This window comes from Oxyura jamaicensis, chromosome 8 (genome assembly GCF_011077185.1).
Source record: "Oxyura jamaicensis isolate SHBP4307 breed ruddy duck chromosome 8, BPBGC_Ojam_1.0, whole genome shotgun sequence".
NCBI lineage: Eukaryota > Metazoa > Chordata > Aves > Anseriformes > Anatidae > Oxyura > Oxyura jamaicensis.
This window is the reverse complement of record NC_048900.1, coordinates 1,113,642-1,184,964: the sequence shown is the minus strand read 5'-3', so window position 1 is coordinate 1,184,964 and position 71,323 is coordinate 1,113,642. Positions and strand designations below refer to the sequence as shown.

The following is a 71,323-nucleotide window of genomic DNA, read 5'->3' as shown; positions in this document are numbered from 1 at the left end:
CAAGAGGTGAGAAACAGATGGCTAGACTGGTTTTACAGACTGAAAATGTTCTGACATGGTATTCGACCTCTTTTGCTGCCAACTGCTATTAAGAGATTCACAGAGGTTTGAGAACACAGAACATGCACTAAATTTTTTTTAAAAAAAAAAAGAAAAAAGGATGTTTTTCAAAGAGGTAGCCTTAACCTCTCTAATTAATTTCCAAGGAAGCTACTTTAATAACAAAACTGCCAATCACACACTAAGTTTCACTCGCTTCCATTAAGCAAAGGACTTCATCACTAACCATCCTCCAGTCTCCAAAGCTCAGTGAGCCTTTAGTGTCAAAACAAACACACTATATATTCAACTTAACTGAACAAAAACCCAAGATGAAAATAACCAGGTACAGTTTGTTAAATCTTCTATGTTAATGTTATTTGTACAGTGGAACTCCAGATGTGCAATCGTATACACTTAACGGAGGTTCATGCCAAACAGACTCGAACAAATCAGAATCCATCATTATTTCCAAATACTTCCGTTGCTAAATTAACGCCCGCAGCCTTAGTTCCATTCATCTATTCTTGCCTTGGATATTGCAGTACAATTTTGACAGAAGTCAGACTGGGGCATCTTATTAAGCAAGTGTGCCAGTCCACCCAGGACTTGAATGTGTATGCCCTCAGAGTGCTTGTGAGGAGAACAAAAACATAACACCAAAACAAACAAACAAACCTTACTGAAGTCAAAACCCTGAAAAGCTATGCAAGTGAACAGCAACAAGCAACAATTTTTCATTACCAACAAAACAATGATAGTTTGTTATTATATACACCCTTTCATCAGATGATTATTGCTTTACAATTCCTATCTATAAAAAAAATAAAAATAAAAATAAAAAACATACCTAAGTATTACAGATAGGAGAATTTAGAGCACAGCAGTCCAAGTCTCAGACAATACAATTTCAACTGGATGACAGACAACTAGAACCCATATGTCCCAGTTCCCACTACTCTCTCATAACCATGAGGAGAAGACTATCATGCAAAGCAGTTCACTGAAGTATCCTGGTTTTAATGAGCACATATCATGATGTATATGCTGCAGTCACTACAAAAACAAATGCGCTAATAAGAATAAAATTGTCTGTAGAACAACACTCAAAATACATCACAAAAATTTTGTTGTGGAAAAAAAAAATCACATTTCACATAGTGTGGAAAAAAAAAAGTAAAACAAAAGTTCTAATGACAGAATGGCTTGAACAAATCAACATTTGACTATTATTCGTTCATATTATTTTATAGTGTTATCAAAGGAAATATATTCATTACTGAAAGCAGTTACGCTCCAGGGAATATGCTGTTTGGCCAAGATGCACTAAAAACATGAAGCACCTCTACTTCAGCCTCCCCAAGATATATGTGCATTGGCCACCGTATAGCTAATTCAGAGTGGTGTACTTATAAAAATGGTTGACTGAAAGGCAAAAATGCCCAATAATCCACAAATAGAAATAGTAGCTGAAGGATTTAAGAATTAGGAAATACTGGCTTATCAAAGAAAATCTTTCCCTTTTTTCATGATATAACCATTGAAGATACTTTAAACATGAACAACATACGCAGCACTAATACCAGAAGAGCCATATTAAACAGGTACCACATAAGTATTGGACATGAGTTGCTTTATCTAATCCCCTAGACTTTCTTCTGGATCCTTTTTTCCCTCCAAATGTACCCATGCACACTTTTTACTTTATCAGAAGTAGCATACAGAAAAATACAGCGTACAGGAAAATAAATAAATACATCAGAACTGCGATTCAGCATCAAACACCAATCACCAGCATGAAGAGATACTAAGGAGCCTGACACAAAATCACCAGCGTACAAGGAGAGCCTACATGCATATTTGCTTACAAACACATTGCGAACATTTGCTCAACATTCAGAAAAACCGTCCTCCAGATGCAAGCCTTGATCCCACCAACCTGCCCTTCGGAACCCCAGGCGCCAGCAGTACCAAGGGCAAGGCCTCGCCCCGCTGTGCCCGCGCCGAGCCCAGCATGCCGTGCCGCTGGACGCCCCGAGCCACAAGCACTCCGCTGCCATTAGCCAGTCCAGCTTGGCTCTGCTGCTTCGAGGCTGCGCTGAGGGTAGCAGCAGGGGAAGGCGAAGGGAAAGCCTCATGACGAAAACACAGCTACTACTTCAACTGCCCATTCTTCGCAGCCCTGTCTCCAAAGCTCCCAAAGCACTGTTTTTCATTGTGTTTTTGGTCTAGGGAGAAGTTAATATATTTATAAACAAAATTTTACACCAGAATTAATAGATAAATGTTTCTCTGCCCATTGCAAAATGTCAAAGCAAATGTTTGATATTCTTTTCAATTGGTATGAGAAGCACTGAACTTTTTTTTTTTGTGTGTGTAAGAAAATACTTGGCTTTATAGCCCTAAGATACACTTTTTCAAAAAGCATGACATAATTCAACAAAAGTAACCCATTTGGAAGGTACATTTCAATATAAAAACTTGTATATCAGAGAAGCTAGCTATATACCTACAAGCAGACCATTTTATATATATACATATGTATCTGCATCTGTACCTTAAGGAAGTAGCTATCTCCTAATAGTACGAAAAAGCATATTAAATTTTGCTAAAATAAAAGCAGTAGCATAGAACTTTGAGTTTAAATATCTGGCACTATTCCTTTAAAGCAGCACAATGGAATTAGTGACTTAGGAAAAAAATGTAGTAGGTCTAGATAAAATTCAGGCAGTTTTATGACACTGTAAGTAAAATTGTCTTTATTGAAATGAAGTCTGAAGTTGAAATCCATCTTTTTGTACGTATTTCTGAGGTGTCTTCTCACAATGCTGAACACCAGACAGAACACAAAACCTTAGCTATCATTCGCAAGCCGAACAAAGAAAACAAAATTAAGAGACTGCCAAAAGGCACAGAGATGAGTAAGCTGGAAGTCTGGTCTCTGAAATGATACGTATTTAAGTACACACAGAAAAAAAAATCAGTGTTCTCCTCCAACGCACGCCCCCGACTCTCCCCAGCACCGACCTATAACCTCTCCCGGGTAGGGGCGGGTGCAGCAGACGATCATGGAGATCTTTTCCAACCTTAACGATTCCACGGCCGTGGTACACCCAGGCACGCACTACAAAGGCGCACTCGCGCTGCCACTAACCCCGTCTCTTCTCGGTGCCGCAGGTCACACAGGTGTCCGTCTGTCCTCCTCACAGCCGAGCCGCACGCCCCTCGCGTGCTGCAGCCCCCTGCACGCCGCGGCCGCAGCCCCCTCGGCAGCTCCGACGCCGCTTCCCCACACGCCACAGGGGAGACAGCGCTGCCGCAGCCCCCAAACCCCGATCCACCCTAATCTCCCCCCCCGCCCCCCCCCAGCCCCCCCCCCCCCCCGGGCCGGGCAGCACCGCTCCCGGCGCCCAGCGTGCCCCGCAGCCGTGCGGGACAAAAGGGCTGCCGGAGCCTCGAGGGGCGTCGTGGCCGAGCCGCGGCCGCGGGCTGCTGCACCCGGGTTTTGCTACAGCCGGGTTTTCAGGGAGTATTTTCCTCAGGGAGGGCGTGCGCGCTTCGCGCCCCGGTCCGCAGGGGGCCCGCCGAGCCCCCTCAGCGATCTCTGCCCCTTTCCCCCCGCCGGCTCGTGCTGGTGGCCGCCCCCGCTCTGGAAGGTTCCCTCCGGAGAAGCCCCCCGCGGCGCGGCGCCGCAGACAAAGCCAGGCCCGCTGCTCCCCCGGGCCGTTACCGGGACCCCCCCCGCACTCCGCCACGGCCGCCCCCAGGCCCCGGGCACGGCGCTGCCCGCCGAGCGCCCGCCCCTCAGCCCCGCCTCGGCGCCCCCCTTCCCCGCCGCCCTCGGCAGCGCCTCTCTCCCCTCACACCGCCCCGACCCCCCCCCCCCCCCCGGCCCGGGCCGCCGCCCCTCCCCCGCGCCGAACAAAGCGGCCGGGCGGGGGGGGGGAGGCGGCGGGTGCCGACACAATGAGCGGCCGGCCGGCACTCACCCACAGCTCCGTGCCCCAGCTCATGGCGGCTCCGCGGGCAGCGTCGGCTGCGGCTAAGGAGGCGGCGGGGACGGGGGGCGGCCGGAAGGGGTCCCGGCGGTGCCCTCGGTCACCGGAGAGAAGCGAGAGGCGGCACTACGAACGGCGGCGCTGCGAGCTGCGGCCCCGCCTGGCTCGGGGAGGGGGAGCCGCGGAGGAGACTGGGAGAGGGGCGGGCTCGGCGGGGGCGGCCGGGGCCGGGCCGGGCTGAATCGCCGCTCCCCGGGGGAGGCCCGGCGCCCAGCGGTTCCCCCCCCCCCCCCCAGCCTGAGGCGCCGCCTTGTACCGGGCGGAGGGCGGCAATGCTCCTTATCGAAACCGGGGGGAGAGTGGGGGGTGTGACGGGCCGCGCCCCCCTCGGCTCTGAGGCGACGCCCAGGGCCAGAGCCCGCGCAGCGAGACCCCGGCCCTCGGCGCACGGCCGGGCACGCGCTGAGTCACGGCGGGAGCGGCCCCGGGTACACCTGAGGCGGTGTGGGGCCCGGCGGGAACAGGGAGCTTCCTCAGCGACTGGAAAGGGTGTTAAATCCTCGCACTTTTTCCACCAAAATGAACGTTTTGAAACCTCATAGAAGGCAGAGGCTTAGAGAGCCATCAAAATTCTCCTAAAAGGATCGGTTTTGGGGTTTCCTCCCATTTTTACTCAAAAATTCCAGCAAGGACTCAGTGAAAATACTGCTGTTCTGCTCAGTCTCCATCATGGAAAAAAAAGTGACTTAAATCCAATCATTTTCTCGTTTCCAAAGTCACCTTCCAGGTATTGCTTGTTCACATCATGCTTAATTGACATTTAATCTTACCTTTTCCTTATGAGAGCAAAATGCAAATTTTTAGATCTATATGAAACCATTACAGTAAGATAATGTGAATTATCAAAATAAGCAGATGAGATCACAGGTCAACAATGTCATTTCTGGAGTGAAGTGTTGGAGTCAGTCACGTTACACTAGAAATGTATTTGGTCTGTGGGAAGCCACAAGCTGGACGATTCTGCCACGTGTTGTGGTGGCCGACACAGGATGTTTTAGCAAGCCAGCGGTCACAAAACCCTAGATTTGGGCTCAAATTCCACACTTGGGCTCACTTCAATTGAACAGCTGTGAATTCAAACAGTTTGTACATTGCATGTTACTGAAAACATTCACCAGGCTGAAAACATTTTGAGGATTCTAGTAATGAAGCACTGATGAATTAAAAAGGAATCAAATGTATATTTGAACTCATTCGATTCACATGCTTTTAAGGATTAGGAAGAAAAACTTAGATCAACTCTATTGAACAAGTAGCTAAGCAAAAAGTTTGATTTTTAGTTTGCTTCTAACCCATACTTCTTCCTAAAAGAGCAATCATGTATGTATCTTGGGTGTGTTTACACACAAGTGCATTTCACCTTTACTTCAACTAGGAGCCACCTGTTCATCCGTAGTGAAAAGATCATAGCTCATTTCAACAATAAACTACAAATGTAACTGCAAATTAGTTAAAAGACAAAAGAACAGTTATTTAAGACCTTAGGATCAAACCTAATTTTAGCTCATTAAAGATAAAATAAAAAAGTCCTAGCAGCGTAACACTTAATATCTCAGTTTAGAGAGAAGTCTGACATCAGCCACCATCAGGCCCTTTACTGTTCAAGTACAGTCTTGCTTTAGGAGATTCCCATGCATACAGTGAGCCATGCTCTTCTCCAGTTTAGCAGTTCAGGATGTGAAGTGACCTAGCTGTAAGATGAGGGAAAAAGCCTACTGCATCTCTGTGGGATATTGCCGGAAGCATTATAATTAATCATTTAGAATTTTGAGGTTGTTTCCTTATCAGGAACTGCAATTGGCCCTACTCCTAGACATAATTAAACAAATATTATCCCACAGATTTTTATTCTCTTAGTCACACCTCTGAAAACTTTATCTTCAGAAAAAGTGCAAATGATTAAAGTAGTCTCACCCAAGGGACTCAAGAAGAGAAATACACTGAAGACATATTTAAGTAATTTTTACAAACAAAAGCTCCATGATATTGCCCTAGTATCCTTATAACCCATTATCATCTTCTAGATGATGATGACAGCTTATATTTAGCTTAGAAAAAAATACTACTGTACTTAGCTGTTTTCCCCCATCATTGATGGAATAACAAGGGCTTTGAAAGTAAACTGCCTGATTTTATTTTTAGGCCAAATCTACATCACTCCATTTATTGCAATTGTTACATGTTCTGTTAATTCTGTTCACTTCTCAACAGAATCTACTCTGATTTACAAGTGTACCTAAGGATATTATCTTGGCAGAACTACAATTTGTGTGATTAATTTGGAGTGGCAGAGAAGTCTGTCTGGCACTCCCTGCGGGCACGCTTCCTAAAGACAGAAGCAGCTTAGCTTTCTATTGCCACAAAAATCAGCAGGACCAAATAAACCATTTCCAAGTATCTCTTTCTCAGTGTGAAATGCCATTAATCCTTTTCTCTGCTAGCCAGCAGTCTCTTTGTTATATTAAAACTGGATTTTTACTCCACAAAGAAATGTTGCAAAAGCATATTATCTTTTCACTTTGAAAACAAAAGAATTTAGCTTTTCCCTTTATTTATGCATGTATTTTCTCTGTTGCCAGCATTCCAAGTGCTCTAATTTCTAAAAATACCCCATGTTCTTAACACCTGTGTGGTGAGCAGATGATCATTATTTTACAGCTAGGAAAATATCTAGAGACAAAAGGATTCTTGACACTTCTACTTGCTTTGCTATCTGCACAGATTTCCTCTGTCTCCCAGAGGCTGGTTATTCAACAATAACCAGCAGCTTCCAAAGTGTCTGTAGTTATGCATCTGGCTACAGGCTTACTTCCATTGGGTTCCTATTTCTACTATTAAGGAAAATATTTAAACTCACTTTAAAATATATATATTTAATATTTTTAAATGCAAGCATTTTTGACTACTTTTTTTAAGCAGAAAACTGTATTAGACTGCACTACCTCTGCTTCAAGGCAAAAGTAAAACAGCACTTACTAGGGCAGCTTCAGCCACTGGTTAGGTCACCTAAGTTTTTCCCCTACCTATGAATTTTTGTGGGATGAACTGTATACCCTTCCCCATCTTTTCTGGTTTGTACTGTGAAATGCATTTCTGATAGCAGAGAAGTGTATTTCTTCTCCCCACCCCACAGCAAGCAAAACAAAGGTATCACCTGTGATCAGATAATAGAACAAAAAGGACAACTTATACAGCTGTAAACAGGGCAAAAATGAGAACTTCCATCTGCTTTTATGAAACACCCCATGTTCACTCCTTTTGCTCACACTATAGCCAAGAACACATCTTCTCATGCTATATGTAGCAGAGGGAATGTGGCATCAATCAGCATCAACTAGCAATACTTTAACTACAAACAGCTTCTTATTTCAGAGGAATTTGCTTTTTTCCAGTGACATGAGACTCAATTTAGCATTTCATCTGACAACATACAAGTGTATCCCAAGCTGAAGGCTGGCCAATTATTGCAGAAATACCTGGGAATACCCTTAAATCATGATCTTAAAACACTACTTGGGACTCTAACGCTTGAGTATTACAAAACAATTTGCTTTCATTGCATATAGTTTCAGAATTTTATCGAAACAACCACTAACACCATGGCTTTGGTACCTTACTTTCTGAAATCTCCACCTAACTCCTATCTTCTCCATTCTCCCATCCACTCCATGCACATTTCCTTATATTAAAAGACCACTGAGCTGTAACAAATGTGTGGAATTAGGTTAATAACAATGGTGAATTCTGATAGACAAAAATTTTAATTACTGTATTATCTACACACAAAGATAATTACTGTCAAGATAAAAAGCAAAGACTTGAACAGTAACTACCATCTGCATTGATTAGCTAGCAGCTTTCAAGCAGAGTATAGATTAACATGCTGTATCAATATTGAACCATGAAGTCTGTCAAGGTACTAATCCAAGCTGCAGAAAAATGAGGAGTGGAGGAACATCCAGTTATAGATCAGCACCACCCATTTTCAGAGTTGTTAGAATATTTTACTATCATCTGACTGAATATATGATCAGAAATACATATTAAATTGTCTGCAACCTTTCATAACATTTGAACATAATGAGTGTGCTGGGTCACGGGTTAATCTCTAACAGGAATTTAAAACTATATTACCAACCCCCCCCCCCCCGGCCCCCCGCACGTTCCCCCCCCCGACTGTGACAGTAACAGGTAACAAGTTTGCAGTAGTTTCCAGACACCCAGCTGAAATAATTTACTGAACTTGACAGCCACCTGCTGGCAATCACTGGAACAAGGAGAGTAACAACTCATTCTGCTGTAGCTAATAAGATCCTATTTCATGGAGCCAGTGTAAATTACATTAATTTGAAACTCAGAGGGCAAATGAGCCCTGGATTGCCCTACCTTCCACACACACCACTGCAGGTCTTGACTTCTCTCCTTTAAGGGAACTCTTGTCAGTGGTTTACTTTCAAGTATCCTTCCTTCATTATTCTAAGTCTGTGGTGGTAGGTACCTCCTTTTCTCATGAGAAAGTTGATGTCCATGTTGCATAATACCACGTTTACATCGACGCATGAAAGAACTGGCAAAGGATCACAATACAGAAGGAAGCTCAGTAACTCACATGTCCAAGAACATTCTCTCCTTCTCACCATTAATTACTTCTAAGAACAGGAGCCTGTACAGCAATGCCCATGAGGACACTGCTGATCATAGAATAGACAACCCATCAAGCAAAAAGATGTAGTTACCTTCCTACACCTTTCTCTCATATTAACAAAGATCACTACAACTCTGTTCATCATCTTATTTCTCCAAGGTGATATTCTATCAGGGACTGTTTGCTATTTTTAAGTAATTTCAAAGAAACAAATCACTTCTCAGAAAAATAATCCTTCCTAAACATCGCATTTCTGGTGCTCTATTTAACTAAATTTAAAGACCAGCATCTGTTTTTAGGACTCAAGATGCAGACCAGGTACAAAAGGTAGCAAACAAGCCTAGTAAGAGTCTTTTTTCCTCTTTGTCTTAAGCATATTTTTTCCCTTAGAGATAATGGCAGATGCAGAGGGAAGAACATACAGAATTCCTTAATATATTTTTTTCCTCTCCAATACACTTATCTTCTAGTAGCCAAGGTTTTCCCCCTCGATTTTCTGCTATCTTGAGTACTCTCCTTACATCCAGATTCTCTTCAGCTGATGAGGTTTTGAAAAGAAGGTAAGGGCTCAGTTCTGTTACTGCCCTCGTCCCCCTGTACAGAACTGTACAGAACCATTGATTTTCTGCCATAGTAACAGTGGGAAAGTAATGATAGAATCAGTCAAAAATCAAATATTAAGTTATAGCAAAAGAACTTAATTACAGATTCTCCCTGGCTTCACCAGATTATCCACACAAATTTAGCTTTATGGTCTGCTAATTAGATCATACACATGGCCCTGCAACCAAAACACCTCAGCCTCAAGAGCAGAGCCTGAGGCCAGCACAGCTCATGCCAATTAGCCCAGCATACGAGTCACCTGTTGAAGAGGATCACAAATGAGCTTCTCACCTGGGAAGCAGGCAAGAAAGAAGCCACAGAGGATTCTCCCAGTCATACCACTGCAACTTGTAAGCCCCATTCCTGACAAACCCAAATGATCCTGTAGTTTTCCTTTTAAATTCAAAGCTAACCAATTTGCAAGAGGACTCATGTCTTCTACTTTATCCACTGATTTATAATACAATTACTTTGAAAACTCTAGGTACTGGAAATTATTGGGAAGTTCATCTCTAGTCATAAAGGTTTTTGTTTGTGACCAAAATATAGCCAAATTTGAGAACTAGCCTGCCCCTCCCCTCTAGGCTAAAATTTGTACACCTTTGGGGCAGGTTACAAAAGTATCCAGGCACAGATACATATGAAAATTTATTTCAGCATTCAGAAGCTTTTTTACAAGCTCATATAGGAAAAGATTTTTAAATATGCTGTCATAAACTCAGTTGATACTGGAAATTTCATTTTAGGGCAAGGTCCAGTTCTCAATCCCTTTCCGTTTCTCACATGATTAAAGAAAAAAACACCTAGATTCATCATCAATGAAATGTCTCCTTTCTCCAGGGAGAACCACAGAGAACTTCTACCATAGTTCTTTTCTCAAGAGTGATTGATTCATGCCTTGTGCCCTTTTCATCTATAAAGGGAAGCCAATTTAGAGTAAAGATTTCTACCTACGTACATTCTTGAAATTTTCTGTTACACGCCTACGTGGGCCACTTTTATTTGTGCCTATTCTGTTCTGCACCCATTTTGGTACAGCAGTTCATCATCACTAAAATTAATATAATCAATGTTCATCATTTTCCTGAGAAAAGAGTTCAAGAAGTGATTTTCATCTCTTAACATCATCTAATGCTTAAAATGCATAACAGCATTTTTCAACATTTTGAAGATTAACTCACCAATGGCAGTGACAATTTTGCTGTTTTCACATCCTGCAGACAAAATACTTGCACATTTAGTCCAGAATTGCTCCTTTAAAGCATTTTAATGATACAATATATTAATTTTTTTTTTATTATAAAGCTTTAGTTTTCTTTAAACTAACTTTGAGAACTAAATGCTTTTAAAACCTCAGAAAGCCCTCCAAAAACTGCCAAAAATGTAAAAACAAAAACAAAAATTTCAGGCTTTGTGACATTTCAACATATTGAAAGCAAGAAAATAGCAAGTTATTCAAAATTTAAAAGTAATAAGTTTAGCTGCTTACAACTTACCCGGCAATCCCAGTTAAATTACCATAGGTAGAAAACATACAACAGCATCTGAGAATATGGAAGATGGTTACTTGCCTGAAAAATAATCACTCAATGCATGAGAACTTGTACCAGTTAGCTGTTTACATTACAGTAGAAAAAACACTTTTTTTTTGCGCACATTTCTTCTTCATCATACAGATTTCTCACTTTTCTGGAAGTTAAGCCTTTACTGCAGAATGATTTGGTAAAGACTGTCAGTCTTCTTGTGTTACCAGCACTGTCACCGTCCTGATAAATTTACTTCTCTTCCAGGGATTACACTGTTTCTGATCTAAGAAAACAAATTCGTACACAAATCAAAACAATACTGAATTTAATTTCTAATTCAGCAGTGGGTTCTCATTCTGTAGGTGACAAAATGATACTTAAACACAACATTAATCAAACCGAGTCCTGGCCCATAATCAACAATCTCAAGCACTGGGCTATTACAAATAAATGCTTTCATCTCTGACAATGGCTTTTAGAACAAGCCTGTTTGTTTTTCCTATTACTTACTCTCTCTAAATGAGTCACCCTTCCATTAAGTCTGACATGACGATAACATCTTGTTTCTCTACATAGCGCAGCACCTTTTAGTTCTATAGCATGTGAAAGCATTAACTTCAAAGCACAGCACAGACTGTTCAAATACTCACCTTATTTCACTGGGCAGCGTAACATTGCCTAAGCCTAATTAATGCTTCTATAATGCTCTGAAGACTTACAAAAGTTCACAGTAACTGACTAGTAACAGTATTGAACTAATACCAGAAGTGGATAGTGAAATAATTCCTACTGAAGTGGGTGTGGAAAACATTCTAAGTTACACCAAGCATTACTACAGCTCCAAAAACATTAATTATCCTAGGTGGGGGCTAAGGAGGGGAAGGGGAAAAGGATCATTTAAGTCCGGATCTTGCTACAGCAAGACTCTTCTGCCTCTGAACCAAATGAAAATAGAGTTCAGTGTCTCTAGCTTAAGACTTCATTTCAAAGAAACACAAAAAAATCTATTACAAATATTAACTACATAGACAGCCTTAAAATTAAATGTAATCTTTACCCAATTTAATATACCTATTATAAATCTCAACCCCATATATGTAAAGCACAGTAGGTCTTCACATTTATAACTCAGGAAAATTTGTACAAGTATTATCAATCCTTACTTGAACATTTGGTTCAGGCTGTGGGATAGAAGTCTTTATGATGTATTCTGTAGCTGACATTACAATAAATTACTTCCATGAGTTAAAAATCAAATGTCCCTTTCTCCAACATACAAAGAAGCATCACCTACCTTCTGTACTTAGCTACTCTTGACTATTCAAGTTTATACTAGGCTTATCTATACATTAAAACCCATGCTTATTGGATACATGAATGATTAATGTATAGGACCAGATACACTAATGTAGCAGAATCCTCTCTTGGGTTCACAAATTATTCATGTATGGGAGCTGCCATATCCAGCTGGATTCATTGTCTAATCATTTTGCTACAGAACACAATTCTCCAAGTATTGGCTCAGTTGCATTACAGGACAGGACCACAGAACAGAATTGCCTTCAGTTCGAGCATTCCATGAATCTTTTCCTCTCCAGAAGTATACCACACTACGAACTTGTTACCCAGGAACTGGGATAACTACTTCCTGTGCCATTATTAAATTTTCAAAATTTCCAACCTCATCTCTGTAAGTATGTTTGAGTGTTTTTCTCTTTTTGGTTCCAAGTATTTTAATCAGTGAGAAAATAACTTTTAAAAAATATCAAACTAAGCGCAAGCCTCTTCTGAAAAGGAACATGATTGCCTGCAAACCTTAAGCAGCCTACACTAAGCCCCACTGACAATCCTTTTCATTAAGTTATACCCAACATACTCAGGTGTTACTCTAGTCACAGCTGGCACATTCACCAAGTATATCTTTAGCAAGTCCAAAGAACCAAAGAACCAGATTGCCCAATTTATCTGGGAGCAAAATCCATCTTAACACTTGAAAGCATCCCACTGATGCGCACCCACTACATCAGCTGCAAAGTAAAACATTACCATCTTAGATTAGTAGTGTAACACTGAAAGTAAATTTAACCACAGCATTCTTAAGTACTATTACGTAATATTATGCTCCTCTCATGTTGTTTTGTGTGCTTTTTACACAAAATTGCAACCCAATATTGGGAGACTAAAATTAGGTGTACATCTCTGAGTAAGAGTTTTACTGTTCCACAATAATCATTAAGTCACTTTAATGCCCTTGATTTGGCACTGTGTCAAAAGTATGAAAAGATTAACACAGGCATTATTACACAACATCCTCCTTAATGGAAGTACTTTTACAAAATCCAAAGAGCAACATTTATAATTGTGGCTTTCAGAGACATTTCCCGTTCTTGCAGAAATTCCTTTCCAGCATTTCAATACCAAACACACAACTAACCACAATTAAGTAGTAAAATTCAAATACCATTTTAAGTATTTGATGTCTATAATCCTGAAGACACTCCCTTTGAAAGTAACTCAGTGTAGTAAATACAACTATATTCATTATCCACAACATCATGCAGACATACAACTTTATTAAAGGAACAGGAAAAAAAACTTTCACAAGAAAGTCACTTAGTGAAAGCACTCAGACTGTCAGAATAATTTGGAAAACCTACAAATAATCTCATCAACTCAATATTTAAGAAACAGACATATCCTTACACATTTCTTCTGAGACAAAGTAACCATACAGTTCACTAACCAAACTTTAAGATTCTGTACCAAAACTCGGTGATACCATGAATTCAGAAGTCTTTTGTATTCACTGAACAGCTAGTACATGGAAGCATAACAGGAAAGCAGAAAATACAAAAATTAAGTTTTTTGAAAGACCAGTGAAGATTCTCCCCTCTGCAACTGGTAGAGTTACTTCTCATACTTGAACTGGAATGGCTGAATAAGTAAAGCAGACTCAAAATTTAAACAAGACTACCTACATGAAATTAGTTCAACAGAAGACTAACATATATTATTTCCCTAACCTCTGCTGTGGTCTTTCACTTCGACATATTTTCAGTATAGCAGTAGGCTACCTGATCTACAGGGTTTTTGTCCAACTTTCCAAGTCACAAAGGTCAGCTTATAAAAACGCCTATACACAAAATGCAATTCCCAAGAGGAACAAGAGCAGGACAAGCCCAGAAATATTGTTTGCAAGCATGTAACAACCCCAGTGAACAGCAATGCCATCCAACAGCACTCAGGTTGTAAAGACTTTGGTCACATGAAATGTTCAGTGGGTCAAAATAACAGCAGAGTTTAAATAGTCTTTTTTTCCCCTGTATAAATGCAATGAAGAAAGCAAACTATTCATTAAATATAAAAGCAGTTTTATAAAAACACATCAGAATTTTATTGCTTGAAGAATACAGCATATGAAAAAAGCACAAGAATGTCCAAAAGAAAGGTAACAAGGATCCAAACATATTACACCATACATACCAGATGCAGTAAAATGTTATCCTGAATTCTGCATCAGAAAAGAAATGTGTGAAAATATACCTAATATTTAAAAGGAAAAGATTCGTTTAAAATAGAAGGTGTGAAGGTGTTACAGTACAAATTAGAAAAGCCAACACTGCACATTAACATTGTATCACTAGACTAGATTTTCCTACCTTTGGTACTTAAACCTTCACAGAAAACCACTTCCTTAGTCAAACTTTGCCTATTTCATATAGTAGCCATGAAAGGTGTTTTGTTTGCTTGGTTGTTTTAAATCAAGTATTCCAACGTATACTTTTCTGAGTTTTCACTACCTGAATGCATTTAAGGAAGTGTTCACATTTAATCAATATGAAACTTAACGTATCTCACACTTAAATCAAATGCCACTATGTGACTGAGACCTGAATATATGCCAATTGTACCTTGTTCAGATCTTTATGTAAAAATGGGCACATCATTTTCTGTTTGCTTCCTTATGTAAACAGAGTGTTACTGCCCTCCTCAAGAACTGTGACTGGAGAAACCTGCTGAGGACATAAGTTAAAATAAACAATCCGCATTGTTACAGAGCTATCAGATCATCTACAACAGTATGCAAGTGGCTTTTCTAGTCTGCTCAGATTAGTGTACCAGAAGATATGCCAGTATTACTTCAAGTAACACATTAAAACTCAGCAATGGACACTACTGTGCTTTATTTCAACACAAAGAACAGCTGCTCATCCATTAATCAACAGAATTTTCAAATCAACTATCAAAAGGACTACTACATCATTTCTGTTCCATGTATTGCTGATCACTTCTGGGGAATGGTTTATCAAAAACCTGGACATACCTACAAACCAATCTGAATGAAAAAAATGTTAAAGTACAGCAAGGTATCTTAGTAATCCAGTGGCAATCTAGTCTGGAAAATGTTAGCATTACGCCAACAGCAATGACTAATCAAGGTTAAATAAAATCCCTCTTTTATTGTAAGCATGCTCTTAGCTTCAGCTTTCATAGGCTTGAATATTTAATCATTCCCAGTTATAATCAGTGGAACTGGAACAATTCTGTTTTATCAAGTTCCAGATTTATATTTCAACAACATGAATATATCTGGACTAAGCAATACCATCAACAACAGTTAACATTAAATTGGAGTAAAATAATAAGAGTTAGTTCTCCAAAATGGGCAATCTTTGAAGTGAAATATTCAGTTAGGACTGTCAAAGGATGTTATAATAAAACCATGGGTTTATTTTTTTCCACCCCTATACAAAAAATGACCAAATTTATACAACTCCTATTAAACATACCTTTCCTAGCTTGATGAAAATGTATCATTTTCAAATTTTAACAAGTGTGGTCTTTGAGCATATATAATATTTATTGCCATACACATCCTCACTTTAAAAAGAACTAAAAATTCAGACTGTACTATGCTGAACTCGCCTTTTTTTTCCCCATTAACAGATTATGTCTACTGTACCACTCCCCCAAAAAACAATTAAAAATTCTAAGTAAGATTTTATAGTTTAGTTAAAAGGGAAAAAATGCAAACGTGGATTTAGAGCTTTGTATAAATCTCACTATGTTTTATAAACTTGTTGTTTACTGTAACACTGTTTATTGATCAAATAAGTGACGCACTGCTATCTAAAATTTCCATATACACCATTAAAAATCCAAAGTTGATATGATACTGAACCTTAAATCTTCAAGAGTTCAAAAAAGACAGTTTATACATGTACAGCACACAACAGCAGACACCCCTAGAATACCAATTGCCAGTCCATGATGCATACAAACTTACAGGTAAGCATTCATTTCACTGTTTTCATTGTGCAGGAAAAGTATTTCTTAGTGAAGACAGAAACTCAGCTGGTGAATTTCAGATATCATCTTCATCATCTTCATCCTGAGAAGATCCTGCCTGATTGGATGCACTGGCTGAGGCAGCAGCAAGCTGTGCCTGTTGAGCTGCTTGTTGCATCTGTAGCCATTCCTGCTGTGCCAGTTCTGCTTGCTGTTGTCTAGCCTAAAGACACAAATTTAATTGTTAAGGCCATACTGTAGCTTGTGAAGAATCTCTAAAGCACCTCAGCTGTAAAAGCAGCTCTATCTGCACACCTGCAGATTCCTTCTGTTTATTTTTTATCGTACTTACAAATACAAAACAGACTTCTAAACATGTTTTTGTACCAAGATGTTTAGCTATATTCTCTCTTCCTCTCAAGAGGCCGCTACGTGGAATATTTACACTTTCCAACAACAAGAGGCAGGAGCTAGTCCACTCAAGTTCCATTGTAAAGATTGTGCTGAATGACTTACTAATGGAAAAATTAAGCAAGGCAAAGCAATGGAAAACGTAAGTGTCAATTTCAAGGCACCTTAACATTCAACCACCATTTAGAGATGGGAATAGCCTCACTTTGTTGGTTACAAGTACTAAAACTCACCATTATGAAGTCATACAACTGTATCATACAGACACACATTATTACAAAAAAGAAAGCCATTATCTTATTTGGCTAAGCTATCTTTCGAAAGCAGAGCAATCTAAGGTCTTCTCAAATAAAGACACACACATTGAGGGTGTCTGTTACAGAAAGGTACAGTGCTTGTACTTAAACGTACAAGACACTAACAAAACACTTCAAATAGTTCAAATGGTGCCCTCACATTTTTCCATTTACACTTTTTGCTTGTTGTTTGGCAACCACTTTTGATTTCAACAGTATACTAGCCCACTGCGTTAAAATTAAACACTTCAATTCCTGTTTTTAATGAACATCAGAAAAAAGTTCTTGAATTAAAAGCCCTTCAATCTTCATTATTCACTCACTGAATTTTCAATTTTTTTCCAAAGCATAAACAAATCAGTTTCAGACTTCAAATGCCAAAAGATGATGCTTTGGAAAAAAATATCAAAACCAGTTTACCTATTTAAAATGTGAAAAATATGAGTCTTCCCATATTGTAAGTGTCACATTTATTTCAGCCTGTTGAGCCCTTCCCAACGAGGATTTTTCAGTATTTCAAAGTTCAAGTGGCAGTCAAGTTACAAGGGGTGAAAAACAACCTAAGACACTGGAAAGTTTTTAAAGTTTTAAACAAAGGAAGACATGAGCACAGAGGCATAAATATTTATCACATGCAAAGTAACAAAGGGTTCCCTACTACCCTTGCTACCATAAAAATTACTGTACATTCAATGAGCTAATACACATGCATGCACCAGCAATCACAGACTCAGCACTTTAATGTTCAGTGCCTACCCTCACTGCCATATTTATATAACTTTCTTAGTCATTTCAAAAATGGAAATATAAAAGTTCCATTGAGTTGTATTGACTAAGAAACCTTAACAGCATCTGGTAAACTTAACTCATTTATTGGACAGGCCATTTACATCACCTGCAACCTTTAATAAGGAAGCCTCAAAAAAACATCTGCTGATGCCCTCATCTTACAAAGATATTTAGACACATGCATGAACATCAGGATGAGCCATCCACTGACTTCAAATATTTACAAACATCCAAGCTACAGATGACAAACATCCATAATATTAAGAGGCAAATATTTTAAAACTAGAGTAGGTATTTTCACCCTTCAGGAAGTCAGCATTAGTGCCCTGTTTTGGAATATTAACAAGATTAACACAAACAGGCACTTGTGTAAGTATTTTCAAGAATAGTTATAGTACCTCCAACAGCATACAACTACTGGCTAGTACTTTTGGAAAGTTCGACCGACATCTTTGAATTTAAGCATACATCTTCCATATTACTGAAGAATTTTTTTTTTTTTAAATTATTCCTACCATCTTGTCAAAGCTGTATTCATTGCCTTAGTTTACACATTGAGGCATGGTACTACAGAATTTAAAAAAGAATATACCTCAAGGGGTCACGAAGCATGGCCTACATAAGGTGGCAATGGTTTTATGTTACTCAGGAGCTAGTACTCCCTAAATACACTTTATCTTTGCTGCTGCTTCTTTTATTATTTTGCAAACTATGCTAAGAGATTTAACAAAACAAAAAAAACATGGCAAACTTCCCTATAAATGGCCCCCTTAATTCAGAGGCAGCCATATTGGTCTTTGTAACACTAGCACAAAAAATTGGGCACGCATGAATTTCTCATAACTAGTTCAATGAATGCTGACAAGAGCCATGTGCAATGCTGAAATTTAACTGCCTTAAAATTCATCATGCAAACGAGGTTAACATAGTTGTAACCGAATCAGAGAAAAATAATGGTTACTAAGTGCTTCAGTAAGATAATAAAGAAAGAGGAGAGGAGGTTGCAGTAATCAGACATGACAACTCAGTAAGAATTTTTCAGAGGAAATTAAAGCAAGCAAAATCAGAAAACAAGACTCACGCTATGGGTAAGAGGAGAGAAAGCAAAGATTATTTTCACATCATTTAATTTAGAGAACCATCTTATTTTCAAAATAAGAATAGTAGAGAGAAAGATGGTGTAGAAAAATACTATCGGTTTTTAGTCATTTGAACTCAGAAGTGCTCACAAACTATCTGGGAAAGATGGAAAAGTGAAGACAGGGATAATGGAGAACATGTGTAAAGGCACGCACACAGTATTTGCATGCAGTCTTCTGTGCTTGAATTGCCTCCTTAAAAACGTATGCATGAATTCACTCAAACAGAATCTTGCCAAGAGTAAAGATAAGAAAGGACCAATTAGAAGTTGTGAACAATTGTTTCTTTCAAAGCCAAAAAATTAACGTGCGCACTGTTTCTGGCCATCAGAAAAATATTTTCACTTTTTATATCATCAAAACTAGTAATTCCTACAACACCAGTTGCCATCTTTAATTTCCTCAGCCAAGTAATTCTTAGTGTATTCTCTACAACAGAATGGAAATACCTGTAAGTAGCAGTAAAAAAAAACAAAACACTAAAACTAGAGTATAAAATTTGATTGTTTGTACATGTCAAATCAAAGAAATAACCAGAAGTAGCATCTTTTTTATTTTTCCTTTCCTTGTTTCAAACAGGCCAAGGAAATCAATAGTATCTCTGATGCCACAGCAATTGAAAAGGAAAGGCTTAATTCTGGAGGTGTGCATGTTTTTGTGGCCTTAGGTCTACCACGTTAATTATTCCACCCTCATCAGTTCAAGTATTGCTTCACTTACTTTCGCAAATAATTCCTGTTGCTGCCTTAGAAGCTCTTCTTCCGGAATGCCGAGGTTTTCCAAGCGTGAACTGGCCTTTCTTCTCTTTAGTGCTACTGTTTTGCATTCTTGTAAGACTTCTTTTACTTCGCTGATATAGGAGCCAAAACCCAAACTTTCTAGTGCTGGAAAGAAAGAAAACACATTCATCTTTTAGAAGGCTTTTGATAATAGATACCAGTGTGTTTATCTGAAAGATTTTTTTCTAAAAAGTAGGTTTGACCATTTTTCTATTATCTGGTGAAAATCTACGTTCGTAAGATCTGATGGTATTCTCCCTTCCACTTCTCTTATGCCATTTAAGAGTGCATGTTTTCAGGGTAGAAATTTTAAGTTTAGTCAAGTGCAAGCAAAGATGACTTCACTTGCAGAGGATTCAGGACTTTGATGCATTTTTTCTAGAGAGGCATGACTCTTTGAAGACCTCTTTTAGATGTTCTACATATCAGAACCAAGTAGGAATTACAGAGCGAAGATGTCATTCCCATGTGAATCATTAACTATTAATCTCTGAGGAATTCTTTATTTCCATTTTTGCTGCAAGCCTTCAATAAAGGTAAATTAGCTACCTATAACAGAGCAGAAATGTAACACATGGAAAGCGACCACAGATCTTGGATTAATACAGAAATAACATTACCACAGAACTACAACCTTTAGCTTTTGTGTCTCTGTACCTAAATTTATTTTCTGAATGCCCATGAACTAGAAGTGTATATTAGACATATGCAAAGTTATGCACAACCCCTTTGTTTTTATAACCCTTTTATCTCTACGTGAAAACGAACTCAGAAACTAAATGCAGCATTTTAACCTGCCCAAAGAAATTTTAAATGCAGATATACAGAAATTTTAAATACAGATATAAAAACATTTTTTTTAAATAATGCAGAAGTAACAGAAGACTTAAAAATATAGACAGAACATGCGGTAAAAGGCATACTGCTTCTTGATTCACCATTTATCGCCATATGCCTCTAAGCATACACCCCCAAGTGGAACCTATTACAGACTATGCTAGAAATATTACATAAATATCAATTACATCTGAAACAAGCCTCAATCTTATTACACCTCGTTCACTTCCAATGTTTATACAAATCTGAATTTCTCATGGAGCGCCAGTTATTTTAATATTTACCCTACTTTATTTCAATCCTGTCACACACTATTCAAGAAATAACACTAACCTGCAATACACAGCAGCAAACATTAACAACATTCTAAACCAACTCCTATATACACTAACTCAGACTACATTCTAACGTTAATTTTGCAAGCAATCTTTTCCTACCCATAATTAAGGTGGCATGCCATTGTATCGCACACCTAAACAATAACCAAAGGCATTCTGTAAGCTCCTGGCTTCCAACCTGGACCCGAGGAGGCGGTTAACGCGTTGTCTGCAGCAGGGCAGCACCACAGCTGCCTAGTCATGCGGGACTACCATTCTTCTAAGAGACTTGGCAACCGCTTGGCAAATGAATTTACATAATATGTATACTTCTTAAGAAAAATAAAATTAAAAGATGAACTGATTTAGAGATAATTAAATTACAGTAGGCAGTACGCCAGGTCAGCCTCAGCCCACACAGATACTGGAAACACTTTTTAAAATTAGTCCACGGTTGGTGAGAATCACCAAAAGCCTTCTAGAAACTATTTAATACAGCCTCAGCAGAGAGGAGGGAAATGTGTTTCATCGTGCAGAACTGGTTAATTCAGCAGCCCATAAATATTAAAGAACTCATTTAATTCTAATACGTAAACAGCATATACGTTCAACCATTCAAACTCATAACAATTTTTCTTTTTAGTGTAAGAACCCTACAAGTCTAACTCCGCGAAGATTAACTATCACAGCAAATACATAAATGTTCATCAAAAGAACATCCACAGTGATCAGGCTTGGCAGGCTGCTGCAGAGCATGAGTAACAGCCCAGCCTGTAGTGAACAGCAAGATCCAGGTTTTTATAGAAGATTTACATGGCACTCACAGAAGAGAAATTAACAAAGCGAACTTAGTTATATATTGAGTATCACACACTAGAAAAAGGTCCAGAAGAAAACATGATACAACCATGACAAAAGCATGCAATTGTTCAGCATAATCGAGGTATGAAGAAGCATTACAGAACAGATTTCTGCTGCCTCAAAATTCCACTGGCAGCAAAACAACTTTAGAAATCCCGTCTTGTTGAAACATATCAAGGCTTTATGGAGTACATGCATGGCAGGAACAAACACCCCCTTATACCAACGTGGTACTCATATGCACAATAAGTTACTACTTTATCCAAGCTACTATTCCACCAAAATTTAGAATATTTCTATTTCTAGAGTCTTAAAGACTGTCTAGCCAGACTGCTGGAAATTCGGTATCTTGCAGATGTTAGAATGATCACACCAAATGTAAAGCAGCATCTTAAAGGGGCAAGGGGAAGGAAACATTTACAAGCACCAAATCACAACTGTCAACTCTCCAGCTTCCTCCCACTCTTAGAGATCGCAGGAAGGTGCAGATCTCTGATTAATCAGTTAAGCATAACCAGTTCTATGTTTGTTTTCAATACAATCAGGTGACTCGTACCTGAGATTTTTACTCTTTATGCCCCTTTCCAACAAAAAATAGCTTCCAATGTGAAATTCCAAACCACAACAGATTTTTACATTAAATGCTGAAATAAATGGCATCATCTTCATGATCCATGAAGAGAAGAGCCTACCTCCCTGCAACACAGTGCCTCATAGACATGATAATCAAAGTAATCAGCTTCATAAAAATAGTGATTTAATACCTCATTTTCAGAATTCAATGGAATTTCAGTTTCTCACAAAAAATCTGCCTCATCATAACTCACATAACTACCAAGTGTGGCTATGTTCTGTGCTGGGTGGAAGTCCCCAACGGTGAGTTTCAGCAAGAGGCACGAAGACCACCTCCACTTCAGCCGTCACAGCCTCGGTGTCTCTAGGCACTCTAGAGAGAAGCAGCTGCGCATTTTATCACTAGGGGCGAGGGCCTGGCATAGCCCGAGTCCATCTGCAGAGTCAGACCTCCCAGGGGATGCAAGAAGCCTCTGCTTTCCTTTCCCTATGCTGCTCATAGGCACTGTGCCAGGCGAGTGTTTGCGCTACCACACAATGGAACGTGGCAAGGATTTCCTCCAGCTGAAACAGAAGCTGCTGGTAGGGGGAAGAGTCCTAGCCCAGCCCGTGGCCACACAGCCACTTTCACTAGTGCAAAGGAAGGGGTGGCTTCAGTACTACTGCTGCCAAACCCGTAATTACAGCAATGGAGTTGCAGTTTCACATTACCTCTAACGCAGCCCAGCAGCAGGGCATCACCAGCTGCAAGGGGGTCTCTTTCCCCTTCCTGCTGCCCAGTGAAATACCCCTCCTGCTCCCTGCTTCCCACCCAGCAACTTCTCGTTTACAGAACAGCCAGATCAGCAATCTCACCCAACAGAACATGGTCCCCCCTCCCACCCCCAGCCCCTCCAAAAGCCACAGGGGCAGTCAGATCAGAGGTTGCTGGAATCAGCTCCAGGAAGGGTGCAAAGAGATTCCTTTTGGCAGCAGCCTGTTAGCTGGGATGTGATACCCATTAGCCTTGCTTTATCTGCAATGGAATTGGCTCACACAATTACAAGAACAAAGGTATTGTGATGACCACAGCGAACATATTTCAATTACCGGCTTTGTTAGCATCACTGTCATGAAGCTACACTAAAAAACAGTCAAAGAGCAAGTAGCTAGCGTGTATGAAGATCAATAAAAATGCTGAAATGCTGTACCTATATACAGATCTTGGCTGTTTCCAAACCTAACAATCTAGATCCTCATACTTCACCGAAGTACCAGCTGCTGACCAGCACCTGGTGCAAGCCAGCAGCACACACCTCCCCACAGGTGAGGACAGCAGTAAGTCCAGCAACAACTCCTCCACCTCCAGAAGCACTACAAGAAGGTGCTGAGGAAAACTGAAGGTGCTGGAAGAAGTTTGCTTCAGCAATATCTCAATAAAATGGAGAAACCTAGTCTGAAACAAACTTTTACTAAGTCTGATAACACAATGACACGAGCTGAGCAAGATCCTCAGTTGGAGACCACCTGACGATGATACACACACGTACACAACATATACATTCTGAGTTCAGTTTGTCTTCAAAATAAACAACAGAATAATCCTATGACGGCAATAGGTTTTCTAAGAACCACATCTACTGAGCATAAAATACTTCCATACCTGAATTCTTTATTGTGCTCAACCTTAAGGACTACCTGTGTTCCCACGTTAAGAAGTGAGCTCCAAACTTTCAGGGATCACTTGAAGAAAGTATCCCTGCATTAAGAAGCATCACACCCAAAGAACATTTCCACATGCAGGCACCTGTTTGACTCTTCACTTCCTGAGCTTCTGTAACAGAGCTGCTTTGCTAAGCTTCCGGGTACATGTCCTTTTTATTTAACATTAAAGCTCACATAAAGCTCACATTTGCTGTCCATAGCCTTGTCAAGTACTTGAAACTCTTCTGGTAAGCAAGCTGATAGGAATCAAGTTTTGTTTTGTCTGATTGTTTTAAACAGGTAATCTAGTAGCCCATTACAAAAATGAAACACTTCTTTTTTTTTTCTTGACTAACTTGATACCTTCACAGTCCTGGAAACAGATCTACTGCAAGTATTACAGATTACAGCTCATCCAGGCAGTGAAATTTAGCACCCTTTCACAATTATTGCTACAAGTTTATTTGCAGCAGGCACTGGCATCAACCATCTTTGCTTAAAAAGCAAAGCAAATGGTTCCTGACAAAATATGCCTGCTGCAGACTTACCCACTAGGGAAAGAAACTCCCTAACTAGGGCAGAAATTAAAGAAAAAGTAAGTGAGACACACAGAGGAAAATTTAAATCAACAAGGGGAAATACAAGGCAACAACTGAAAAAGATGCAAGGGAGTATGTCTCGTTTAAGTGCTCACTCCATCAGATACGAATGCTTAATTTTAAATGATGATACTTGGTGGGTAACCCTGGAGAAATATTTTACTCTTTGTAAGGTCCAGGCAGCAATGCTCTGGATTATAAACTGGGCCCCACATACCCAATCATGTCTCTTTTGTCAGTCTCCAGTTACAAAGACCTTCACTAAGTGCAGGTCTTGGAACATGCTGTAAAAGAAACCTGTACAGCCATTCCAAAAAGCAGACCTTATTTCACAGCTATGAGAAAGATTTATGAACATGGTGACTTCTCCCAAAGCATCATGGACAACTCTAAATCACTAAACAAGGGCTAATGCCAAGCACGCTCACTAACCACACAAAAACAACCTTCCCTTGCAATGCAAGACAGGCCAGACAATGCATGCTTTTCCTCCAGAACCTCTTCAAAACCCTGTCTTTTACACAGTTCGAGTAAGCCACAGAGGAGAAAGCTGCGTGGGGCCAGGAGCGACCCAAAGCCCAGCTGCCCACCGGGGCTCACCTTGTATGACGTGCTCGGGGGATATAGTCTTCTTTTCGGACTTGTTGCAGATCTCGTTGGCCTCGGAAGAGATGAGGTGGATGAATTCCGTGCAGCAGTTCACCACCAGCTCCCGGGCGTCGTTCGCCACGCGGACGTTGGGCAGCGTCTCCTTGATCATCTTGTTGATGGCAGCCCGGGGGATGGTCAGGTCGTCGTCGTTGCCCGACGAGGAGGCCATGCTGGCTGCCGCGCTCAGGGGCTCCCCCTCGGCTCCAGCGCGGGGGGACCCGGCGAGGGGCGGCGGGCAAGGAAGGGCTGGGGGCGGCGCCGGGCAGCGGGCCGGGAGGCGCGGTGGGGCTCGGGGCTCAGCGCTCCTTCGGCCGCGGCGCCTGCTCCGGCCGCCTCCACCACATCCTTCGGGGGCCGGCGGCGGCGCCGCCTTAGGAGCGGCCGGGCGGCCGCACAACCACGCGGGCCCCGCTCCGCTGGGCCGGGCCGGGCCGGGCTGGGCCGCGCTGCGCTGGGCACCCCTGGCCGCTCTCCCCGGCGGCAGCGACCGGCCCGGCGCTGAGGGCGGCCGCGAGGCGGAAACAGTCTGACTACGGGCTGCGCGGAGCGTCACTTCCGCCGGAAGTGGGAGCGCACTTCCGCCGCCCGCATCCCGCCTCCTCCCGTGCCTTCCGGGCGAGCGCCGGAAGCGGCGGTGCCGTGGGAGGCGGGGTCACGTGAGGCGGCAGCGCCCGGGGAGACGCGGCTGGGCACGGGGCACAGCGTCCCGCCACGCCGCACCCCGGGCCGGGGGGCTGCAAAAGGGGGCCAGGGCTCGGCTGCAGCCCCTGGGGGTACCGCCTGGTGTCTAGGTCCGTACTGCACCGTGCGCGAGGCCGGGCTTTTGTGCACCGAGGAGAGTCTCACCGCTTTGACTAGAAGTCACCCCGAGAATGCACTCAGGTTACGCCCTACTGAGCACCACCTCGCAATAAGGTGCTACGCTGAGGTGCCTTCTTCAGAACGTACTGCACATAGCGCATAATGCTAGCAGTAACTGTCACGTATGAAGGAAGCATGAAGGAAATGATAACAAATCGGAATAATAAACATGCCACTTGTGACATTTTAAGATTGCTTAGACTTGCAGGTACGGCATTAGTAAATAGTCCTGCTTCCTGAATGAGAATGCTACTGTGATTGAAGGGCTACTATACCCAAATTAAAAATATATATATATGAAACTGTTACTAAGAATCAATACGTAAGTTACATACAGCACACACCTCAGTCTGTGTTGTTACATTCTAATAAGTGAAGGAGCACAGGTTCATATTAAATACTTAAGAATTAGTCAATGCTTGTTTCCACAGAAACAAATCTCAATAAAGTAAGCACTAAGCAGACTAAACCTATAGTTAAGAGGATTTTAATTTTAAGGTCCTGCAAACTAAAGTTTCAGATAAATGCATTGAGATTAACATCTTTGAGCTTGCATAACATAAGTAAAGACATTTAACCAAACAGTAACTCTAACAAGTGTTCCAGTTTACACAATCTCATGCTTATTGTGAGGGTTTTCCCAGGTCAAAGCTCTTTCTGCTTCTCCACCTTAGCAATTTGATAAAGTTAAGACTTGCACTGAAGATTTTGTCATGATGAAAAACCATTTTGTAGAATATATCAATGGGTAGATCTCCATTTGGATCTGCGTATTTTAGAGTTGTCATTGGAGTGTACAAGGTGTTGGTCTGATGGCGAAAAGGTGGGTTTTCTGCAAGAATTATCTTTACTGTATGCTGTCAAGAAAGAAAAAATGAGATCTTTAAAGAACCATTATCAAAAGAGCAAATTAAACATTTAATTTTCAGTTAAGCAGAGGAAAAGTGGAAGAATAAAGTTTTAGAATTGTGTAAAATGCTGCATGTAGTTTTATGAAGATTTCATTTTTTTCTTAAAATAACGTTAAAGCCAGAAGCACTTACTAATTCATAGTCCTATTTGTGTTCATCTACACCATGGTGATAGCACTTTACACCTAAGTATCCTGCATAGTCCTCCAAAGTTATCCCTGTAGGCCCACAATAGCTACTTTCTCTTGATTGGAAAAGGATCAGAACAGTGCGCTTCACAGCAAGATCAGGGAAGCTTCAGCCGATACTTGAAGCTCCTCATTAGTAGCCAGCATCTGTTGATAGGTTACCTCTGCAACATCCTCAGCGCTTTGTCCCAGGCTCTGGAAAATTTGTTTGTAATTTTTAAGGTAAATATTAGTAAACATCTCAGCTGTTTCCTCATCTGCAGCTGAAAGATCCATTTTCATTCCATCTTCAAACACTTTTCTTTCAAACTCTGTTATCACTGGGCCTGGTTCAATCAGACTTAACCTGTTCAAAAGCCAAGATATACTGGTTACTGACTATTCTCCTCATGGGAAACACACCTCTATACACTTCTTTAAAAAGTATATTGAAGAATCGCTGTCTTGAGTACATGCTAGCAAGCAATGTTAACATTATATTTTGACAAGGTGATCAGTAACACGTTATTGAATTTATTCAATGAATATTGAATTACTGAAACTATTATTATGATAGACCAATTTGGCTGCTGCCAAATACGGAAAAATCGATTTTGATACTGGTCAGCTCTTTTCTGGTTCTACTCTCAGGCAGTAATTATCCCCGGTCACAACTTCTAATAAAACACTCCTTGGGATAGGACCTCTTTGTAGGGTTGAATTTTGGGCAGGCTCCTCTTTAGAACTAAATCTACTATTGACCTTGACAGCAGAATTCCAACTGCTGCTGGAATTCTGCCTTTTCTCCTGCATCAGTCTTCACACTGGACCTTGAATTTTTCCTGTACTACATTTTGCACACTACATTTTTTAAACCTTCTTTTTTCTGTTTTTGCTTTGTATTATTACGGTACTCATTTTAAATCTCTCCGGGCTTTTCCGAGATTTATGCAAAATCAAAGTTTGGAGGCAGCTTTGTCTCTGTAATCCCATGACAGCAGCTGTCTCTTCTCCCACTGTACAGGAGCTAAACACTCAAGCATACAGAGACGCAAGGGATGTTTAACAGTTGTTGGACTTCACACAAAGAACAGTGGGAGAATTATACCAAAGTGAATATATGTGACAAATCAAACACTGAAGTCCCATAGACAACGAACAGAACCGTTCTCTCAAATACTGTCTTAAACACTAAAAAATAGTACTGCATTCTTGATGCTTTCCTCCCACCTCCTGTCCTTATAGGAATCTCATCCTGTGTTCCTTTCTGATGAATTTCTACATGCTCTCTTTGAGCCCTTGACCTTTTTTATCTTGATCTCTAGAAAGGACTCCTATCCTTTTAAAAGGAAAAACATTACAGGTTGGTATTATAATTTTATTTCTATGGTATTATATGCAAGAATCTGTTTTCAGAAGTATTAGAGTATATTTTATCCAAACCTAAAAACCTCTAACTGTCTGTAAGAATGTTTACTTTAGTATCAGGAGTACTTGCTTATGCAGTGTGAAGAATGTGGACACTTCGATGCCTTCTGTGATGTACGATTTCCATGGGTTTCTCAATCTGTTTCTCCTAGATAGCAGCAAGCTTTAAACATCTGTGCAGTAACTCTGAATATATTTAAAACTGTCTAAAGTGTAATTCACACCTGTGGTTCGATACTTACTGCAGTTTGAACTTGAGTGCTTGTATAGCTAAACTTTCGCAAAATCCTTCCACCGCAAACTTTGATGCAGCATATACATCATTAAATAAGATACCTGATGGTACAAAGAAAACAGCCTGAGAATGCGATCATATTCAACATGCAAGTAATTTAGTTTTAACACTTATTTTCCTAGCAAGACTGTAGAAATTCTGGGAAAAGACATTAAGAAAATCCTTATGGATATTGGTCTAATGAGACACTTCATTAGTAATAGCAGTTTAATATTATGAGTAGTTAAGTAGTATTAAATACTGCTGGGTTGTTTGTTTTTGCATGTGTTCTCAAAATTCCTTATGCTAAAGCACGTTTGACTAACCTAACGCTTTCCCTCTTTCTAGCTGATACTGTGATCTCTCTGGATGCTATTAATTACTCTATAGTCTACTGGGTAAGTGTATATACATACAATACCACCTGCACTATTTATCAAGAAGACTTTGAATAGGCTGGAGATAAACACAGAAACTGAGCAGATTTGATTATGCAAGAGATCCATCTTGCATCTGAGGGGCTTAGGGCCATGAAGTTGATCAGGGGATTGGAACACCTTTGCTCAGGCAGATAATGACAGGAGAAAGGGGAAACGTTTTAAACTAAAAGAGGGGAGATTTAGATTAGAGGTGAGGAGGAAATTCCTCACTCAGAGGATGGTGAGGCCCTGGAACAGGTTGCCCAGAGAAGCTACAGATGCTCCATCTCTGGAGGTGTTCAAGACCAGGTTGGATAGGGCCCTGAGCAAGTGTCTCTTAAGTGTCTCTTAAATGGCCTTTAAGGTCCCTTCCAATCTGAGCCATTCTATGACTTGGAAAAGGCAGTACAGCAATCCAATAACCACACTTGCAGTTTGCTTCAGGACGCTTGCTCACCAGAATAATCCAGGTTAAGATCAATGCCAATGCCTTAGTAATTGAAACAAATACAGTCAGACCAGAGGGAACAGTAGAAACTTTTTTTTTTTTTTTTTAATTAGCTCTGTGAAACTTTATGAGGGGAAACTTTACCAAAAGATGTTACAGTTGTCCAGGGCATGACTGGAGTTTGTTCCATTAGCACAGCACAGCACAGCAAGTGTGTTTGCCTGTCCCCATAATCCTTTCCAACAGGAAAATGAAAAGTAATATTACTAAATCCTGTTTTCCAGGTCATCTCTAGTAATTAAAACAATAAAAAAAATACTCCCTTACTCCCATGAAAAAAGAATTCACTCCACAGCTTTTGTTGTTAAAATGTCTTGAGAGTGCATAGTAACATACTACTATGTGCATAGTAACATACTACTGGGATACATAAAACACCAGATCTAAATGCTATGCTTCTTGGAGTTTTAGCGTTACAGAGCTCAATAAATAGATATGCTAACTCCTACATTTTTTCAGGGAAAAAAAAAAAAAGAGGTGTGCTCTAGATTGTACATACTGAACTTTTAAATAAAGAAAAACCACTTTGCCTTGTATTCCCATAACACTGCTTATTATAACTATATGCCCGCTCTTTCTCCTCTTCATGTCAGGCAAAATCTCCTTCAGGAGTCGAACCAGTCCAAAGAAGTTGGTATCCATCACCGTTTTCATTTCATCGATGGTCTGGCATTCAATTGGTCCAATAAGCCCCATTCCAGCATTGCTAACTGCACAAAATGGAAGACGACAGTGACCAATAACATCCCTAAACATTAGCTTATCTTTACTGGAAAGCATTTAGAAGTAAAATAAGGATTAGGGATTAAATAATCCTTAGAGAAAGGATTAAAACACAAAAGATATTATTGTGTTAGACAAGCTCTGTAAATACACTTCCCTATTTTTATTTTTTAATTATGGTTTTAATCCAATTAAAAAAATCCAATTATCTGATATTTTACATTTTGACCAATTTATTTCTGATCAGTCCTTTTCCTTTAAATTAGAAAAGGATTACAGGAAAATGAACCAAGAATCATGATTATTTTTTCATCATTCAGTAGCAGAAGTTAGAGTCTCCAGTCAATGCCCATATCAATGAATACAAGACTTCGATCTATTCCAAAAGGTGCTAGACTAGGCCATATTTTAGTATGCCTTTTGGGTTTTTGTTTGCTTTAAAAATAAACTTTTTTTGGGGGGAGGGTGCATGTGTCTCCTAGGTGTTTATAAGTGGGGAATGACTGATAAAACTGGCATGCTGCAATAAAACCACCGTGTCAAATTGCAGCATAATACAGCCTGCAGACAGATTTTGTTAAATGGTTCTTTAGTGAGTTCTCAAAATGAAGACAGGTCCTTGATTTTCTCTTAGAGATTCAATTGCTGAGAATATAAGCATCTTTCTTCTATTACTATTTATTTTTAGCAAAACAGTACAAGAACACTTCTTGCTAAATGATTTGCACAGTACAACTATAATTCTCAATACAAAATTCAAGTACTCTTACTTTGCATTTGTTCTTTTACTTGCTAATTACCAAGAGCTATTGCTTTCTTAGTAGACAACACTATTGATTTTATTATAAACAGAGCTGTGCTTCATCTATACGGCAGAAAATTGTACATGAAGACACAGGTTTAGGCAAAAGTTATATTCTCACACTTACTAAGAAACTGCATCATCTTCTAAGACATTTCTTTTCTGTGATCAAGTTTCTCCTTTGTAAATAGGAGAAACAAGCTTCCCTGCTTCAGAGAAGCACAGTGAGATTTAATCCACGTCTGCATGAAGCCCCAAGAATCATGAATAAATTAGGCAATTATGATTAATTTGATCATTTAAAAAATACATTAATGGAACTTCTCCAGAGTATTTGAAGAGACAATAAACAGAAAACTTATCTGTTCATAGCATACACATCTTGTACTTGCCTAGGACATCAATCCTTCTGTCAGGGATACTATTCACACAAGTTTTAATGGACTGTTCATCACAGACATCCAGTTGTTTAATTTCCAGGGTTTTGCCCAGCCTGCGACCTGCAGCTTCCTCAAGTGCCTCCTTCTTGGCCAGATTCCGCATTGTGGCGTACACTGCAACATGTCAGAAGCAATAGTTAGTCACAAATAAAACCTTTTATGTGGTAGCGTTACAGAGAAGTATTGAACAATACTTTTTCATTCATATCTTAAATATCATTGATAAAACCCAGTTAAAAACTTGAAGTAGAAATAACTTATTTTCAATGCATATGACACTATTTTTCCAGAATTTCGTTCTGAAACCTTCAAGAAAGCTAAAAGAAAAATTAAACCAATATGTGTAACGTAAAACATGCAGCACGAGAAGACACTACTATCAGCAAAATTTAAAGCAATGGGTACCAAGTCAGGCTGCTGAGTCATTTTTAGTATCCAAGCACAATATTGGAATATAGATTATTTTTTAAAGCACTGCCAACACGTTTAGCAGAAATACCATAACTTTATTTAAAAAAAAAAAAGTGGAAGACAGCCAGTTCCTCAGATTACAAAAAAATGTTCATTTGTGCAACCTCAAATTAGAAATTAGTTTTACCGTTCTTATGACTTAATTACCCAGAAAACTATGAATCTGCATCTAGCCACTTGACAGTAAAATACCGTAAGAATAAGCTTGAGAAATTGATTTTCTACAGGTTGCTGTATGTACTTTGCCATCCATTTTCCATCATAGCCAATATCCCATTTTGCAGCAGAAAGAAATCCCAGTCCTTTTCTCACACTTTATGGGTGCACAGCACTGGAATAATGAATCAAACTTCGGGGAAAAAAATGTAAATTTAAGAATTCTTTTCCTAAATTAATTTTGTTAGTTTTCCAATTGGCATGCATGTTTCATTGCACAAAAATTTAGTAGCTGGAAGCAAAGTTAACTGTGTGAATGCATATCCAGGCAGCACACTGCAGACATTTTCAACTATTTATGGTGTGTGTTTTTTTTTTTTTGTAATCTAATTTTGTAATCAGTTCAAATAGGTGTTCAGCTTTGATACAGGTACAGAAATACCATCTGCTTACAGGAAGCAGTTTATTTTCACTGTATTGCATTGCATAGTACAAGGGGGTTAAACGGAAGGCAATGACCAGATTGAATACAGTCAGCTCTGATAAATCATGGAGGGAGGGAAGAGAATATTGCATTGAAGAACATATACATATATATAAATAAAGATAAATAACAGAAATATTGTTACCTTTAAATCTTTTCTGTTCGTCTTTTGCCATTTTTGCAGCTAAGGCCAGTCCAATTCCTGAGGAGCAACCTGTAATGAGGACATTTCTTTTTGCCATCCTTTCCACTGTGTGGTTCAAGCAAGAGTTCTTGCTCAGAGGCACAACAATCTAAATGCAGCTACAGTATAACGGCACTGGCCTTTAATGCTATCTGCAGCTTTCCTGAGTCAACAAATCCCAAAATGCACACCTGGACCCTGCATGATTAAGGGATAATCTCCAACTAGACAAAAACAGAAACAGATGCTCCTGCATGAGCTTATAATCTGGCATTACCAATATGGACCATATTTAATATAAAACTTGATTAGTCTTTGAAATGAGACGTTTGTAAACTACGTAAGATTTTTTAAATGGTAAAATAATCATTTTGCACATTACTGGAAAAAAAAGCTTTGCCACAATTACAATTGCCACTAGAGACAACCAGTCTCTAGTGTTGAGTCCAGCACTCACATCAATGACAAATACCCAAAATACGATCCCTTTGCTAAAGGTGTTAAGAATTTCAATGCTTACAGCATCCTCCACATCCTTTTGAAATAGAGCAATGCTTTAATTTATTCCCTGATATCTTACTATTATAGACATGCTTGTAACTAATAGTCCTAACGGGCTTTATAGAAAAAGCAAACTGAAAAGTATGCTGTCAATTTGGAAGGAGACAAGTTATTTAGAAAGATTCCTCACATTTATTTTTGGCACTGTTCCCATATAAGAAGGGGGAAAGTGAGAAAGCATACTAGCAGTGAAGAACAACTAGAAAGACACTAAACTGACCAGCTTCACTATATCCTCCCAATCACTGAAGTCTTGAACATTTTCTATTCTCCAGCTGACAAGTTGAAGGAAAAAAGTTTTCCAAGAGACAACAACCCATGTTAATACAACACAGTTCAGAAGAATTAACTTAGTTTTCCAGGATTTGTGTAGATGTAAACTAGTTAGTAACTCAAAAGAGTAGAACTCTACAGAAATTATGTTAGCTTCCCAGACAAACTAATGTTGACAGTATAACAAATGAAATCATTAACTTCCTAGACTTGCAAAATAACAACACAACATCTAAAGTTAATGAGAAATTTTAATTATGTTTCTACTTATTTATCAGGTTTGACCCATGGCTTTACCAAGGAAGTTAGTATTCAGATACACAATTTTACTGCAAATGCTGTTTAGCTGATTCAGCCATTAGGCAAATTGCTATTGCTGCTCATGCACATTTATATTTAGTGCATGTAGGAGGGGCAAGCAAGGCTTTATGCAATACTACGTTAGTGGAATTCCACTAGTGTGGTGATGCAACCGTAATTACAGATAGGTTATATTTTCCCCTTGAAATCTTGGTTTGAAGGGCTTTAATGTTCCTTTGCTTTAAAAGACCAGTCTGAAGTTTGATGCACAGATTTCTAGCCTGAAGGTAAACTGATCTGCTTAATAAGAGGAAAAAAAAAATAATAATATTTTTTCAATTACGCTCATCAAATTAATTTTACTGGTTTTAATTTCGTGTTATGTAGAGGAGCAGATAGCTTGTTCTGAAATACGCCATACAGTAATTTCCCCAAGTAAACAGCACTTTTTGCTACGTCATAACTTTTATAATAGAAAAATAAATACTCTGAAACTGCAGAAATATATACTTCAGATGAGTGTATCTTGAACTTATCAACAGCTGCGAAGTGTGTGCCTGATTTTGTATAACCACTGGAAGAATAGTTGGATTTGTGGAGCATGTTTGAATAACTAGTTAAACTGACCAACCTACTACCAAGGAGGTTAGCACACTTCCACCTGCAGAGCTCCTGAAATACAACAGGTTTTTTTTGTTTTGTTTTTTCTGTCTGAGATACACTCTTAAAACACTAAACATCTCATTCAGGCTTAAGCCTTAAATTAATTTATGTTCTCTGCTCTACATTAAATGCTGTTGCTAACTGGATATTCTGAATTATCAGTCTCATATCTTAATGCAAATAAATCATGCTTGCATTAATCAGACTCAGATTTAGGGCTCTCATATTTGCAGTTTCTGGCACCTAGGTAATACAAGACTGGGGTCACTAGCCATTTATACTAAATTGTGTAATACTTCTGGAAAACTGTTCTAGTTTGTAAGGAAACCGTCAAGCCTTATAGCCCCGTCCCACACATCTCTGCATCCGAAAGACACTGGTTGGAGTGAAGCACACAGATTTTCCCAGCGTCTATTAGTGACCAAATCAGTGACCTAAAATGTCTTACACACAGGTTTATTCTAATAAACATTAAATGTTGCAGGGAGAGTATCTTAAGACAAACAAGCAAACAACAGGAAACTATTCCCAACGAAATACTGATAAAAAGATAATACCATTTTGCTCTTATTAGATGTGCCACACAGCTACATCATTTTAAATCCTGGGGGGAAAGAGGGGACGACATAGCACTAGAGCTGAAATTAATACCTACAATTCAAGATACTTAAAACTAAAATTTATTTCTGAAATATAAAATAAAAGAATTTATTAAGGCAATAATCTCAAAAACAGTTGGAAAAAACAAGATTGGCTTTTGCATCAGTAAAAATACATTCATAATTTACAAATACAATGTTAAAATTTCCTCTCTGAATGCACTATTATGTTGCCAGCAACAGCATTCGTGGGTTACTGCTTGTCCAATAGGCAACATTTCTTCCTTCATAGTTCTTGCCCCTGCAACAAAATATCTTTGATCAGAAACTTCAAACTTCCGAGTTCAATTTACCCTATCTAAATCCTTTTGCACTAAGATGTTATTTTTTATTTTGAATATCTCTCTTAACTAATTAAGCCAACTATGTGCAGGTCTCAAGTCCATGGCTTCTTTCTCAAATTCTGCCTCCTAGACTTAAGTTATTGTTGCATTCCTGTTTACTGTTCTGTCAACTGAAGTGCATTTGCTTTCAAGGTAAATAAATGTTGAAAAATTTGTAAGCAATGTTAAGTTTTAAGAGAAGTGTAGTAAAATATTATGCAGCATATTTTGAGAAGAAATATTAATATACAATTTCTCCACAAATTATAGAATTTGAAGGATTACTGTCTTTTGAAATAACCACACTATGTAAGGCTTAAGGTTTCTCCATGAACTGGATTATTGTGTTTAAATTTCTCACAACTTAAGATTCTAAAAATTCATGAGGTGTTTTTAAAAAACATAAACAGTATCGAAGTGCTTCCACCATGTGAAAGGAAAAAAGCCTATGATTTCTACCAATACAAGCATCTTATTTTAAAAATCTTATTAATATTAATGTTAAATATTCTGGATTTTATAAAGTAAACAGAAATGCATGGTCAGTTATAGTATGCTTTTTGTTGTTCATTTCTAAGGGGCTTGTCTTTTTCTCCTCCTTTAAAAACAGGCTTGCATTCTTGACTTAATTATTTGGCAGTACATTTATTTTTTTTAAAAAAAAAAAAAAAGGAATATGAGCTGATCAACAAAATGGTTGCTCTCATACAGGATTATTCACAGCAGCTACATTTACATTAGCCATTGCTGTGGCCCATATCAGCCAGTCTAATATTTGCTAACATCACAATATACTATGGCTCCTGTTAATTATACCTATAAAAGCCATTATGTTGCATCTATTACCTATTAGCTAGATGCTTATTCTTAAGGGAATGCTATAAATGGAGTACACAGACATCTATAAGTAGCACATAATAAGCTTAGAGCTAATGAATGAAAGACTATTACACGTACTTCTAATTATTTTATACCATGTATTAGATGTCTCATCTTCCTCATAGCATTCTGCATTTTATGACTTTTATACAGACCACTTTTTGCAAATATATGTATATATTTGTAAACATTGAGCTCTAAAGGCATAGATATACAAAAATGGATTGGGACTAAGTGACACACGCAAGTCTTAGATGACACAGAATCCTTCCATGTCTTTCACATAACAAAACAAAAAAGCCCTCTATAGTTCTATAATACCCTCTGTAGTTCTAGAATACACAAGAGGCTGGGAAAGATGAACTTTTTTTAAACCTTACAGGCTTAAATTTACATGCATTTTAGTTATTTCTAGTTTCTCAATAATTATTACAAATAAAGTAAAAGCAAGTAATGCAAAACCAGAACTGGGTAATTCACTTTGTTCGGTTCTCTTGGTTAAAGATCCTGTAATTGTTTTTGTATGCAAAAATTGCCTTAGATGCTTTACATATAGTTAAATCAACTTACCTCAAGCAATGCTTCACTTGCAGCATGAAACATTTCATCTCTAACCTGAAGATGTTGTTGCAGATTAGTAACAGTATCTTGAGCCTCTTCTAAATCTCGCTTCATCTGTTGCAACTGTCCACTTAGATGATAAGAACCAAATTTTTGGTGTTGTGTTGGTATCTGCCTTTTTGCTTGGTCTTTCAGATGAGCACACTTCTCAAGTTTAAGGAATATGCCAAAAACATTGTAAAAGTTAAAGACTTTTACATTTAAGGAAGAAAAAAAAGTACTTAATTTTTTCTTACTTCAATTATCGTTATTAACAAAATTTTATTTCTCACTTCAGTAAGAAATTTGGCCACAGAAGTTAATTTGTCATAAGAGTCATCTACCATTGTAAATTAAGTCAAATCTTTTTTCTTTTTAATAAAGTTACTTCAACTTCCTAGAGTGTGCTGTTGTAACAAGATCTTCAACACAGATTAAAGCAAAGTAAGAACAAAATGAGTCAATTGAAAAATCTGTGCCCTGGCTATAACCATCCCTCTTAACACCCACCCCCACCACTTTCCCCAGATACATTAGTAATTGACATTTTAGAACTTGCACAAAGGTAGAAGATTGGTCAGTGTGTCTGCCATAAACGTCACTGAAGTAGGAAGTTTTCTATTACATGATGTTAATACAGATACCATTTTCCAACACATAATATTCTGAATGGAGCTAGAACCTCTGTAATGTATTCAATTTTTATACAGAATGTTTCTTAAAAAAATAATTTAAAAAAAAAGAATATTTCCCAGCATAAATGGTAAACAGTAGAGAGAATCTCATTAGAGTTATGAGCTTCATAGACGATTTATCTTACATCTTTGGATTGCCATTTTTCTTTTGACTTTTATTTTTGCAACTTTAATCTGGTGTAGAATTTTGTCCAGGTGTACTTCTTTGAGAAAGACACAACCTTATCACAAGAAACTATCCTTAATTGCATTTATATCATTCTCACTGTGAGAGTCTGAAGAGTCCAGTGATACACTGGATTCATTCTTTTAGGATTTAGCCATTTCATGACATGAGAACAAACCCTGCATATGTGAATTTATTTTTGAATAAATGTGGATCTTATATTTTTAGAAGGTAACTCCATACACAACTAGATACCTCCTCAAGGATCTGGTACCTTTGGAATCTAGTTGATGCATAAAAACCCAGAAGCCATAAATGGCCTTTGAGGCTCCTACCTTCTCCCGGTCCAAATAAAAGCGGTTGATTGAAAGCAGTTCTGACTAAGCCTATCAGCTACTGCTTCAAAAGAAGGTGTATATGGATTCTTTTAACAGACTACTTTTTTTGTCTGGGAAGGAAGTGTTTAGTCAGCATTTGTTCAGGCACTAGGTAGGAGACCTTTTCCTGTCCAGTCCTTGACTGTTCTAAATCATCTCCTTTAACAGAAGTCAAAGTGGAAGAGCTGACACTGCTTCAATCTGCAGTGAAAGAACCTTCCTATCCAGGTGGGACACAGCCAAGCTCCCATGCTCTAGAACACAGATCAGATACCTTCAGTGACAGAAGACTTCTCACTTATCTTATTCAGAAACAAGGAGTAGCAAAGACAACATAATCAAAATGGCAGGAGCAATTTCAGTTCTAGTACTTACATATATCTGACAAGCATCTTTTAATGAACATATTTCTGCAGAAAGTCTGTTTATCTCAGATTGCATTTGTACTTCTAGTTGAGCTTCACGAACTTTGGCAGCACCCAGTTCTTCTGCCAAACGGTTTACACGAGATTCCTGAAAGACAGTAAGAGAAACTATAAATCATGCCTGTACCTGAAAAACACTGTAAATGCAAAATATTTTTTCCACCTTAAAAAAAAAGGACATAAGTGAATCAGTTTCTCTGTTTTCTGCAAAGAAACACAATGAGATTCCCCATTTCCTTCTTTGTTCATACGGAATCAGCGTTAGGACAAGGCCTAGAACATGGTAGTCATCAAGGTGCTGCTACTTTCTTGTTTAGCTCTTAAGTCAAATATAAGCCTACTGAATAACACTGGTAGAGTCATACTCCTTTAAATAAGAGGGAGTTTCCTTACCATTAACGTAGTTACACAGGTCAAGCAAGAAACTAGAATGTTTTCTAGAGATTGCACAAACAGGAAATGATTACCTGAGATAGATGGTAATGAAGTTGCTTTCATAAATTATTTTTTTAAAAAATCTCTGTATGAGAACACTCTTGCAAAGCTTAGACAGGACCACATAGTTGCAGCGTTATGTTTCTAGATATTGAAAACTGGCAAAGACAAAAGTACACTTTTACAAATGAATGCTCCCTCCTAACCTACAATACCTTGCAGATATTTAGTTATGGAATATACCAGCTATTTCCCCTTTCTGTTCCCTATACCAATGGAAATACCACTTTTTGGTGAAAATCTTGGTTAACTCTGGTAAGTAATAACAAAAAACACTGTCAGCAATTTCATTTTTAAATCTGGCTATTTCTTTTGTCCATTATTAACCAGAAAAAAATGAAATTTTCTCTTTTCAGAACTGAAAAGAAGGAAGCTACTAATTACTGTAAAATTGCAAGGGAAATCAGAATCTGGACACTCCCGCAGAAAGGGAGTTCAAAACTTTACAAACTTTAAGCCCTAAACAAATGCATCCTTTCCAAAAAAAAAAAAAAAAAAAGTTTTTAATAGCTAATTCTACTACTACTGAAGGTATATTGTGAGTTGAAATGTTGAAACATTCAGTCACCTTTTCTTGGGACAGATGGTTTAGTTCTTCCAATTCATGCAAGAGCCTCTCTGCTTCTCTTTGGGCCTGAACTAACATTCGACGAGTCTCCACCAATTCTGAGTGAGTGTGCTGCAGCTGTTCTCGTTCTAGCTTCAATTGCTGACCCAAATCTAATGCTTCTTTGTACTGGTCTCCAATGCAATTCCCCTGGTTTTTCACTGTCTGTAACAGGTAAACAACAACAGATCTCAAAAGAAAACCAAACAAATAAAAAATCCCAAAACATTCTGCATTCATTCTTCTCTTTCAGAGGGGAAAAAAAACAGCAGCAAGAAAAGAAAAAATACCACCAAGCCAAACACCCATCAAACACTAAGTCCCAAAACCATAACATTTGTATAAATATAATATAAATATATAGACTCTATAAATATAGTAGACTCCAGAAGACTGCAGATCTGTGGTCCATCTAAGTTCTGTGTCATCTCACAGCAGCCAACACAGATATTTAAAAGGAAGACGTAACAAAACTTGTTGATTTATATATAAAGTAACACATTCATAAAAAGCTTATTTTAACACATATGCATTAGCATCTCATATATGCCTGAAAACAAGTATTCGTATAATTCATAAAGTTACTATTTTCTGTTTTATCTGTATGCTTCAACTCACTGTGCAAAAAAAAAACACCACCACACCTCTTCTAGCTCCTAAGAGCACGCTAACTCTCAGTACTCTTCTGATGCAATTATTTCCACAAGATAAATATTTAAGACACAAGAAGCTCTCATCACACAGTATCACTGATATAGAATGAGTCCAGAGGAGGGCCACACCAAGATGAGCACCTCTTCTATGGGGACAGGCTGAGAGAGCTGGGGTTGTTCAGCCTAGAGAAGGCTCTGCGGAGACCTTATAGTGGCTTTCCAGTGCCTAAAGGAGGCCTGCAGGAAAGCTGGGGAAGGACACTTTGTCATGGAATGTAGTGATAAGACAAGGAGTAATGACTTTAAACTAAAACAGAGTAGATTTAGATTAGATATTAGGATGAACAATGATTGATTGTTGATTTAATTTCAAGGAAGACAATCTCCATAGCCAAAACATCAGATTACTAAAGATGATCAATATTTTAATTTCTTCACAAAACAGACAAGGGTCTGCCAATAAATTTCTAACTTCTAAATAATTAAACTGGTTTAATTTTCGAGCATTAAGATCCAGCAAAAATCAGGATATCCAATACAACTATATGGGGAGAAGTAATGACACTTACTCTGAAGAGACACCATACAGTTCTTTCTAGGACAGTTACTGTAAGGCGTTAAAAATTTGACAATTTGTGTTAAATGAACTCTACTTAAGAATTTCAGTAGATAACTCCACAGTATTTGCAAGCACTATCTTTAGGGAGAAGGCTGTTTTACTTGCATTGCTTATTAAACAATCACATGGGCCTAAGTACTAAAAATTGTGCAGTACGTTGTGAATAAGTTACTAAGGGGAGAGGATTGAAATCCAAGGAGCATTTCACCTTCTCAAGAGCTTCTAGGCTCTGTTGCTTTCTTTCAATTTTCTTCTTCAGCTGATTTATTTCTTGATCTCTTTGGAGTATTTCAAACTCCTTTTCACGAAGCTCATCTTTAGAATGCTGGAGTTTGTTCTCTAAGCTCTCAATCTGAACAGAAAACGCAATAATATCAGGATAGTTATTTTAATGAAATCAGAACAATTAAAACAACCTTAAAAACACTGCCAATATTAATACTGACTTTGGGATCCCTTGCTAATTTTTGATTTTATTTTGCTAACGTTTTCCAATATCAGGAAGAGCAGTTTGGGAATTATATTAAGTAGAAAGACACATTTTCATTTTTGCACTGTCATATCCCTGTAATAGTTTTAATGGACAAATAAAATATTTTTGCTAGTATATTAAGGTATTCTTTCCCTCCCTACAATATGGCACCAGTATTCTCTTCCAGGTTAAACCTGGCCAGCTTCTGTGTTCCAGAACCAGACATTCTTATATAATCATTTGCCCTTTGTTAGGGAAACTGTGTTTTAAAGCAAGAATTACCTGTTTATTGCATTCCTTAACTTCTAACTCAGATTTCTCTAAATTGTTCTCTAATTGAATTATTTGTTGTTCCATTTCTCCCCTATGCTCACGAACTGTCATATCCAACTGTGTAATCTAGATATAAAACAGGAAAAAAGGAGACATATTATTTTGAACTACTATGCAGAATTTAAGCAGCAACATTACAAAATATGATAGCCAAAGGAATTAAACTAAACTCTTGTAGTCTCAGAAATATTCTTCCAAGTAGTCAAAATAAAAATGCACCCTAGCTACCTCATTTGAAAACCAGGGGCAAAACACGAAAAGCAAAGTGGCAAATTGAGGGAAAAAAGTCCCTAACAGAACATATTTGGTCATCAGATACACAGAATACAAACTAAGTTTGATTTAATTCAGTTTAATCTGAATTTAATTAGTAGTTTATTATACTTGTCCATCATGTTAGAAAGTGCCAATTTTTGCCAAAGCAAAATACATAAATTAATTCTGTTGCTTTGGTGAACTCCCGGAGCAGTTCACAGGGTGCTGTGACAAGAAAATACTGGAAGATCTGACCTCGTTACAGTCTCAGTTCCTTCTACAGGTGTATTTTTTTTTGCACCTCAAATATTCTTGGATACATAAGCTGTTAATTCTTGCAGGAAGTAGCAAATAGAAGGCTAAGTGCTAATTGTAAGTGACAAAATAATAGCTTTTCCACAAGGAGTACCAAATGCTGAAGCCAAATCAAAAGACTGAAAATATTTCATGTGAGATACAGAAATTTCTTCACAGTAAATATGCTGTTTTATATTTAGAGATTGCTTTAGATCTAATTAAATAGGATCCAGTGAAAACTAGGAAAGAAATCTATCGTTTCAAGGCACACTTCAGTGCAGACTTTTCCTCCCTTTTATCAAAAATCAGTATGCCAATAGCTGTCCTGCAACTTTATTACTAAAAGAATTATGGGATGGGTTTACATGAGGCTTCTGTTCTACGAAAATAGTAGTTTTGCCATAAGGCTTCAGGAAGATACAGCAAGTTTTACAGTCAATACTATGGCTAGCTTAGCAGTAGAGTTTGGATTCATATGTTAACACAAATTTAGTATACTTTTTATAAAGTATCATAATACTACATAATAGCAACAGCTGTCAGTAACATACTTAAAAACAATCTGACCTGAGCTGCTCTTTGTTTCAGTTCCCAATTCCTTTCTTTCAGTGCTTGGTCCATGTCAAGCAGTTCTTGCTTTTTGTCTTCAATTTCTCCCTTGCAATACCTGAAATTCACATGTGTTTAACTGTTTAATGCACATTCAATTGCTTAGCTTCAAGCAATTGAATTTCAGCTTGAAAAACATAACATCTATTGCTTAGAGCCAGGTTACTTTAAAGTGTGAATCTACTGATTGGAAAGAAAAACCCAAATAGAGTAATTGTGATAGTTTCCTTGTGGAGATCTCCCAGTAACTTCATTATTCAAGTTATTTAACTGGTTATCAGGACAACATATTTTTGAAAAACAATAGTAAATAAAGGTATCACTAATTTATGGTCAGAATGTAAAATTGCAAATTTTACTATAAAATAAATGTATACCTCTTACTATTACTTCCACAGATTTGGGATTTAAAAAAAAAAATCTGAACAGATTTTAAAATAGTTTGCAAAAAAGAACTCAGCACCACTTAGAAATTACAAGTGAGCTGAGAAGCTACTGCACCATGTTATCCTACAGCCACAAACCACCTAACGATTACACACAGATGCTAAAAAGATTTTTAAAAGACCATCCAAACTATGTGCTATTCCTAAGCAAACAATAATGTAACTAAGTTTTCATGATAGAAAAGATAGCAGCTTACCTGAGCTCAGCTGTTAGATTCATGACAGCAACATTTTTCTCTTCTAGAGAGGACTGTGCATTCTGTAATGCTTCTTGCAATTCCTGAAGTTGCGTTAAAGTCATTTTTAATTCTCCATTGGCATTCTGTAATGAAGTTTCTAATTCTACTATTTTCTGTAATGCTTCCCTGTGGCAAGTCTCACTTTGAAGCAGCTTATCTTCTAAATCATTCACTGTTTTACAGACACACACACAAAACAAATCAAATCAAAGTGTTGAATCATCACTAAGTCGGGCTCTTTATGAACACCATTGTTTATTAGCACTGGTAGCTGTAACCAATTTTCAGTGTCACTATTTTTAGGAAAATCTAGAAAGACAATGAAATTATACACCCACCCATTCATGGCACTTAAATCTTCACCATTTTCTATTCAGTTCACAACCTATAATAGACTTGTAATTTGAGTATGCATCTAAAACATTTTGCCAATGAGAAAAGAGAGAGACAATATAGTAAATGAATATACACTGCTACAAAAAAAACGCTAGCAGAATTGCTATTAAGCCTCCAGTTTAAAAGAATGGTAAAAATAAATGGAAGAGGAGTGGTTAGAAAGTTTATTTCCATAAGCTCTTATGTATTTTTTTTCTTTTAAATTAGATTAATTTTCATGAATGGCATTGTGACTTTGTTAAACTTGTGTGTCTTGCTTGATTACCACATTAAGGATCTGCATTGCCAGTTTACAGAGGCAAATCTGCTTAGTCATTTCACATAGGGTAAAGGTATACCCACAAAAAAGAGGATTTGCAGAAACCCCTTGAAAATAAGTCAGTGGTTTGTTTGTTTATCTTTAACTATTGAATTACCAACAAATTAAAAAATATGACTATGGAAAACCCTCAAAACTATCCTATTCTGACTTGCTTGTACTTAATAGCAAAAAAGGAAAATATCAAACCTAATACACAGAGAAACAGCATGATTAAAGGAAGCCTGGGAAACAAAATAGCTAAATTACCCTCATTTGTCTTTTCATTGAGCTCTGATTGTGCTTCTTTCACAGAGACATCCAACTGATTTATTTGCATTGCTTTGTCTTCAGCATCTCGTTTTAATTGTACTACTTCTTTTTCCATAATAGTAAGTTCTTTCTTGTACTGATCCATCTCCAGTTTAATTTCCCTAAATAAAAGATGCAACCAGAACAAAACGAACCTTGTAATAACAAAAGCAGCATATCTACATCCTTACATGCTCTGAGAAGACAGATGCTTTCATGAATAATGAATAATATTGTTGAATCTAGTGGAATTCTGTTAGCAGATCGGTCACAAATACACAGCAGAACCTATCAAGTTCAGTTGAAGCAGTAAAGTTGAAGGAACTTTGTTAGGAAAAGAAGATCTTACACAAGTAGAATTATCATTATTCCCATCAATTATGTGAGTAACTATGACATTCATAGGAACAACAGTAAGTCATGTAAAGTAGGTTTTTCTTGCAACAAGAAGACATTGTTTAAGACTACCAAGCCCTCCTCAAAGTACAAACAATTTGATATATTTATGAATTGAATTGTATTATGAAGCACCATTTTTAGACTAAATAGGTTGCCTGTACACATATTAATTCCATTTGAAGTCTGTTCCAGAACCTCATGCCTCTGCTAGTTCGAAAGTTTCTAAATTCCTATCTATTACCCAGAGACCGAATGGTGTAATTACATAGCTGAATACCATTTCAGAGCAAACATTATTACATCTATATGCAGAATATTCATCTCAGTTATTCTAAACCTACCTGATTATGTTTTTAAGTTCATCTACCTTCATTCTGTTTAAATCTGCTTCCTGAGAAGCTAGACAAAGCTTCTCTTCTACCTTTCTCAACTCATCTTCTGCACGCACTTTCTGTTTCTGAAGTTCTTGTTCCAAAGTAGATACCTGTTTAAAATTGTATTTAAGTTGTATTTAAATATATATAACTTTTAAACTATGTAACAAAGAAAAATACATCCTTATCTTGTAATTCACACACTTTTAATACAACAGGTATCTCTATAGTCTAAAATTGTATATAGATTATGACCACAACTTTGCAGTCACATCTGGAAGACAAATGTTTTTGAGTTAGTGTAACTAGGTTCAACTTCTGAATTTCAATACACCTCACCTTAACTAAAGTCTAGGGCTTGATTTTCCAAGTACTTAGCCACAAAAATACAAGAGTTTTTGATAGCAAAGAGCTTGCTTTAATACAAAACAAGCTGTAATTCCTTTATTCTAGATATATTAACAACTAAATAAATTAACAACTATCAATTAACAAATTAACTAACAACTAACAATTAACAAATAAATTAACAACTATCACCTCAGTTATCAAATAAATATTCAGATTCTAAAGTTGTTACAAAAATGCATATACAAGAATTTAAACAACTGTCCTTATACAGACTCTTTTCATGGTACTGTACCTGTTTTTCAAGTTTAATTTGATTATCTTCCAGCTCCCCATTTCTAATAGTTTCTTGCTGCAACATTTGCTGCTGATGATGCAAGGTTTGTTGCAGAAGAATATTTTGTTCACTTGTGTCCTGAAGATCATGACCTTTCAGTTTTATTTCCTTTTGTAAATAAAAAACCTGAAAATACATTTACTTTCCATTACAGTAAAACATTTTTAATGCATTTTTATTACATTTTTTCATGTAACAGTGAGAAGTATGATAAGTAACAGTGAGAAGCATGATAAAAACTCAGTGGCTTGAAGTAGAAGTTTTCTTATCCCCGAGACTTCTTCCCCACTGAGATACTTGTGACACAAATGAACTATGGACATGTAACTTCATATTGCAATAGCATGCTCTCTGTTCTTTATGACAATGATTTCTTTAATCCTGGTTCTGTTACTTCTTTAAACAACTATTTTCTATTGGTATTCCTTTTTCCTAGGTTTATCCAACATTTCTTAGTTATGCTTTTCCCCTTTACCCTCACAAAATGTATAGTATTTGCCCCCAGCTAAATTCCTCATCACAATTCATTCTGCAAAGGCTTTGTTTCTTATTTCACAAGCTTTTAGATTAAGCAAATCAGAACAACAGCTTTCTCTGCAATACAGAAGAACCACTGAAATAAATTATTACCTCTTCAGACTTCTTTTTGAGCTGATTTTCAAACATCTCCTTATTTTCTTCCGACTGACTCAAATACATTGCAAGTTCTTCCTTACATGTATCTAGTGCTGACTCAAGTTGTTTCACCTAGTTGAATGTAAAAATTACTTCAAATCAGCTATTTTTTGTTAACTAGTTAGTAGTCCAAAAATGTTCAAAATATATAGCTTTTCAGACATCTTACACAAATATATTTTAATCTAAAAGTGTTAAAACAGACATGAAAGATGATAAGCTTCAAACAACTAAAATAACATTCAGAAATGTAAGAGATCAGGGGTCCTAATTTGAAGTCTCTGGAAAACAACCCAAATACTAGAAAGACACTCAAAAAAGAAAACTGATCCAACACAAATTCAGAGAACGTGCTACCAGCTATGTCACGAGTAATATCCTGAAGATCTAATACTGCCTGAAACCTGACTGTGTTAAGTCATCACATGATAATGTTTAGTAAAACCGTTGTAATTATTGCATAGAAAATGCTCTTGCTTTCAAAGTACAAGTAAAAATCTGCCCTATTTGTAACTACAGTAATTTAATAAGGGAATTATGCATTGCATAATCTCTTATGGCAGATTTCAGCATAGCTTTTATTAAAAAAAAATAATAGTGGGAAGACTTCAGTCTAACAATTTCTGAAATATTTCTGCGAGACATTTCTGTAAAACAGCCTCAACATAGTTTGTCCACAGAGGATAAGGCATCACTATTGCAAACTTTAAAACTACTAGTCGAAAATTACAAAGAGTTTACTAACTTTGATTGTTTGTTCAGTTAACCGACTCTGCAGTATCTTCAGTCCCTCATCTTTCTTGATGTTTTGTTTTTTCATTTCCTGTTTAAGCATTTTTTCCAAAACAAACAAACAAAAAAAAGGTAAATATAGTGGCAGTAAAAAAGTATAGCTACTAAGAATTCATACTAGGAATCAGGGGAAAAAATAGATCATTGTACATATATGTATACAGCTTGCATATTGTATTTGTGCATATATCATACTTCAAAAAGAATTTGGTTCCTAAGAAGTGTCCCTTCATATTCTGCAGCAAAAGGAATTATTAAAAGGAACATGGATTGCCATAGTAGAACATTCTTGTTTTTCCATCTAGTGCAGAATAAATGCATTAGTTCTTCATCCAGATCTCTTTTCCTTAATTAAAGCAAGAAGCCCAAGGGGCAAACCAAAGGTATAAACAGACTGCTGAGATGGTAAACAACAAAGGGTTATGAAAGTTCACACACTTTAGAGTAGTATGGGGAGTACACTAGATTCAGTCAATGACTCAAACTAAAATTAAGAAGGAAGCAAAGACATTATCTTTCATTTTTTCCAGTTTTTCCACGTGTCCATGGATGTGCTTTTCATTATTATCCACTTGCTTGATTTGTATTTAAAGAAAGTCAAAAGCCAACCTTACCTCTCTGCTCTCTATCAGTAGCTCATCCAATGATTCAATGTGATGCTGTTTATGTATAACATCTTGTTGCAAAACAGATACTGTTTTTTCTTGTTGTACAAGTTGTTGATGTTTCTTGTCTAGCTGTGTCTGAAGCTGTCCATAAGTAGTTAATGGTTTACTCCTTTAGCAAGCTTTTTCAGAGAACTTATACATCTAAATATGTAATTCAATTTTATTCACCCACCAAGAATGAAAAGTAAATAGATTTCTGCCATCAACAGTATTGCACAGTATTAAATATAACAAGAAATCCCAATTCCTTGTTAGCTTAAAGCAATAGGAGAAACAAGAGAATAAGAATATAATTGCCTGTTGTCAGCCAAGGCACTAAGACACTCATACATTCTTTACTAAAAGGTAACAAGTTTCTTTAACAGCTAGAAATAGCTGAGGTTATATTTCTAATGACACGGAGCAACTGAATTCCTCTACAAAGAATGAAAAATCCCACTGACATTTCTTCCTGAATACAGATGCTCATAAGGTTGGCAGAGGTTCAGCAAGAGTACTCTTAGAAGCTACAATTCTACTTTTCCTTTTTTAATAGGTGTTTGGGGAAAAAAGCCACAGTATTCTTAAGCCCGCATTTCTGTTCAGTTGAGCAGAAACAATATTTATGTCTCAGACAGAAGTCAAGAGATTGTGTAGCATTAGACAGACAACTAAAAATCAGGAAATGTAAGAAGAAGATAATATACATTTTTAATTGTGTCTGTCTCAGAACTACTGAAAAAAATGAAGAAATTAACATAGGAAGTAAGTTATCACATCTACCATGCATACATACTAGCACACAAAGGAGGTCTTACCAGTTCTATCTGTTTCTCCATGTCTCTGTGCTGCTCAAGATGAACCAATTTTGCTTTTTCAAAAGCAGAAGTTATTTGCTCATGTTCTTCACTGACAGTTGTTTCCAACTCACGAATGCGGCTGTTTTTTCCCTGGAAAATGGCAACAGCAAGAAGGACTTAATAAAAATAGTTAACTCTGATATCAGTTATTATTCAATGATCAAGTTCCCAGATTTTACGAACAAACACCACAGAAAATCATAGAATCACAGAATATCCCAAGTTGGAAGGGACCCATAAGGATCATCAAGTCCAACTCCTGGCACCGCACAGGTCTACCCAAAAGTTCAGACCATGTGACTAAGTGCACAGTCCAATCTCTTCTTGAATTCAGACAGGCTTGGTGCGGTGACTACTTCCCTGGGGAGCCTGTTCCAGTGTGTGACCACAGAGGTGAAGAAACACTTCCTGATGTCCAGCCTAAACTTCCTGATGTGCAGCCTAAACTTCCCGTCTCAGCTTAACCCCGTTCCCACAGGTCTTATCACTGGTGTTTATAAAGAAAAGGTCACCTGCCTCTCCACTCCCCCTCACAAGGAAGCTGTAGACCGTGATGAGGTCCCCCCTCCGCCTCCAGGCTGAACAGGCCCAGTGACCTCAGCCGCTCCTCATATGTCTTCCCCTCTAGGCCCTTCACCATCTTCGTCGCCCTTCTCTAGACACTCTCCAACAGTTTAATGTCCTTTTTGTACTGTGGTGCCCAGAACTGCACACAGTACTCGAGGTGAGGCCGCACCAGCACAGAGTAGAGCGGAACGATCACTTTAATAGGGCTAGGTTTTCATTGTGTATATGTCATCAAAAGAAAACAGTATCACATCCATTAAAAATCAAGGAAAAAAATGCATTTTATTTAAAGTTGTATTTTTTTTTTTTTCTTTTTAAACTATGCCATCTAAAAACCACGCAGATTGCCTAGCAGACCTGGAAGTCTATCTACATTGAATACATGGAATAATAACACTTTAATTTAAACTTTGATCTTCATTTCTGTCATTTTACACAGACGTTGTTTCTCACCATTAACATCTTACCATAATTTCCTGTTCCAACTCTGTATTTCTTGCTGCAGCAGCAGAATAAGCAGCAGCATTTTCTTCCAGTTGTTTTTCAAGTGCAGAAAGTTGAGAAGATTTCTTTACTATCTGGAATTAAATATGGAAAAAAAAAAAAACAGGTGAAGACAACCATTTCTGGTTTATTCAAGTATATTATATGCTTTCATATTGCCAACTCTGTTGTAGCTACTTGTATTTATTAATAATTTTTATGAATTATGTATTTATTTATGTAAGCTCTATTAATCTTTATTCATCACAGAGAAGAATTCAGGACAATTTACCTCTAATACATCCTATCTGTGATAATTTAGTGCCACACACTGTAATTGATTACCACAAACTTATAATATTTATGGTCATTATTAGGAAATACCACAAAATCAAATTATGCTGGAACTAATGCATTAGCATCAGAATGTAAATATTAACATTTATTCAGAGAAGAGCTAGCTGAAGTTGATTTCTTTCCTGATGTTAATCTCTGGCAACTGTATTGCAATTTAATGAGGAAAAATACTTACATGTTGAAAGAACTGTTACCTTCTTAATATTGCACATTAATTCAGCCATTCCAAAGCAACAAGACCATGCACATTTTCCACATAACAAATCAAGCTAGCCCACTAAAAACATCAGTTTTACAACTAAATATTTCTGACAAAGACACATTGATGCTTCTGTCTTGAAGTTTTCCCATTTACTCAAAAGTTTATTTCCCATTTCTTTCTAAATATGCCAAACTTTCAAATTAAGATGACAACTGCAGTTTTTCCATAATAATTGTCTTAACTGTCTCTGATGACTGAACTAAGCAAAGTGTGATACATTTTTTCAGTGCTGTTAGTAACTTACTTCTTGCTCTAAACTATTAGATTTTGAAGCCTTTTCCAATAGCTCTTCTTGTATGATTTGAAACTGACTGGCACTCTGAGCCATGCTGGTCTTCAAAAAAGAATTCTCATCATTTATTTTTGTCAGTTTAATACATAATTCTTCTATCTCTTTCTTGAATCTTTGCCTCTCCTTTTCAAATTGTTTGCTGATAAGTTCCAACTGTTGACACTTCTTCCTCTCTCAAAGTGGAAAAAATAATTTGAGATTATTTTTATAAGAGAACATACAAAGCAGCACTCACACAGGTAATCATACAGTCCAAAGAGGAGGAACAATTTAATGACAGCATGTTAAACCAATATATACAAGACTGTTTAATTTTTCTCTGTAACTTAATTATTGTTAGCTGCGATTCACAGGAAAATAAAAACAAAAAAGAACAACACCACCTCCCTCCCCCCACACACGTGTCATTATGTGGGTGCTCTGAAGTCATTTCACAGTGCAATCCTAACAATAATTACAGAGGCCATTGAAGAAATTCTGTAACAACAGGACACAAACAAGAGAATAAATATATATATATATGGAGGTACTAACTAGCATGACCTGCAAAAAGAAAAAAAATATGTTTCCATTTCAACACAACTTGTAGCTTGCATATTGCTGCACAAGTAACTTAACTAGCTCTAAAAAGAATATTGGGCCTAGAGAACATGACAATTTCCAGAACTTCTAAGTGACAAATGCTCCCTATTCAACACAAGCATATCTGTTAGCTAAAAGATGTATTATACACACACACTATAAGCAATTTGAACCCCACCCAAAAAAAAAACAAACAAACACTTCCTCTGTTCCATGAATTAAACTGTGCAGCTATTTTGCAAGCTTACCTCCTTGAACTCTAATCAATTTGACAGGCTCTGTTTCTAGGCCACATAACCTGCTTTTTTCTTGTCCTTCATTATCATCCAAAAGATGCTCAATATTACAGACAGTTAAGTCGGCGTGAGGCTTTCGAATTTCTGCTTCCTTCATTGCCAGCTCAATGCTATTATAAAGAAAGAGATAATTATTTAATATTATTTGTACAGGCTACCTCTAGTACCACCTAAATATCTGCCTCTTGTCGTAATTCAAGAACCAGGAAGTTATACCTTAGGTCTGCAATCAAAGGTTTATGTGATTCACAAGATTCAGAGACAGCCTCTTTTGTAGATGAACAGGATAGCTGATGTTTCAGGTGGTGCCATTTAAACTAAAAGTTAAAGGAAAAACAAAATCAACGTGAAATTGACTTTTTATTGGCTAACAGTCTGACTAATTCATATATGATACTATTATATTTAAGACATGCCAGGATATTAAAAGTTTTGTGTAACTTGATCTTTAAAATTATTCTCTTAAGTGCTTACAGAGCACTGCAGCTTCATCTCACATTGGAGGAAATGACAGGCCCTTGTTCCTTTATGTATCTCTGTGCAGGCGCAGAACCACGAGTGTTTTTACCATGAAAAATTAGATACATGGACATACTATCAGAAATTCTACTTTTTGAACTTTCCACATTATTCTTCCTTTCAGATTTCAGCGATTGCATTTAATACCATTTTTTCACCCTCAGGTTAGAGGGCTTCTGAATATTCCATTGAATTACCAGAATAATCCCACATTTTTTCCAGAAAATGAAAATACATTTTCCAAATAAACCGTGAAACAACTTTTGAGGATCATCCAAATAAATGTCTATGGTCACAACAGCCCAAAGCATCACATTTTATACAAAATTACTACATTCTCTTGGGCAGGAGTTACTTTGGCCATACAGAAAGAATACTTTTCATTTTGTTTTCGTTATAGCTATTCACATTTATATTTCAAAAATAAAGAGATATGATGCAATCTATACTCCTGACCTTGCATATTTCTCTCTAGTCCTTTCTGGCTTCCCAAGCAGTTCCTCCACAGTAACCCCGGTCAGTTCACAACTTTGTTTGTTTGTTTTGTTTTTAAACAACACTCCCAAACACATTCAGTTCAGTCATAAACTTGACCAGTGCAAGATTTGGGCTCACAAGCCAGGGTTCATTGTGGTACAACAAAAGTTCATTTGCAGTCAGGGAAGGTGTCCCTTCTCTTTCCAAGAAAAAGAAGTTCCTGAAACATCTCTCCTGTTCTAATTTCTCCATTGTCAAGGTTATCTCAGACTGTGGCTGTGTGCCACAATGTGTCTGCCATCTGGGAAATGTCATACTGTTCAGCTGAGAAGAACCTCAACATCACATAACACGATATCGTATTTTGGAGAATACACCTTTATCTGAAGAATAAATACATAGGACAGAGGGAAAGAAAATGTAATTTTAAATGCTTGCCAATTAATCAACTCCAAAGCATCTATTCATTGTTCTTGAATCAGAAGACAAAAGTAAAATATTTAAACAAAAAAAACATTTCTACACGTATCTTGAAAACAATATTACGCTCATATTATTTCTCAATAACTTCACAGAATTTCTATGCAACGTCAGTTACAATTATTTAAGCCGCAAAACACAAACTAGAATGATGCATCAGTTACTGTACCTCTTCAGATGTACTTAAAGACAACTGGGAAATAATGGTTTCTAGCACGTTGAGCTCTTCCCTTAAATCCTCAATTTCTTGATGGCATAATTTCAAGCGGTTATGTTGCTGTGCAGTATGCGCTTTCAGCTTTGTGTTTTCACTAATGAGAGCATTTTTCTCTTTAAGTATTGTTTCTTTTTCATTAAGTTCACTTTCAAGCTCAAGAATCTTCTGATTAGACTGACTCAGCACTGATACCATTTCAGTGTTCTTTGCTTCTAGAGTCTTAATTTCCTCTTTTGTGCTATGATTCTCTTTCTTTAATTGCCTAAAAAAAAAGTACATCTGTTCAAAAGGAATAGCTCAATACAAAGATATAGATTAGGATTTTCATTATTGAAAGTACCAGAAGAACACAACATAACTATGTTGCTTTAGTAGTTTCTTCCCTTTCAAGATCTAAAATCCACAGATCTAGATCTTGATCTAAAAAATATGATCTCCACACAAAGGAGAAAAAGTTGTCACTGTTTTATTAAGTTTTCGCTCTTCATAAGAACCACAATACAAACTGCTGTCAGCAAACTAAAGTAGAGAATAAACTACCTCTCATTCTCAAGCAACTTCAAGTTTTAAGCAATGTCACGGGAGTCATTGGTAGGAAATAGATCAAGGTAGCTTTAACTGTGCTAAAGCCAAGGAAATTTAAGAACAGGATAAAGTAATTGTACCTAAGACAGAGAATGAAGGTAACACCCTAAGACCGAGCTAATCTAGTACTCTGTTACAAGCAAACGTGAGGAGTACTATTTCTTCTCTATCTTCATATCCAAATGTACAGTGAGATAGTATTTTTAGCCCATCATAAATTACTCACTTTTTTAAAGTTACCTGTTGGTTTAGCAAACTGAATTAGCTCAAAGGTCTTGATAAGTGCCAAAATTAATCAGCACAAATTAACAGGAAAAAAAGGCAGTCTAGAGGAAAGGTCCTCATCACAAACAGAAAGCTATTCAACAGGCTCAAGCTAGCATAAGGGTGCTCACACCATCCGCCATTGGCAAAGCGGCCTAAAGAACAATTGTTAAGAGAGGAATGAGTGTGGATGGCACGTGTGAAAGGGATACCCAAAACTGTCTGAGGAAGCGTTTGTCTAAACCTAATAATGCTAAAAAGTGTAAAACAACTTACTATATTTAAACTAATTAGAGAATGATCAAAAGATTTGGAAACAAAGATGGATTCAGCTTGAAAAGAAAAGTATAGGAAGCACAAAAACTTGTTAACAGTGGGAAAGGAGCTTGGAGTGGGAAAAAACAGCAGTCAAATCTAGCTGGACACCAAGAGAAGCTGCAGCCAGCATTAAAGCCTCCCTTCAGACCTGAGTGCAACCCTTCCATTGGACACTGAGAAAAGCCTTCATTCTAGCTAGGGACTGACAAGATGGTGTGCAACAAGTAGGCACTCACACTTCACAGTGCAGGTGAACTCTTAGGGTGCTTTTCACCAGCATGTATATTAGCAGACTGTAGGCAGCAGAACAGGTATTCTACAAAAGAAGAACAGAACACCCACACCTCCCACAGAAACTGTGGGCGAGCAGGGCAACCCATGCTCCCAGAAAGTTGTAGAAGTGTTGTTTGTAACTGTGAATACATGGCAGCGTGTGGGATTTGTTAAAGAAGAGCATTTAAAAATCTGTAGGTGTATGCTAGTTTTTTTTTTTTTTAATGTGTCTAGTATTAGGATCAATATCAACAATACAACAAAGAAACCTTAAGTGTTCACTGATGCTGGTCCTGATCTGATTCAAACTGTACAAATTGAGAAGCAGTTTCCCGGTGACAGTTGAACATGAAATTTCTTCCCAAATAACTGTAATAGTAAAGTAACTGTACAGAACTTTTTAAAAGCCTTATTTGCTCTTACCTTAATTGCTCTTCTAGGATGTCAAGATCCTTCCTGTACCTGATACAATTTTCATTCAACTTCTCTTTTTCTTTTTCACAATTAGTTAAATATTTTTCCAAGGCTTCTTTTTCAGCTTGAACCTTAAAAAGTAAGTTTTCATTACTGTGTAGCAATAGTCTAGTTTTGAAGGTCGAGAGGTGTTTTTTTTTTTGTTATTGTATTTTAAGAAAAATACTATAAACACTATGCTGTTTGTTCTCTCCACACACACCCCATGTTAAGCATATAGATAATTCTGTTGTGAGTAAAAACGAGAATAGCAGAAAACATTCCCCCACCTCCCCCCACCCCATCATTTGGGAAAATGTAACGTCATTTTGGTTTAACATTTTAGGGCACATTTGAGGTTGGCAATCTCCTTTCAAAAGGAAATAAATCAAATCAAAATTCCCCATAAAAGACAGCAGTCTGAAGTCTATAATTTCTCCTTCTGAATGGCAGGAAACATTTTGACCATTAGAACTGTGGGATATGAATTCATTTTTATCTCAACTGTTCTCTAGCACGCATTTCATGGGACAAATTATAAAGATGGACTCAAAACAATTCTTTAAAAATGATTGTAAACCTTTAAAAATATAAGATATAAAATATATAAAATAGAACCTTTAAAAATATAAGATTCCTAGCTGCAGGCAAGAGACAAGAAATTGCAGCATTGTTAGGATACCTGAGGGACTTCAGGGATGAATAAGAACCACACTGTACAAAGTTTAAAACTGGATAAACTGGTGTTATCACCACCGACAGTTGCTTATCCCATCCCACCTCTCTTAAGACTTGGTCACAAACAAGCAGAAACTACTGATCCACCAGTGAACCCATAGCTGTTTGCTGCCCAGCATGCTAAAAGAAAGAAAATACTGAAAGAGTGGCAAAAACAAGTAAAGAAAAGAAACCCACTTTTTCTAATTTTTCAATTATTTTCTCGTTATACTTTTTGAAAAGTCTTGTCAGCGTCTCAGCCTTCAACAAAGCTTCATTTCTTTGCTGTTCTGTTCTGCAAAGCAGCATATAGTTGTTGGTTTGTTTTTTTTTAAAAAAAAAAAAAAAAGAGAGAGAGAGAGAATTTCAGTGATTAGTTAACTTCTTCCTCCAGTTACAGGAAACAGAAGAAACAACCAAATTAACAACTTCAGGTAATTTCCTTTTCTCCTTCAAAATTCCCAAGCCTCTAGATAAAAAAAGTGTCACAAGGCATGAATACATTTTAAATGTGATTTTTGCATGTTAAATAAAATTCCAATAATACTATGAATCTAAAAATAAACAATTTTGATGCTCTTCAAAAAGCTATTTTGAATATTTTGCTATTTAAATAATCCTCCTGCCCACTTGCGAGGTCTGATAGAAACTGATCAAAGGATAAATTATTCTGGGGATACTAGAGAGATGACATCAATAAGTGAAGGAAACAGACTGGAGTGGTATCAGGTATACAAGCATTCAAAGAAGCACCTGCCACTGCTGACTGTTTCACTATTTTTCCTGCTCTCATAGTGCCTTTTCAATTGTACCATACATATAGATAAAATTAAAGATAACATAAAAAACAGCCTGATCTAGTGAAAGGTGTCCCTGCCCATAGCAGGGGGGTTGGAACAGGGTGATCTTTAAGGTCCCTTCCAAGCAAAACAATTTTATGATTCTCTCAGATAAGTTGCATTTTTATTGCTTTCCCCACACCTACCCTCAAAACACAGCACTGAGTACTGTTAACTAGTTCTGTTCATCACAACATCATATACTTGAAACACAAAAACCATACGATGTAGATTCTTCCAAGACAGGATCAAAAATGATTCAGGAAAAATACATTCTGGACAAATTTCAGCACTAAAGAACATCTATTGTGAAGGGAAAAAATGTATGATAAACTGGATAAGCAGCTAAATTACATTTTAGTGTAATGGATCAGCCAGCTACCAGCAAGCTTCAAGGCAAAAAAAAAAAAAAAAGGTTACTTAAGACAGCCTTTACAAATAGGCTAATTTCACCTTTTTTTTAAAAAAGTAATATTGATGAAGCATAGAAATTATTTGATTCCATAAAGTAAACATCTGCCAAAAGAAATAAACACTTAAACATTACTATTTTATATTTAGTTTATTAAAATCACTTAGTCACCTTTTTCCTTGCTTGCTTTGTTCAATTAACTCCATTTTCAGATTTTTATAGTCCTTTTTATATCTGTGCAACATACTTTCTCTTTCCATTATTGTTTTCTGGCTTTGCTCTAGTTTATCTTCTGCATCTCTGGAAAATAAACAAAGAGTGATTTAAAAACAGGAGTTTTTTCATAAAGAAACCTTTTTTAAAAAAATGAGAAAGGCAGGGAATGGAAACTTTTCTGCACATGCTGTTTGAGAAGAGCTAGTCAGATATACTGCAACTCTCAAAACTAGGTTTGGGACAGCCCACAGCTTCCAGATGGACCATAGGACTCCCCAGCATTATGTCTGGAGTGATGTTCAAACACATCAGGAGGCATCAGGTGTCAGACTGCCAAGGACCTAGATGACTGGGGTTGTGTCATCTGAACACAGAAATCGCTGTTTTTCTAGAAATATGTGACTGGCCAGCACATATACATGGTAAACAACACTAAGGTAAGGTAACTATTTTTACTTCGTTTTGTGAAAATGTTTTTTGTGAAAATGGACTTTTGAGGCATTATTTGACTATTATATAGCATGAGGTTTTAAGATAAACTGACAACCAGGTGTGTCTTCCTGACATCCTCTGGACATTGATTACATTAGCTTTATTTGGTCATTTGTATTGATTAATATAGTCATAAAGAAAGAATCCTTTGTGCTACATGGTACACAGTCATATTTGAAAATATTGATGCTTGTTTACTACAGAAGTTGTAGTCATGTAGCATACAATCACTCTATTCAGTTATTAGTGCATTCATGTTCACTGTAGCTTGTAAACTGGTTTCTTTTCCCTTTATTATGTTTTTCCCTTTCTTGATGTGCATTTTCCATATAGGACGTATGCACAAAATAGTACACCTCCCTCCTCATATACATTGCTCTAAAAATGAAAACGTCAAGCCCCAGATTACATGACCCACAATGAAACAGTAATTATGTGATCCTAAAAAAACAGATGCAACTAGAAAGCAGACCACAACGGTATTACGAAGTGCATTACCTTAGAGTTTTATCTTGAGCTGAAACTTCTGCTTCCAGATTTACAATCCGCTCTTCTAACTTAGGAATGCTGATTAAACGTGTACCTAAAGTTGATTCAAGATAAAAAATCTGAAATACAAACATATTTAAGGCTTCATTAGTGCTTGTGTATATACCTTCAGATGAGATGTTTGCAAACTATCTGCCTACTGAATGACACAGTCCTCTTCACTTTGCTGTAGAAGATGCTTGTTCGTATAACACAAACTGACCTCCAACTTTCTGCTCTTTTAATATCCTTCCAGTTCCCTAGCACCATTCCAGCTTGATATGCTGTCTAGCAGAGAGTGATTTCTTTACATGTTGATCTTGTCTCTGTCTTTTTCCCCAAAGGTTTATGTTCCTCTACTTGTTCTTTCCAAATATTTTGGAAATATTTTGCTTATCTACTTATATGCACTGCCTTGGAAATAGCAATTGTCAAACATAAAGAATTAAGCATAGCTACATTTTACCAGTGTTACATATAAACAAAGAATAACAATTGTCTAAAAAGTATATATACAAAGTGGATATTAAAGTGTATATTAAATCAGTAATGATTAACTACAATAATTCCTTCTAATTCACCTTCACTTTTTCAAAATAGCAATACGATTCAAACGCAAAATGTTATTTTTCATTTCCTAGACAAATGACTACTATGCAGTATTACTCAGGTTAACATAGCTCAGAAAAATATAGTCACACAAACGTACAATACTAAATACATCATTGAACTATTCTCTTATATAATTTATTCTTCTGTCCCTTTATTAGCAAACTAAGATTTATGAAGTGAAGAGCAGGAAAGGCTTGATTTATCACCTTGTATAACAATTTGTCATTCCAACTTACTTGGATTCTATGACTTATTGGCTTTAAGATTACATTTTGGAACATGAATAGATAAAATTAATAGATGTTCTGTTCATGGAGAAATAGATTCCCAACTATTCTGTTCCAAAATTGTTGCTGAACTGTACTAAAGAGTACTGTGACTATTAAAAAATTCTGTAGAATATTTAAACAAACTTTAAATATTAAAGTTGAATACAATAAACAAAACAACAACAATAAAAAAACATCAGAAGTCATGGTCCCTAGTGTTTTGTTTGTTTGTTTTTGAAAGCAAATACATTTAAAGATACATACTCTTGTTTTTAACTGCATCAATTCCAAGTTCATTGCTTCAGTTCTATTCTTTAGGTAGTGGTTCTGAGAAGCCACAGAAGCATTTTGCTCGTGAAGATCATTCAGCTTCTCCCTAAGACGTTCATTTTCTTCCACAGATTTATCATAAGTTATAGGTGTTAATTCAGACTAGACGCAAAAAAATATATATATTTATCTCTCTATATATGTGCATATGTCAGCAATATATACACCATTGGAATCTTTGCAGAACAAATATACGTATATCATATTATGTTTAAGGAGTGCTCTGTGATACAGCGACCTAAGGATAAAGTGTATGTAAGTTCTAAGAGCAATACAATTTCCTAATCATAGAACATAAACAAAATCAGTAAAAAACTTATCAAGTGCAATATTTACTTCAGATTTTCTTTGAAAGTCCTGGCGAGATGTTCTACCAGCAATCTTGTTGAAGTTGGAAGAGCACCGATAGTTGCAATTAGGCTGAACAAGGTCCTCCAGGGTGAGGTCTGCAGGTTCATCAAAGCAGTTGTCAGAATATTCCCTTGTACTAGTGCCAGGGGGGAGAGTAAGAAGTGGTTACCACACTTTTCTTTATTATTTTCAAGTTGCTCATAAAGAGTACTTAAGAGCAAAGCACTACTTGCAGTAATCCGCTACACTCAGTAAAACAGATTTACACTACAAATGACAAGCCACTGTCATTCCCAAACACACTCATACCTGGAAAGCTCTTCCCCTAGACTCTGTAGACTTTTTTCAGTTCTCCTCAGCTGATCTCGTAACGACTGTACATTTGCAAGCAGTTCTTCATCAGCACTTTCAGAACGAGTCCACACAGTACACTCCATTGGTACCACACTTGGCTAAGATATTAAAACACCGTTAAATGTATGTGAATGCTACTTGCAAATACGTTTTATAGTTTTAAAGATAATTAAATTTAAAAGAGAAAATAAAAAAAATATATATATCCAAATACATTTCACACACCACCTCTTCTTACATGCATTAGCACTAGATAAACATCACTGTACAAACGCAATGTTTAACTTACGGTCCTATTAAAGAAAAAATGTTCTGTATCTACTCAAGAAGCAGGAGCAGCTTCGTGAATTTCTACTGAGGAAAGCTGTGGATGAGCTGCTGCGGGCAGCACGGTGACAGGCCGGCGTGACAGAAGGAGCCCGGGCACAGCCCCGCCGCCGCTGACGAACGGCTGGGAGATGCCCGTGCTCCCCGCCCGCAGCTCGCCGCGTGTCGCGATGATTTTTTTAAATTATATTCTGATCTCTTCTATAAAGAGCTACACACAGCTGCTGAGGTAAGGAAAACGTACCCACGGGCGACAGGAAACCCCCACAGGACGTGGGTCCGTGACTGCCAGTCCGCCTGCAAGCTCCCCTCAGCCGCTTCGAGCCGCGCGGGCCGTTAGCACCGGCCCCACCTCCCCGCAGGGCGCACGCGCAGCGCTCCTCTCCCTCCTCCCCCCCGCCCCTCCCCGCCGGGAGCCCCCACGGCGCCTGCGTCAGCGCCGCCGCCCGGGAGCGGGTAGCGCAGCGCCCGGTGGCGCGGTGCATTGTGGGCGGGTCCCGGCGGCCGCCATGGCGCCGCGGGCGGTGCTGCTGGTGCTGGCGGCGGGTTGCGCCGTGCTGGGCGCCGCCGAGTTCAGCCCGTCTCTGGACAGCGACTTCACCTTTACGCTCCCCGCCGGCCGCAGGGAGTGCTTCTACCAGCCCATGCGCAAGGAGGCCTCGCTAGAGCTCGAGTACCAGGTCGGGGGCGGCGGGACGGGTCGCATGGCGCGGGGTGCCGGCGTGGCCGCGCTGCTGGGACAGCGGGGCTGGGGCGCTGCCAGGGGGAGACCGCTGCTCTCCCTTCTCTTGGGGGATGTAATAGGTTCTCGTCATGTACCAGGCCTCCACGTTGCCGTCCTCTAAAACAGAGGGGAAAAAAAGTAGAAATTGGGCTTCTGTGCCCTTCAGCTTGGAAGCGTGAGCAGAGCTGCTGCGGGTGCGCACGATGCCTCCCTGCCTGTCGCTGCTTGTACCAAACACCTTTCATCTCCGCGAGGAAAGTTTTCCAAAAGCAGCCTTATTTAACTGGGCTCCCAAAGAGACCCTGCTGCCCTCCTGCTACTCTACGTGCTGCTTTCAGAATGGGGCAAGATCTGCCCCCTGCTCCTTGTTTTCCTCTTTCCCAATTAAAATACAAAGCTGATAATCCCCCTTGTTTACTAATTATTTTTGTTCCATGCAGAACTGAAAAAGAATCAAAGACTGAGGTGTTCAAGCTTTTTTCATGCAGTCTTGTCTAACCAAAACTGAAGCTTAAAATAAAATCCTACTTTAAATCGTCAGTGCAAAATAATCATGGCAGACCTTTATTACAGAGAAAACAAATATATTTAACAAGAAACTTTTTTCTACTCAACCATAGATTTCTTGCGCTACTATTAAAAGTAGTGACTTATCTGTCTACTTGAATATGGAAAAGGCATGTGAATTTCTAATGGCCAAAGCCTAGGGTGTTTAAGGTGGAGAGGCAGGTTGTGGTGACATAACGCAGTGAACGCTATGCTGATAGGAAGCTTTCTTCCTGTATGTGTAAGTTGTATTACAGCCCCAAAGCTGTATCACTATGTATGGTTTTCCTTCTATCAAATGTTAGTGATTCATTTTCCCAGCCTTTTCTGTTTTTGGTAAGTCTCCAGCATCACTTTCAGTTGGTGTAAACTTTGCCCTCAATTTCAGCAGGACTGCTGTGCTCAAATAGCTCACTGGAAAGCAAACATGGAGCTACGTAACGTCATAAAAATGATGCCCCTCTGCTCCCACAGCCCCCCACGCAGTCACTACCTCCCTACAGAGAACTCTCCAATGCAACAGATGTGGTGACCCAACTGTAGCCATGTCATAGTTAAAGCAGCACAGCATGGTAATACTGTATATGTTTAGTAAGAACCTAGAAACTACATGCCTTCCATCCCTTCTACTTCGGGGAAATCAGAATGCCCTGGGAGAGGTTAGACCATAAATCTGCATTAAAAGGTGAGCTGTGACGCACCTTTAATTGGTGTAACAAGTCCAGTCCTGTCTTCTATGCTGTTAATTCACCCAACAAGGAGATCTTAGGGATGATGCTGCATAGACTGTGTTCTTACGTAAATATATATGGGTATACATGTAACCTTTGTTGTGAAATTCCTTTGCAACCACAGGCCGAGTACTGCTATTTGTTCATCAATGATGCGTCATAGAAATGCCAGGTTTAGCTGTCTGCTGGTTCTGCAAGGCTGCCTAACCCCGCTCCTTGATGAAATTGTATGCATTCTTAAAAACATTATGGAAATGTTTAATATAAGCCCAGTCTTGCATAATTAAATCATATGTAGTTTAAGATTTGAAATGGTTAAAATGTTCTTGGGTGGAACCAGTTTCTAATCTGTTTCAAATTAACTTGGTATGAACTCATACAGACAGGTTCAGATTTCAGTTCTTTCTGTGTTCCCTTTACCTAAAAGCATTACCTTCATCATTGTAACCATGGATTGCACTGGCTGGAGGATTTTTGTTTGTTTCACAGGTTCTAGATGGAGCAGGATTAGATGTTGATTTTCATCTACTCTCCCCAAAAGGTGAAACTTTAGTTTTTGATGAAAGAAAATCAGATGGAGTTCATACGTAAGTTTAAAATCTTTGAAGTGTTACATAAAGCATTTTTCTGATTTCTTTAGCAAGTACACCTATAATGAAGGCTGAGTACGTTTTATTTTTTTTGTATTATAAAAGACTTACTAGGACAGTTTGAGAATACCAGTTATATGTTTATAAACATCTCTTTTTATAAGGATCTTGCCATGAAGTTAAGTATACTTTTATTTTAAATGGTAACAGTTAATGGTCAGTGAACAAAAATAATTAGTGTGGAGTTGAAAGAAGTCTTTACATATAATACTAAAAGATCTTTCTAGGCATGTAAACAGTAAAACTCAAAAGTACCCTCTTTTTCCAGTCATTTTATCAAGATATGTATGAATCACTGGTATTTTACTGTAGAGTATAAGAATTCTACTCATAATGTAGCTTTTTCTTTATCATTAACAACGATTCAAAATTCAAATAAAATTAAACTAAGTTGTTATCTTAGTGATTTTAAGCCTTTAGTCAGTGGAGTGGTTTTGCTATGACAAACCAATCTGTGGTGTATTCTTAATTTTATATTAAAAGCTTATTCAGTTTTTCCTAAGTCCATGTTTGTCTTTCTTAAAGAGGAAAGCTCATTTATAGAACTTGCTCGTTGAGAACCATCACAGAAAGTGTAGCTAATTTAATGACATGCTTATATACACAGGGTGGAAACAGAAGACGGGGATTACATGTTCTGCTTTGACAACACATTCAGTACTATTTCTGAAAAGGTGATTTTCTTTGAACTGATCCTGGACAATATGGGAGAAGAAGGTCAAGATCAAGAGGACTGGAAGAAGTATGTTACAGGCACAGATCTTCTAGATATGAAACTGGAAGACATTCTGGTTAGTATTTGATACATAATACTTCTGAATGTAAGAATATTTGGAAAAAAAAAATTACTGCCATTCAGTCTTGGTCTGTCATGTCATTCTGGAAACTCTTCCAGTCCCATATTTTTTTTCTACTGATACATGAAGCCTAGCATCATGAATCTTCTGCTTCCACACAGAAACTTGAGAATATTTTTGGAATAGAACCTTAATCAGCAAGAAGAAACTGTGTAGCCATGAAAGTAATTCCTTTTCCCATTCAGCTTCATTTCTTCCTATTGCTAAAATGGGACATTTTTTCCGTGGTAGCAATTAAATGAATATTTATTCCATTAAAATATTACTTAATCCCAATGACGTAGTTAGAATCTGCATAGATTTTTATTATAAGTTTGAGAAGTACTGGTTAAGCCTCTTGTTCCCATCTCTGCAGAAGTGGCTCAGCCAGCACATGGGTTAATTCTTCTCTTCTTGTTTTTATATTTTGACTTCCTAATTTTATTTCCAACTTTCCACCTAATAAACAGACCAGGAAGTAATCTATACTGTGCTGCAGGTTCACCCCTGCTGATGTTCTGATGACATCTGGAAGAGCAATAGTGAACCACTGTTAGGGCTGCTGAGCATGGTGCTACTGCTGAACTACATGGAGAGAAGTAGATGCTATATGTTACTGGTGTGGCAGAGATACTGCACATTATGTCATGAGGCCCTGAGCAACTGCAGGCAACACTTCTCAGAGACCCCAAGAAAATGTGAAACCTGCTGTCATAGCTGCTTTGCTTCTGTTTTGTTTTTTTGTTTGTTTGTTTTTTGTTTGTTTGTTCATATTTAAAGCATGCCTAAGTCAATCTGGATCCAGTCTACAGTCACAACAGCCACCATTAGGATTTTCAGTTACTATGAACGGTAACGTTTGCTTAAACTGTACGCTGGCCCTGTTTGCTCTAGGGTGAAAACAGCTGCCCACTCAAAGCTTTTATTTCCTTTCATCGCTAACTGATTACTTTTAGATTTCTCTAGAAGCAGAATGTTGTTTGGTTCTCCTGGAGCACTGCTAGTGATTGTTACAATGCAGAAAAAAATTGTTTGCTGTTAACTATTTACATCAGATCTATGTATCTACTTAAGACAAAAAGTAGCATCCACAAAGATTGAAGAATCTAGAAAAAAAAAGTATTCTATTCCTTGCAATAAGCAAAATGCAGATTTTTAAACATTAGAACAAAATGTTAAAGATGACAGATCTTTTACATGTGTATGGTATATTTTTAACTAGGTACAGTCAAACACTGAATCTGAGAAGCCAGCCAGATCTTCTTTAAACCACTACTCAAGCCAATCACAGAAAATAATTATTATAGGGAAAATTTTGAAGAAAATCCCTCTTGCAATAATCACAAAAAATAGGTGAATTTGAGTTACTTATGTAGATACAAGTATCTCTTCCAAAAGGAAAAAAGGCAGGGCTCGTCTTTGACGGCTTTACAGATCTTATAATTTTTATAATGTTGATATTAGTGTTTGATGTCATTGTTCCCTTAGTCAAGTCAAGCTATGGTGTTACTTGCAAGTTCAATGAGGACTTTAATAAATACTGAGTGCTACTATGAAAGCATACGGCCACTACTGTGAAAGCATAAAACAGAATATGGGAATATAACATTACTATACTTTTTTTTCTTCTCCTACAGTTATAATCTTGATAGTAGTTTGCATTAAAAAGTACCTTGATTATCCAACAGAAAAACCTACATTTGTCTTCTAGTACATCACTTGTTTTAAGACTAACCCATTAGAGGTAATTGCTTTTTACTTTTCTGAGTACCTGGAATCACATTTCCCTAAGATACAGCTGAATATTAAAAAATGATTTTAGGTTTGATTTCCCTCCCACATCCCTATCCTCCTGTGAAAAAGAAAGACAATCATTGTTCTATGATGATTCTATGATATTGCTATATAACCTTAATGCTACTTTAATTATGCCTTTTTAGTGACATATAACGGGCTAGATAAATTAATGAAAACCCTGTAAACAGGTACGCATTTTAAACTGAAATTAACTGTCTGCTTGGCAAGAAATTAGAAGTAGTAATACGGTTTCAGTATTTGTTGCAAGCTATTAAGTGTTGTTTTTTTTTTCCTTCTAAATATATTCTTTTGTTACTTACTAGGAATCCATCAACAGTGTCAAAGCCAGATTAAGCAAAAGCGTCCAGATTCAGACCCTGCTCAGAGCATTTGAAGCTCGTGACCGAAATATACAAGAAAGCAACTTTGACAGAGTGAATTTCTGGTCCATGGTCAACTTGGGAGTAATGGTGGTGGTATCAGCTGTTCAGGTTTACATGCTGAAAAATCTTTTTGAAGATAAAAGAAAAAGTAGAACTTAATGTTCAGTATGGTTATAACAGTGTAACAGGTGGCAGGGGAAGGAGGGCAAAAACTGCTACAGGAAAAACGACATTTTTCAGATTCCTTTAAACTTGCAATAGACACATCAGGTTTTCAGTTCTTATGTTTTGGGGGTTTGTTTTTTATCATGAACAGAATGCCTTGCCCCCTGCTGTTCCATTTTTTGCAGCTACTATTAACAACCATTTTTTATGCTTGTAGCATTTGTTAATGATCATTAATGACCAGCTTATGAGCAAGCAGTGCATCAGAATACTTGGTGCATATGCAAAGTAATGTTAATACTGTTTGTTTTTTTTTTTTCAAATTCACAGAACTTAAAATAGTAACTCTAGCAATGGGTTTACTTGCTGGTGAACAGTGAGTGAATTTATATACGTGCCTAAGCATTTATGGGATTGAAACCCACAGGATTAGTCTGGTGTTGCTGTCATTTATTTTCAAAATTACATGCCATAAGAAGTCCTTAGCTTGTAGTGTACAGCATCATGGAGAAACACTGGGCTAACATTGTGAGAACAGAAATAAATTTATTTTAATATATAGATGACTAACATCAGCACTTTAAAAGAAAAAAAAGCACTGTCTGTGAAATTGAGGTGATGTCGAACAGAACTGGAGAAAATAGATGCCATTCCTGTTCATAAATCTTATTTCTGATAGCTGTACAACCCTCTTTTTCTTTTGGCTGTTACATAAGGTTCAAAAAACAAGTGACCATAGGGTATACAGATCAAAGCACACACACGGAAGAATGGTTTGTGAAGGCTATGCAATAGTAACCTCATGTAATAGGTAGCTTCTCAAGAAGTTCCTTCTCATGTTATTCTTTCCCTTTTATAAGGGGGGGTGTATCCTAGTATGTGAAAACATTACCGTAACGTTATTTTTGTAGTCTCAAAATCACTTTTATTTACCTATTTCTTTTATTAGTTTTTTTCTACTACATGCCTATGACTAATGCAGCAGTTAAGTGACTTAAAGGCATCAAAAACCAAAGCTCTTCAACTAAGCTTTCCCCTTTTGCTCACCCTAACAGGCCTTTTAGGTGCATGAGTACACTCAGATCACATAAGCAGCATTTGTGTACCAAGCTATGTATATGAAAAGGCATGAATTAAGTGAGCTTTAAAGAACAGGCTTCAAATTTTAGGATCACATGAACGTGCCATATGACTCAATTAAGGCAAAGCCATCCTCAAATCACTAATGTGTAATTTCCAGATTAAATGGCTTTTAACAGCATAGTAAGATTATGAAGAACTTTTGGTTAAAACCCCTGATGTGTGAGAGTTATTTTTTTTAATAATTCAAACTTAGTCTATTTTACAACGTGACAAGTCACGGTAATTTCCTGTATGAATATGTTAAACTACTTCATCACAGAAGTGTCTGAATGACAGCACGTGTGAAAAGCAAAATTGCAACTTGGAGACTTTCTGTGAATAAGGTTATTATATGGAAATAAGACAGGGTCACTATCTGAATGAAGAAACACTGATAAGGTCTTAGTTACTAGCAAGGGCTACAGGATATGAAACAGTGCTTCAACTTCGGACAGTGGGACCTAGCAATAGTATTTCTAAATAGTTTTTATAAGCAGAAGTATTATTCCTTACAAAACCTGTTATAGAGGACTGTGAAGTATGCTGAGCTACTTTTTCCTTCTGCAAATCTGTGGCTGAGATAAGATTGTTTATCTTCAGGTTCTGTGTGTCTTTTTCCCACATGATGTCCTGAATGAGAAAGCTTACTACTGTGATCAGAACAGTCTAGGAAACATTGATTATTTCTACTAGAATGGCAAATAATATTTTCCTGTTATTTCCCCCATACATCTCCCAGTACCAATATACCGTGTAGCTACATCTGGATATAAGCCGAAGCTCACTGGAAGCAGCTTCCAAATTTTTGATCTGGTCCCTTCAGAGCAAGCAGATCAAGATTCTTAGGTCTTCATCCCTTTTGCTAGAAGAAAAACATCTCTTTGCTTGCATCGCTCAAAATGTGATGCTACAAAACATCTGCAAAATGCTGGTACAGCTCTGAAGCTGTGACCAAGACATCTACCTCTTATACCAAAGCTACTGGATTCTAGCTGTCAGCTTAGACCTCCAAAAGATGAACTCTGCCACCTTTTTCAAGGACACCTCAAGGAATTAGGCTTGCCAACAATTCTGCTGTGCTACTCTGACAAAGGTTATACATTCACTAGCAAAACAAATGCTCATCTTTTTTGTCTAGTGTATTCGCTTAAGCTTCTCGTGAAATGAGACCTCTCTGGTAAGACAAAACTGAACTACAGTAGTTCCTCAGACAGTTAGAGACACAACAGTCTCTGGTAGAAGGAAAATAATGCAACAATTGTCAGAGTTCATCTGAAAAATTGTTTTGTGACTAAGAGCTCTTGCTATATTTTCTCCCCATTCAAGGCTTACTGTAGAAAACGAAACAGGGAAAAACTGTAACTGTGCTTTGATAGTGGCAGCTGGAATGCTTATCACAGGTGAAGGATGTGGCATTTAAGTTTGCCATTAAATAAAATTTCATTTGGATTTTGAAGACTAGATTGCTTTTGATTGTATAAAATTTACAAAGGACAACATCAATCTACAATTTTTTCTTAATGGACTTTTTATTCAGAATTAAGTTTTAAGACTTTAAAATGTTGAAAAGAATTATGCAATACCCTGAGATTTTCAATAAATAAAGTTTATTTCAATAAATGAAGTTTAAACCTGTTTGTGTTCATTTTATAATAAATGAAGGATGGTTTCTGCGAAAAGATCAAGCATTCTAAGCTAAAAAGAACCTTGCTTTTAAGTAATGCAGCTTTCACATTTCTTCCTCATGCATTAGTTGAATACTGTTCTTATTCACTCTAATCCAAAATCAATGTTATCAATGCAAACAGATTAAGATTTACATTGGTGTCAGATCAGAATTTGTCACCGACTTCTAATTTTTGCAACAGAAAAACATGGTTTTGAAGTTATCAAATGCATGACAGAGTCCAAATTTTAAAATATCCCTTATTGCACGTGCAGTTTACTACACTAACCCAGAACTGAGTAGCCTGCATGCAGGCAAGGGGGTTAGGCACAACTCTGGAAAGGACAGCAGGGGCTGTCTTGTGCAAAACTATAGTAGAGGTCAGTAATACTACTGAGAGCAGTAATAAATAAAATGTTTAACAGTAATTAGTCACTCCTTGGTACAGTGGTTCTGCAAAGTACAAGGCAACATTCAGTTATTGCAGTAACTGAACTGCAGTATTACATTTATTCGTCCAGGTCCTGATTGCATTGTAGACAGTGAATTCATGCCAAAATAAATAACCACTGAACTTTTGTTATTCTTCTCTCTTCCTGGCTATGAAAGAATGCAGAAGTATTGTGACATTCCCAGCTAGAAATCTGCAGTTAACAAGGCATTCTCTGTCTTCCAGAAGGAGCAACATAGTATTTCTCCCTCTGGTGTGGAAGGCCTGCTTAGCATTATTTGTTTCTTCCACAAGAGAAGCTTTTCTCCATCTGTTAAAGTAATTCCTTAAAATTTAAGGCTATGGATTTTTTAAAACTTCACCAGGACCTAACAGATATAATTCAAAATGTACTGTTATCATTTACGATAGAATAAACTAGTTCATTACTCAAGGCCACTCTAAACTGAAAATTATCACATGTACTTAGAATTAGTACTACCAATTCACAAAGAGCTTCAGCTTCTATTAACATCTATTAGCAACTACCATAGGCAAGAAAATCTTGTGCAACAACATATTTGAGAAAGATTGTTCATTTACTTACTATGATAAAGTGATTTTATTTGTGTGTGTGGTTGTTTTTTGCTGTTGTCGGTTTTCTTTTTATTAACAGTGATAATAAGAATGACTACTATCATAAATGAAAAAAATATTAAAATAGTCTTGGTTAAAATCAGACTTCCAGTTAAAAGTAAAACCTTACATTTGTATGTACCTGAGATAAGTCTCAGTGGCATGATTTACTTCAAATAATGAAATTCACAAGGCAGTAAAAGTCTGGCAATGTTCTGGTAGAAGGCATTTAAAGGGAGGCAAGCCAATTTTAAGTATTAGTATTCCTAAAGCAAAGTGACCAAGGCATGTCAAGGAAATAAAGTCTAACAACTTGCTTCCTCCACAACAGTACTGTATCACAAAAACTCACTGCTCATGCAGGAGGAATGTTAGTACAGAAGTGAATAAGCACCGCATTCATAAATTATTGCGCAGCAGATCAAAAGCTGTAGACCTTGCCTTAGGGAATGGTTTTA

General features: G+C 37.6%; 5 protein-coding genes and 1 long non-coding RNA gene across 10 annotated transcripts in view; 2 read left to right on the top strand and 4 right to left on the bottom strand.

Annotated features, from left to right (window-relative positions):
* The window catches only part of FNBP1L (formin binding protein 1 like), a 52,471-nt gene extending 48,248 nt beyond the window's left edge, over positions 1 to 4,223 (bottom strand). For 3 of the 4 annotated variants that reach the window (XM_035333900.1, XM_035333899.1, XM_035333901.1), the window contains exon 1: positions 4,029 to 4,223. In XM_035333900.1, coding sequence (XP_035189791.1) covers positions 4,029 to 4,052 — 24 coding nt within the window. In that variant the 5' untranslated portion in view covers positions 4,053 to 4,223. The remainder of the gene's footprint in view (positions 1 to 4,028) is intronic. The other variant, XM_035333902.1, reaches the window with a different exon arrangement.
* Positions 4,224 to 13,424: 9,201 nt separating this feature from the next.
* On the bottom strand, positions 13,425 to 25,619 carry DR1 (down-regulator of transcription 1). The gene is made up of 3 exons (XM_035332837.1): positions 25,045 to 25,619; positions 19,516 to 19,679; positions 13,425 to 16,383 (listed from the first exon to the last, which is right to left on the bottom strand). The coding sequence occupies exons 1-3, from the start codon at positions 25,262 to 25,264 to the stop codon at positions 16,237 to 16,239; spliced, it is 531 nt and encodes a 176-aa protein (XP_035188728.1). The 5' UTR covers positions 25,265 to 25,619; the 3' UTR covers positions 13,425 to 16,236.
* An 800-nt stretch (positions 25,620 to 26,419) lies between these two features.
* On the bottom strand, positions 26,420 to 30,565 carry LOC118170515 (retinol dehydrogenase 8-like). The gene is made up of 4 exons (XM_035332835.1): positions 30,194 to 30,565; positions 28,705 to 28,798; positions 27,218 to 27,401; positions 26,420 to 26,813 (listed from the first exon to the last, which is right to left on the bottom strand). Exons 1-4 carry the CDS (start codon positions 30,441 to 30,443, stop codon positions 26,580 to 26,582), a joined length of 762 nt encoding a protein of 253 aa, XP_035188726.1. The 5' UTR covers positions 30,444 to 30,565; the 3' UTR covers positions 26,420 to 26,579.
* Positions 26,645 to 33,329, top strand: LOC118170520. Of its 2 annotated transcripts, none has more exons than XR_004752753.1 (3): positions 26,645 to 26,779; positions 28,280 to 28,397; positions 32,924 to 33,329. It is a non-coding gene; the product is annotated as an uncharacterized LOC118170520 (long non-coding RNA). The 2 variants fall into 2 exon arrangements; XR_004752752.1 differs by lacking the exon at positions 32,924 to 33,329 and adding an exon at positions 29,085 to 29,134.
* CCDC18 (coiled-coil domain containing 18) lies at positions 32,921 to 61,528 on the bottom strand. The gene is made up of 28 exons (XM_035332790.1): positions 61,424 to 61,528; positions 60,808 to 60,950; positions 60,484 to 60,634; positions 60,082 to 60,249; positions 58,907 to 59,016; positions 57,872 to 58,000; positions 56,648 to 56,744; positions 55,703 to 55,824; positions 53,792 to 54,101; positions 52,363 to 52,463; positions 52,099 to 52,256; positions 51,221 to 51,441; positions 50,342 to 50,452; positions 49,266 to 49,397; positions 48,415 to 48,549; positions 47,754 to 47,831; positions 46,964 to 47,080; positions 46,292 to 46,459; positions 45,616 to 45,758; positions 44,834 to 44,997; positions 43,828 to 44,041; positions 43,143 to 43,242; positions 41,973 to 42,089; positions 41,427 to 41,570; positions 39,908 to 40,111; positions 38,795 to 38,932; positions 37,152 to 37,346; positions 32,921 to 32,953 (listed from the first exon to the last, which is right to left on the bottom strand). The coding sequence occupies exons 2-28, from the start codon at positions 60,933 to 60,935 to the stop codon at positions 32,924 to 32,926; spliced, it is 3,885 nt and encodes a 1,294-aa protein (XP_035188681.1). The 5' UTR covers positions 60,936 to 60,950; positions 61,424 to 61,528; the 3' UTR covers positions 32,921 to 32,923.
* Positions 61,529 to 61,639: 111 nt separating this feature from the next.
* Positions 61,640 to 69,718, top strand: TMED5 (transmembrane p24 trafficking protein 5). Its single transcript, XM_035332836.1, has 4 exons — positions 61,640 to 61,859; positions 63,670 to 63,767; positions 64,438 to 64,621; positions 66,787 to 69,718. The coding sequence occupies exons 1-4, from the start codon at positions 61,689 to 61,691 to the stop codon at positions 67,003 to 67,005; spliced, it is 672 nt and encodes a 223-aa protein (XP_035188727.1). The 5' UTR covers positions 61,640 to 61,688; the 3' UTR covers positions 67,006 to 69,718.
* The last annotated feature ends 1,605 nt before the right edge of the window (positions 69,719 to 71,323 follow it).

Bases quoted from the DNA above. Each gene is read 5' to 3' on its own strand.
- LOC118170515 (XM_035332835.1), bottom strand. From the start codon at position 30,443: ATGCTTTCCAGTAAAGATAAGCTAATGTTTAGGGATGTTATTGGTCAC. The intron at 28,799-30,193 runs GCAAAGTGGTTT...TTGTACCATCAG, and splicing joins CAGTGTTATGGGAATACAAG to GTATCTTATTTAATGATGTA. The intron at 27,402-28,704 runs GTAAGTATCGAA...GCTTTTGAACAG, and splicing joins GCACTCAAGTTCAAACTGCA to GTTAAGTCTGATTGAACCAG.
- DR1 (XM_035332837.1), bottom strand. From the start codon at position 25,264: ATGGCCTCCTCGTCGGGCAACGACGACGACCTGACCATCCCCCGGGCT. The intron at 19,680-25,044 runs GTGAGCCCCGGT...CTTTCTTTCCAG, and splicing joins CCCCGAGCACGTCATACAAG to CACTAGAAAGTTTGGGTTTT. The intron at 16,384-19,515 runs GTAAGTGAAGCA...TTGTGTCTTTAG, and splicing joins AACAGGAATTATTTGCGAAA to GCTAGACAACAGCAAGCAGA.
- TMED5 (XM_035332836.1), top strand. From the start codon at position 61,689: ATGGCGCCGCGGGCGGTGCTGCTGGTGCTGGCGGCGGGTTGCGCCGTG. The intron at 63,768-64,437 runs GTAAGTTTAAAA...TTATATACACAG, and splicing joins AAATCAGATGGAGTTCATAC to GGTGGAAACAGAAGACGGGG. The intron at 64,622-66,786 runs GTTAGTATTTGA...GTTACTTACTAG, and splicing joins TGAAACTGGAAGACATTCTG to GAATCCATCAACAGTGTCAA.
- CCDC18 (XM_035332790.1), bottom strand. From the start codon at position 60,935: ATGGAGTGTACTGTGTGGACTCGTTCTGAAAGTGCTGATGAAGAACTG. The intron at 55,825-56,647 runs GTGGGTTTCTTT...TTACTTTTTAAG, and splicing joins TAATTGAAAAATTAGAAAAA to GTTCAAGCTGAAAAAGAAGC. The intron at 50,453-51,220 runs GTAAGTTACTAA...ATTTAATTCCAG, and splicing joins CTAATAGTTTAGAGCAAGAA to ATAGTAAAGAAATCTTCTCA.